This window comes from Zalophus californianus, chromosome 7 (genome assembly GCF_009762305.2).
Source record: "Zalophus californianus isolate mZalCal1 chromosome 7, mZalCal1.pri.v2, whole genome shotgun sequence".
NCBI lineage: Eukaryota > Metazoa > Chordata > Mammalia > Carnivora > Otariidae > Zalophus > Zalophus californianus.
Window position 1 is genome coordinate 106,645,794 of NC_045601.1, and position 68,583 is coordinate 106,714,376.

A 68,583-nucleotide genomic window follows, 5' to 3' on the forward strand; every position below is an offset into this window, starting at 1 on the left:
CCCGCCGAGCAAGGAGACCGATGCGGGACTGGATCCCAGGACCCCGGGATCATGACCTGAGCCAAAGGCAGACATTTAACCAACTGAGTCACCCAGGCGCTCCTGAACAAAAATTTGAATGGGTTTCATGGAGGGATCAAGGGCCAGACTGCTGCTGTTTGCAGCCTCCGGGGCCTGCTGTGTGTGTTCCTTGCTCCAAATTCACAGCTGGTTTCTGCCCCCCCACCGGCTGGCATTCCGCTCCCCAGCCCTGAAACCCTGGGGACTCCGCCTGGAGGGCCACATCTCACAAGACTGTGGGTCTGTCGTGGAGCGCCTGGGTGGCTCAGATGGCTAAGCATCTGCCTCCAGCTCCTGGGATCGAGCCCCGCTTCATCAGGGCTCCTGGCTCAGTGGGGAGTCTGCTTCTCTCTCTCCCTCTGCCCCACTCCCTGCTCTCTCTCTTTCTCTCTCTGAATCAAATGAATAAATAAAATCTTAAAAGAAAAAAAAGACTGTGGATCTGTCGTACACATGAAGGCTGACGCCTGGACCAAGCTGCCCACGGCTGGCCACAAGGGAACGTGGGCCTTCCAAGCCACGTGTGTCGGGCAGGGGGCATCTCTCCGCAGCCTGGGGGGTGGGCGAACCCCACACACCGTGTGCCTCCTGCCCCTTGCCAGTGCCTGGGCGATCTTCGACAGGCTTTGTGCCGTGTTCCCTGTCCCTGCTCCTGGTCATTTCTGGTTGCCTGTCTGCAAGCCTTCGCGATACCTGTTTTTTCTCTTCCCCCTCCTGCATGCCTGCCCCCCCCGCCCAACGGGGTCTCTCCTCCTTTCTCCTCTGGGAGTTCCTTGACTCACCTTCTTCTCTGGTTCATGCTGATGGGTGGTGGATAATGGGTGGGCAGGATGCTTCTGGGCCTGTCGGGCCATCTGGTCTCACTCCTTGGTTTTATTGATGAGCAGGTAGGTGCAGAGAGGAGAGGTGGCCTTCCCCGGGTTGCACAGCGCATTAGTGACAGAACCAAGACTGGAGTTCCTGGCTCTCAGGAGACCCATTGTACATGCAGGATACAGTGCACGTGGCCACGTGGCTGGGAGGGCCTCTGGAGCGTGGGCTAGAGTGGCCACAGGAAATCTCTTACAGAAGGTGGAATACGGTTGGGTCTGGGGATGGGTAAGATTTGGCTGGCAGGAGACTTGTTTGGCAGGAGGCTTTTCGGGGCCTCAGGCACTCCTGAGGGGGAAGGGACAGATGGGTGGGGGGCCTGGCTCACTGAGGTACTCAGAAGGACTTTTCCAAGACTCCTTCCAGGCCAGTAACCTTGGACAAACCCCATAGCCTCCCCGAGCCTCCATAAGAAGAGGGAAACCACACCCACTTTGTAGGTACTATTAACGATCACAGCGTTAATTATAGTTGACATTTATTGGGTGTTTTCCACGGGCCAGGTGCTGGGCCAAGTGGGCACTTGGCATATCTTATCTCATGTAATCCTCACAGTAGACCCACGCCTGACCCTAGAGCAAGCTCTCTAAGGAGTAAATGCCTTAAAACACATAATACAGGGGTGCCTGGGTGCCTCAGTTGGGCTAGGCGACTGCCTTCGGCTCAGGTCATGATCCTGGAGTCCCGGGATCGAGTCCTGCATAGGGCTCCCTGCTCAACGGGGAGTCTGCTTCTCCCTCTGACCCTCCCCCGCTTCTTGTGCTCTCTTTTACTAAATAAATAGAATCTTAAAAAAAAAAAAACCACCCACACATAATACAGTCACTTGGCACAATTCCAGGCGCATAACAATTGCTCAAGAAGTTGTAGCAACAATGACAACAAATAGTGATATTATTTGGTGGGCTACTGCGGCCCTGTTTTCTTGCCTCTCCCCTCCAGAACCGCCTGCAGAGTGTTCTAGAAGGAGCTCTCCTGGGATTTCCCTCCTCCAGGAAGCCTTCTTTCTGGGCCCGTGGAGGACCTGTGGTTTTGCTCGGCCTTTCTCCCCGAATCTCTATCCCATTTGTGTGGCTCTTGGGGATTCAGAACGTGGGTGTGTGTCCCCCTTGTCCCTCAGACTGAGCGGCCCCACCATTCCCTCAGGGCAGGGGGTAGAGACGGAGCCAAGGGGGGTGCCAGTGTGACCACAGCAGGCCCCTCCTGCCTGCGAATCCCCTCAAGTCTCCCGGGCCCATTCTCTCCCCTCCCTGGGGAAACCGAGGTCCCACACCAGCTGTCTCTTGCCCAGGCCCCGGGCAGGCCCTCCACATCCAGAGCAGGGTGCTCCTCAGTCCCCAGCCCACGTGCCCAGCGCAGCAGCGCAAATCAGACACCTGCCTCGGAGCTTGTCTTTTCGTTTTTATTTTAAAGGAAAAAAAAAAAAAAAACAGTGCAAAAACCCATTGTTCCAGTGTCAGCCATGCCCGCCCCCCACCCCTAGGTCACCTCCCTGGCTGGGGGCCTGTCGCTTCCTCCCACTCTGCAGCCCCTCCCCCTCATGCAACCCACAGGGGCTGGAGGTGCCACTTCCTGGAGTGCCAGGTCCCAGGGGGCCTTGGGGGGAGGAAAGAATGGGGCGGGGAGCCCCTGAACTGCCTGCGCCACCCCCCCTCCAGGTCTCCAGCCTCGGCACCAGGTACCCCTCTTGGCTCTCAATAACCCTTTCCTGACCACACTACTAGCGTGGGGGGCACTGATCTGGGGGAACCCTGTCCGCACCCCTCTTTGCCCCGGGTCCGGCTCGGGGCTCTCCTCACTGAGGTTGGGGTTTCCCTCCCTCCCTCCATGGTGGGGGAGAGTGGTGTGATCCCCAGGTTTAAATACCTTAATGAAAGCAGGGGATGGGGGAGGAAGGGGCTTTAGACCTAATAAATTATTAGCGTTTTTTTTTTTTTTTTTAGTGTCCATGGGGGTGCGGGTAGGGTGGGGGCAGGGCGTGGCCTCCAGGGCCCCTCCCTCCCCTTACTGGTGAATCTCATTCTCTATGAGGCTGTCCTCATAAGACTGGAAGTCTGTGTCCGTGAGGCCATCAGGTGGCATCAGCAGCTCCTCATCTTGGGACGAGGACAACGGGGGCTCATCCCCTGAGCTCCCGGGACCCCCATCCCCGTCCCCGTCCACCTCTGAGTCCTGCAGCACCTGAGCGATGTATTTCTGAAGGGGAAAGCAGTAGAGGGTGAGGGTGGACAGCTGTTCCTCATGGGAGGGACTGACTGGGGAATCTCAGGGTCTCCAGGGAGCGGGACAGTGCTCCCCCCCCAGGGAGAGGTGGGCAGTCCCCTCAGGGAAGCCAGATCTCTCCCTGCCCCTGGGCGCTGGAACGGGCCTCACTTCCTGGGGGACTAATGGGACCCCTGGCTTTGGACAGAGCCTCGATCAGAGGCTCCTCTCCACCCCTGGCCATGAGTCAGGGTACTCACCGCAGATTTGGGGACAGCGGCAGCCATGGGGGGCCGTCCATTGCTTCTGGGGTCCACGGCATCTGTCTCCGTGTGCTCAATCTTGAGGGGTCCAGAATGAGTCAGGGAGTGGGGAGATGTCTTTGCCCTCAGCCACCATCATGACCCCACGCCTTCTTGACACCCTTGCTGCCCCTGCCCTCAGCTCCCATCCGTCCCCCTGCTCCCCTGCACCCCCCTGAGCTTCGCCCTCAGCCATCCCCTGCCCCCCTTGCCCCACACCTTGTAGTTGTGGGCACTGAGGTATTTGAAGTGTCCGAAGCAGACGTGGCAGAGACAGATGACGATGGTGATGACCAGGACCACGAATGTGAACATGGACGTGGGGGCTAGGAACCCTGGTGGGGCGGGGGGGCAAAGGATGGGGCTGCTACCTCTCCTCTGGGCACCCCCTCCCAGGGGCCCACCACCCGACTCTGGCTACCTTCTGAACGCAGTCCTGCACTCCTCTGTGCTGTCGCCCGACCTGGCTTCTCCCAGGCTCCTTGCCTGTGGCCCTTGGCCATCAGGGCCCCTCCCACGGCCTGCTCTGCCTCGACTCCGGATGGAGGCCCTCCCCCCGCCGACCTTGCCACTCCCTGAGGTGCGTGGGGGCGGCCCTCACCCGTGCGCATGGTGGAGAAGAAGAGCAGCCAGAAGAGACAGAGGATGGGCGCGGCCACCACCTGGTTCACGGCCCCTGAGTGGATCTTCTTGTCCAGCTTGGCCGGCAGGTAGGCGTAGTAGAGATTGTACCTGTCTACCAGGTGCTTCAGGAGCATGTACATGAGCCCTGGGGGAAGCCACACGGGCCCTGACCTCGGAACCAGTGGCACCGGACCTCCGTGTGTCCGTCACAGCTTGGCCTAGTCCTTCCAAGATGGCTGAAGGGCTGGCCCCCCTCCTCCTGCCTGAGCCCCCCGGTACAGGACAGAGCCCCAGGCCCATCACAGGATCACAGTGTCAGCTTCCTCAGCTTCCCCACCTCATCCCGCAGCCCCTCACTGAAAGGCCTACTGTTAGAAGTCCGTTCGTTGGGGTCAGTGAGCTTCTTCTTGAAACTTAGTGTTTTTTTCTACCCTGTCCCTACATAGATGAGTATAAATGAGGTGGTAAGTTCTGTTTTCCTGGGGGCTGAGGGAATGGGAGCTTTTGAAAGGACAAGGAGGTTAGTTTGGGAGTTTGGAGCCTTCGATCACCGGGGATGGTGGTTAAGGGGTTAGGATGTAACAAGGGGAAAAACAGACGGAACGGGCAGGGTGACAGCTGTGAAGAAACTCTGCTAAATTTCAGAAGGAAGCGGGACGTGTCCAAGGCGCAGAGCTCAGTTACAGTGGGGTTACCATCTCTGTGAGTGGCAAGAGCCCAACCCCACCCTGGAATCCAAAGGTCTTTCTTGAGCTTATGGGACTGTCTCCAAGTGTACCGGCGGACCCTGTGTAGGAGTGTGTGTGTGTGTGTGTGTGTGTGTGTGTGTGTGTGTGTGTGTGTGCGCGCATGCGCACGCATGTACACACAAACACAGCTGTGGGTATGTGATGTGCGTCCAAGTGCATCAGCTGAGTGAAGGCACCTGGTGCGGATGAGTATGGCCATGTTGGGGTGACTTTGCCCAGGGGCCCAGCACACCAGCCGGGGCCGGCCTGAGCTGAGATGGCTTTCCCCCTCCTCCCCCCAAGGCCGGGCCCCAGACTGAGGCAGGGACCGGGCGGGAGGCCCGAGGGGCCGGTCTCCCAGCCGGGGCCCTGTCCACTCAGGGCGGCCTGCCTTACTAGAGTGAAGCGGGTGAGGTCCTGGGTCCCCCCGAGCAGGGCCCAGGTCCCGGCGCGGCGGTGCCTACCGAAGGGCACGATGATGGGGCAGGTGATACTGTAGGTCATGACCACCGTGAAGACGCACATCATCCAGGCGTAGGCTGCGCCAAACTGGAACTCGTAGGCCTGATGCTGGGGGGGAGATGGGCAGGAGGGTGGCTCAGGGAGGGGAGGGACAGGCTAGAAGGGCGCAGGGCAGGTGGGAGGGGGCAGGGGGCCAGGAACGAAGCCATGGGGAAAAGAAACCCAATATCCAGGGTGGGGCAGGGCAAAGCAGATAGAAAGAGGGGCTGTGGCTGAGATGGAGGTCAGGGTGGGTACAGTGATGGGTCATGGGTTGGGGAGGACCTTTGAGAGATCAGGGGCTGGCAGGTGGGTAGGCCTGGGGGTGGGATGCCCAGAGCCCTCGTGTGGGGTTAGGGCACAGAGACCCTAGGTCTAGGGACCCGGACCTCCCCCAACTCCCATCGGAACACTAGACTGTCAGGACTGGCAGGGTTATCTATGTTGATCCATCGCCGCACATATGGGAAAACTGAGGCTCCAGGTAGGAAGGGGATAGCCCAGGGCCACGGAACTGGATCCCCCGAGTTCCAGCACCCCTGTGCCCCCACACCCTAGCACGGCTGCCGCTGTTTCAGGCTGGTCCCACCAGGGGGCGCTGCGCGAGCCGCTGCGGCCCCAGGCGGCCATACCCGCTTCACGTTGCGCCTCTCCGCGGCAGAGCGCGCCAGGCAGAGCCGGATCATGTACATGAGCAGGCCTGGGATGCGCAGCAGGTCCATGGCGTTGCCGATAAAGGCTGAGGCAATGACGTAGTTCACGAAGAAAGCGCCGTTGTCGGGCAGGAACACGCACCTGCGGGCACCAAGTGCTCCAGCGCTGCCCCCCTCGGGCGGCCCCGCGGCTGCCTGCCCACTGCCAGCACCACCTCGACCCCCGACGCGCCTTCCTTCATGCGGACACCCCGGCTCAGCTCGCAAGCACCCGTGCCCCAGTGCCCCCGGAGCGTGAACCCCAGGGGCAGACGCCAGAGTGTCCACAGACACCTCCAACACCCTCAGTGTGAGTGGATCCAACCTGAGAGTGTGAGCCCAGAGGTGCCCTGAGAACTTGTGCCCTATAAAGACCCATGGAGGGCGCTCCAAACCCCTAAGGCCACCAAGTGTTCAGGGGATGACTGCCTGAGATCCCCACAGACAAAGCCCGTGAGACCCTCAAAGACCCCTCAGAGTGTGCACCCTAGGATTACCCAGAAAGGACCCCCTAAGACCCTAAATTAAGCCACAGTTACTCCCAGAGTGTGAGCCTCAGACACCTCCAGAACACAAACTCCACAGACCCTTCCTCAAAGAGGGAGTGAGGAATCCAAGAACCTTTGGAATTCTTCAGGGTGGGGAATCCAAGAACCTTTGTCAATGCCCGTGACACCCCAAGTGTGAGCCCAAGATTTTTACAGATGGCTTAGAGCAAGACCCATAGAGCTTGTGCCCATATAGATAGCCACGGTACATGGCCCTCCATCCCCCCACCTCCAAACAGCCTCATAGGGCTTCCCATAAAAGGTACCCTGTAAGGAACTCCACGGTCACTCCTCTGGATAAAAGCCTGAGACTGCAGAGGTCTTCCCATGACTTGTGCCCCATAAACACCCCAAGTATGAGCTCTAGAGTTCCCCATAAGTAGTCCAGAGTTGTGAGCCCGAGATTTCCATAGATACTTAAAAGTGTGGGCTCCAGGAACCTTCAGGGGTACCCCCAAATCACTCCCAAAGTATGACCAAGATCCTACTACAGACGTCTCCCCAAACCTCGAGTAAAACTTGACTCCTAGAGTTAGTCCCAGAATACAAGCTCTACAGGCTGTCACAGAAATCTCCCAGTGTGGGTCCCAAAGCCCCAAATATACCTTGACGGTGACCTCTACATGGGTTCCCAGGGAATAAGCCCCAACACAGACCCCAGGGACATCTCCCACGTCTATACCTGAGCACTGTGGTGTAATCTTGGGGATGACCCTGCCACGCCAGGTGAGCTCCCCCCACCACCACCTCCGGTGTGTCTCAGACATACCCACCCCCGCCCTCTGGGCTCTTTCCCTGGGGGCCCAGGTCACTCACTCAAACCGAATAGCTGCCTCAGCCAAGAATTTCTTGTCAAAGAGCCAGCGGAAGAAGAGGTCCAGGCTGGAGAGGAGGAGTGGAGAGGTGTGGTGGGGGGCTGGAATGGCCCAGAACACCAGGGGAGGAGGAGTCTAGTCCATGAGCCTCTGGGGACGCCCCCCTAGCACCTCTGTAAGGGAAGTGGGAGCCTGAACGGCTCCCCTCGTCCATCCTAACGCCCTACCCCCCCACCCCGGCTCCTGTCCCGTCTCCTGTAACCCACCTGCTCAGTCCCAGTGAGGGCAGGAGCAGCACCATGAAGATGAGGAAGGTGTAGCACTTGTGCATGGTGGTCCTGTTCTCCCCGGAGCTGCAGTGGGCGGCACAGGGGCAGGGGTCAGGTGAACCAGCCCCCAGGCCTGCTCCCCCAGCCGGGATGGTATCTGCTGGGACGGGGGCCTCCCAGTGTGAGGATGCGGGCCAGCCTCCCTTCCCTGGCAGCTCTGGGACTGCCCGGGGCAGGGAGGCTGAAGGGGAAAGGGCTGCCCACCTGGGACGGCCATACACCTAGGAGGGCCAGGGTGCGGGGCGTGTGAGGCATCTCACCGTGTCCAGTGGGCTTCGAAGAAGGCCGAGTAGTAGACGATGGTGGGGAGCAGGGCCGAGAAGCACCACAGCAGCAGGGTGGGGAAGAACTGAGTGATGATGGGGTTCTGCAGCGGGGCACAGGGGGACATTTCAGGCGGGGGCCATCTAGCGGGCCGCCGTCTAGCTTGCTTTGCTTACCTGCCCCCTCCCCCACTGAGCCCCAGGCCCCATGGCTCTCGGGGCCCCGTGGCAGAAGTCCAGAACATGTGCAGGGCCAGGGCGAGGGTGGGGGCCGGTCTCATGAGTACCACTGCAGGGTGAGTTACTCTGATAGTTAGCATTTGCGGAGTACCTCCTAAGTGCCAGGCACTGGTCATGGGCTTTACGTGTATGGATCCTCCCAACAATGCTATTAGTCCATTTTACAGATGAGCAAACTAAGGCAAAAAGAGTGTCAGCAGGTTACCCAGCTAGTCGGGGCGGTGAGGTGGGGATGTGAACCCAGGCCGACTGGGTCTGGTGTATTTTGCTCTTATCACTCAGGAATTTTCAAACTGTCTAACTCTGGACTTTGAGGCTCCAAGGAGCTGGGCGAAGGAGGAGCTGGTGAAAATGACCCCTCCCTCTATGGCCCTCTGAGCAGCCTTGCTTTTCCACACTGGGGTTCATGTTAAGAGTCCTTTCGATAAGGGCGTCCGCATCTAAGTTCGGAAGCCAGTGCTCTGGTCCCAACCTCTGTTCCTCTGTCGGTGAGATGGGGGGGTGAGATGGGGGCTTGTCTGAGGTCGCACGGTCAGTTAAAACTGGCTGTGCGCTTGCTCTCTTCCCTGGTGTCTCTCTAGGTGTATGTGACCCCAGGGGTGGTGTCACGAGGGGGAAGGTGGCGGGGAGCCCAAGGGACATTCCCAGAGGGCTCTGCAGCCCTTCGTCGTGGGGGGGTTGTCAGCGGGGCTGGCCTGGGAAAGCAGAACCGGAGCTAGCCAGGCCAGAGGGCGTTCTGGCTCCCCCCGCCCCCCGGAGAGGGCCTCGAGGCCTGGTATCTGTGTCTCGCACCGCGGCACGGAGGGAGCGGGGTGGGGCCCGGGCCTCACATTGAGGTACTCCACAGGCTTGGTGACGTTGAACTTGTCCATGGTGGTGATGATGATGGCCGGGGTGGTGAGGAAGAACAGGAGGATGAAGAGGACGACATTGATGACCAGGCAGCGCAGCCACCAGAGGAAGCCCCGGATGGACAGGTGCTCCCTGGGAAGGCGGGGGAGAGGGTCGTTCTGGGGCCACCCCGGACCGCCCTCTCCTCCCGTCCGCCTGCCAGGGCCACCGGGCCCCGCGAAGCCTGCCCCGGCCGCCGTGCTGCGCTCACCAGTAGATGTTCTGGGGGTCGGGGGCGTAAGACACAGTCCAGTTGGAGATGTGCAGGGACTCGCTGCAGGACGAGGCGCGCGGCTCCCCACGGCAGGTGCAGCCCTGGCACTTACACACGTTGAAGTCCTTCAGGATGCTGGGGGAGGGGCACTGGTTACCGCCACCGGCCGGCCCTGAGCACGGGGACCCGGGAGCCCCCACGGGGATGGGCAGGCAGGGGGCAGGGGCTCACATGGCGGTGATGGTCTCGTTGTGGAAGGTGACAAAGGCCATGCCAAGAGGCTTCTCGTTCACCTTCTCCTTCTCCCGCTTGTAGTCCTCCTTCAGCTTCTGCTCCAGCTTCGTGTAGTACTCGATGGCCTCCACCTGCAGAGGGCGAGTGAGTGAGGGGGGTGCTGCGGTCAGGGAGCCAGGCCGCTCCCCAGCACACCCAGCGGCACGGACCTGGGGCTTACTCCAGGCTGGGCGCTGCTGTAGGCTTTCTACGTGTTAACTCGTGTAATCCTCACGACAGTCCCGAGGTAGGTACCATTAGCCCCATCTTATAGAGGAGGAAACTGAGGCACAGAGAAGGCGAGAAACTCGCCGAAAGCCACAGAGCCAGTAAATACAGCACAGTGCTGTTCTCTTGGCTGACCCCTTACTGATTTGGGCTTTGCCAACTTGGTCACCGCAGGGATGGGGACGAACCCAATAGGGGAAGTGGGGCTTTGAGGACTGCAGGACCAGGTGGGGACCTGAGGGCGGGGCTGCACCCTGCTCCCAGTCCCGGCCTCCCCCCCAATCCTGGCATGGCCTTGCCTGCTCTGGGAGTCTGTTGACCTTTGGTTAGTTATGTGCAAGACCCATCTGTGTGTGTCTTCCCAGGGTCATGGGACCCGGGCCTGGAATGTGTCCATCTCTACTGCGACGAGGCTTCCCGGGATCTGTCCATCTCTTCCCCACACCCAGCAGGAGCTCTGGGGGCCTGGCGTCACCTCGTACCTGTTCACAGCCTCGCACCACGCAGCAGCAGAGGTGACCACAGGGCTTGGGGTTGATCATGGTGGGGACATTCTCCTTGCTCTGGAGGTTTGTGAAGTAGAGCTTCCCCCGCTCAGCCTTCTTCCTGTGAGACCCAGGTGCCCGGTCACCCGCTGGCCCGGCTGGGGCCAGGAATGGCTGGGAGGGTGGGTAGGGAGCTCAGCTCAGGGGTCATCTAAGTCCACTCCCTAAGGACAGGGTGAGCTTATTCTTGGATCTGCTTAGAAAGCATGGTTCAGATATTCAAGGGTCTTCCCACCCACCTCCTGAGGGCCAGAAATTCTTCCTATGGTTTGGCCTAAGTTTCTTAAACTGCAGCTGAAGAAGGGTATGTCCTCAGATGGGGTGGGGATAGTGGACCCCTTTCCTCTTGCAATGAACGCTAACCTCTAAGCCTTGCTCTTTCCAGAGCTGAACTGACAGGCACTCCAGGGGTTGAATTAAAATCAAATGCCCTGGGAAACACCTGGAAGGGGAGCCAGGTTCCCGTGAGGCAGCCAAGATGCCTTCCACAGTAGGCAGAAGCCCCTCCCGTGTCATCCCCCCCCATTACCTCTCAGCATCGAGGAACATAAGGCGAGCCACATTGTAACATGGGCGAGCTTCAAGAACCGTGCAGTTGGGATAGGCCTCCCTGAAACACAGTCCACCATCATCTTCTGCGGGGACCCTGCCCACCTGCCCCCACCCTGTAGCCATGACCCCATCACCTTTAAGACAACACACCCTGAATTCAAGCTCCTTCTGTCTGGTCTACAAAAATGGGAGTTCCATAAGAGTAAATCTTTGAAATTCCTCCCCGTGTTCATGTGAGCAGCAGGAAGCATGAAGCCTCAGGGGCCTTGTGCACATGGCAGTGAGCCAGGATGTGAGAGTCCACCTGTGTGGCTGGCACCAGGGGGGCCACGGCTGTGGCCTGATTCATCTCCAGAGCTCGAACTTGCAGCTGAGAGAAACTTTCTACTCATGGGCTGTTCTCTTAACCCTGTTTCCAGAATACCTGGTTACAGTTCAACACTTAGCCTTGACCATGAACTGACCCCAGCCAACCCACAGCCCAGTCTACAGAACGATCCTTGCCCCAAGACTGACCAGAGATGGATCCTGAACGCTGACCTGAAACTGACCCTTTACTGGGATCCAAACTCACCCATAACCCAGATCCAAGACTGACTTTCTAACCCTGACCCAGGATTGACCCTAACCTTGCTTTGAAACTGAGCAGAGAGAGACTGTGACTCTCGGTCCTGGTACCTGGGGCACTCAAGGGGCGCTTGCTCATGGAGGAAGAAGCAGTTCCTTCTTACTTCTCATCACACACTGCTCCCTGCTCCCTAATCTAGACTGAAGCCCGTCTTTTAAAAAAACTTTTTAGGGGCGCCTGGGTAGTTCAGTCGTTAAGCGTCTGCCTTCGGCTCAGGGCTCCCTGCTCAGCAGGAAGCCTGCTTCTCCCTCTCCTGCTCCCCCTGCTTGTGTTCCCTCTCTCACTGTGTCTCTCTCTCTGTCAAATAAATAAATAAAATCTTTAAAAAACAAAACAAAACAAAAAGCTTTTTAATGAAGAACCACCAAGTGTTAAAGGTGCGCAAGATCTGGTTCTAAAGAAACAAGATGGATGGTGCAATCCACGAGAATTTGGAAACTTAAATCTGGGATGGGGTCCTTGAAATGCTCTGCGGACCTTTCCCCAGACACCGTGTTGCTCCAACTATTTTAGGGCTCTTCCTTGGAAGGGCCTTCAGCCCTGTGGCAGGCTAAGTCCTCAGGCTCACCCGACTCATCTCTAACCCCCTAATCCCCACCACACAGGCTCTCTGATTTTACACACAGGAAATTCCCTAATTCTGCTGGGGTAGTCCCCTAATCCAGACAGACCACGGACCTGGATCACAAACCCTACTCCTCACCATACATCAGGCCTGGGCCAACAGCTTAGACATAGTAGGTGCTCAATAAACATGTGCTGAACGAATGGATCAATGAGATGGTCGTTCCCTCATGCTCACCCCCTTGATCCCCCAAACCCCAATTAGGACCACAGTCTCCCCCACTCCTGCTTAAAGGCTGACCACTAATTTTAATCACAGTCTGCTTCCTAAACAAAACCACAGGCTGACCCATGAAACAGACAACCTGAACCACGAGCTCCTCACGGACACATCAGGTCTGTTATGAAGCACACAGTAGGTGTACAACAAATGTGTGCTGCGTGGATGCCTGGTTCATGCGGTTCACTTCCTCACTGCAGGCAGGGCCCTGTCAGAGTCCCCCGGCTCACCCTACTGGAAACAGCACCCCTTCCTGACTCCTTCACGCTGTTCCTCTCCTTGCTCTGGTTTTCTTCTGGGCACCCACCCTGCTTTGACAAGGTGTCTATTACTAGTTCATTTATTTATTATCTGCCTCGCCCACCAGAATGGGAGCAGGTGAGGGCAGAGGCTTCTTACTTTTTTTGTTTGTTTACTGCTGAAACCCCAGCTCCTACTCCAGCACAGGCACATGGCAGGTACTCAACAAGTATTTGTTATTAAAGACTTACCAGTCCAAGCTGACAGCTGATTCCAATGGGACGGTAATATTAAGATGTCACCTAATTCTGAGCACACACGTTCCTTAATCCTGACCCAGACTGCCCCCTAATGCTGATCACAGCTTGGACTCCAGATAGGATCCCTAAGTCGTTCTCGTACTGACTGAGGATGATCTAATTTTGACCGCTGTTCTGTAACTTCTGGGAGGGCAGGGCCTGTTTCTAATTTGCGTACGCTTGGAGTGTAGAAGGTGACAAGACATGCATGGTGAACGAATGAGTACACATCCGCTATCGGGGATCGCAAACCGCTCATTGGCCTGCAACAAAGTGGTCTGCAATCTGACCCTGACTAGACACTGCCTCGCAATCCTGTTCTGACCCAGGACGACTGACTTCTGATCCAGGCCAACTGACGGTGGATCGAGACCTCGCGAAGTCCTGATCCTGACCACCAAGGTCCCTTATCAGGGCCACTGGCTAACTCCTAATTCTGGCCACAGACCGACCTCAGACCAAACCTCTGATCAGACCCTGCACCGGCTCCTAAGGCTCACTTCCACTGTGCGAACCCCTGAGAGCTCAATGATCTTTTGTTCATTTCTGTGGTCCCAAGGCCCACCGCAGTGACTTCGGCCTAATATCATCTGAGAAAGTCTGCTGAGTGTACAGATGAACGTGTGACAGGATCCCTAATCCTGTACACATACTGTCCCGGCCGCCTGGCCCTCCTGGAGGTGTATATCCCCCTCTCCACAAGACAGAACTCCAGAGCTAGAAAGAGCCTTGGCGAACATGTGCGCCTGGGCTCCCTCAGGATCCGCTGAAAGCCAGTCTGCACACAAACCCCAGAATGTCACACAAAAGTTTGAAGCCACACACCTCAAAGGGCCCATGGACCCCGGGTCAACAACACATGACCCAGTTCAAGCTGGGAGGAGAGGTGGGGTGGGGGAGGGGGGATAGGACCATACTTCTCTCACTTTTCAAGTATTTCTTGTCTTTCCCCTGTTCTTGCGGGGGCCTCTCACCCAGCCCAAGTGCTGGAATGCCCTGGACTCACGTCATTCTTCCATGGTCTCACCTCCGTGGGTCTCACCTCCACCCCCACATCAGCCCCAGACCTCAGTGGGAGGTGTGAGAAGTCTGAGGGGCTGAAAGGCAAAGAAGGGCCCACAGGACCTGGGGTTTGGGGTAGGCGTGGCCACTCACTCAAAATGCTTCTTGATCTTTTCTGACTCTGCATATTTGGAGATTCCATTGATGAAGAGAGTCCGCTTCACCTGGGGTGAGAGGGGGGTGGGTCTGCCTTCTGGAGGAGAAGGCTCGAGAATATGCCAGGTGGGTGTGGGGAACAGGGAGCTGAACAGGTGGGAGGAGGCCTTAGGGATAAGCCACGTGCCAGGGGGAGGGTATCTAATTGGAATCCGGCAGCGAGCTTAATGAAAGAGCCACCTGGCCCCTTGCTCCCGAGGGGGTCATCGAGGGGAAGGGGGGATGACTCCCTGACCCTCAGGCCGTAACGGCCTGGCACAGTGGCTGGCCTGGTGATGAATGCAGACAAGCGCATGTCACTACCACAGCATCACCACGGCTGTTTCCTGAGGGCCAGGCACAGCGCGGGTGCTTTCCACGGGTCACGTCACTTCACCTTCCCACCGACCTCAGGAAGGTTCTGTTGTCCCATTTTATAGATGAGGAAGCTGAGGCTTGGGGAGGAGACTTAACGTGCAGGATAGGGACTCTTGAGCTGCTGGGCCAGGATCAGAACCCAGGTGGCCCCACCCTGGTGTGGACACTCCTTGGGGCCCAGGCAAGGGAGGCCCGGGGGGAAGGCAAGAGGCTGGGGGGCGGGGTAGGCCAGGGCTCTGCTCTGCTCACCAGGTCGTCCTCCTTGTAGCGCATCTTGGAGGTGTGTCTACGCATGCTGTAGACGGTGAGCAGCAGGTACAGGAAGGCGAAGGAGGTGTGCAACCATAGCAGGTTGTTCCTGGGTGAGGCACAGGGGCACATGGAGCCACTGGGGACAGGAACGCACTCAGACAACCCCCAACCTCCCACTGTGAATTCAGCCCCTGGTACAGGGCCCCTCTCCTGCCACGGGTCTTCTGGCACTGACCCCTTCGCAGGGCAGGCCCCACACTCCACGTTGTCCAGGCCCCAAGATTATTCCACTGCAGCTGAAATGTCCCCAAGAGGTCATCTCTTGGGACGCCTGGGTGGCTCAGACTGTTAAGTGTCTGCCTTCGGCTCAGGTCATGGTTCCAGGGTCCTGGGATCAAGCCCCGCATCGGTCTCCTTGCTGAGCAGGGAGCCTGCTTCTCCCTCTCCCTCTGCCTGCTGCTCCCCCTGCTTGTACTCTCTCTCTCTCTCTCTCTCTCTCCCCCCCGTCAAATAAATAAAATCTTCAAAAAAAAAAAAAAAGAGGTCATCTCTTCCTGCCCTGCCCATTGGCTACACTGCCCCCTCCCCCCAATTGCCTGCTGCCATTTTTCCCCTGGCCTGTGGTCACACAGCTACTTCTGGATCTGGTCATCCCCGGGGATCCCCAGCAGACATCCACCTCCTCTGTCTCCAGCCCAAGTCCTCAGGTCCCCCAGCCTCTGGTGCAACCTCAGCAACCCCTCCCCCAGTGCTCCCCCTTGCACCCCTCCCTGTTAAAACAGCTAGACTCCAGCGCAGACCCTGACCTCCCTGAACCGGCTTCCCCACCTTACCCTGATTTCAGGTTGGCAATGGTGGTTCTCCCGAAGCTGTAGGCATTGTTCTCTGGGGGGGGGGGGGGCAGGGAGAGGGAGAGGAGGGTGCTGGGGTCAGGACCTGCGTCCCCCGCCCCCGCTCCTCCCCTCCGGCCCCACCCCCATCCTGGCCGGCACTGACCCAGCAGGTCCCCTGAGAAGTTGACAGGCAGCACGATGCCCACAGACAGGACTCCCACGACGACCAGCAGCCCGATGATGTGCCGCTGGAAGGACAGGTAGTGCACAGCGTCGCCCCCACATTTGTCCCGGATCTCATCATCCCTGCAGGCGTGGGGCGGCCGGGCACACAAGTGAGGACTGGGGCGGGGCGGGGGGGGGCACGGCTTGCCTGCCTGGCCCGCCCGCCCCCACCCCATGTCCACCCTAGCCCCGGCCGGTCTGGCAGCACTACAGGGGTGGGGGGGTCTCGGGGCCCGCTATTTTCTGGGAGGGGAGAGGAGAGCACGGGAGAGGGAAGGGGAGGGAAAGGAGAAGAGAACAGAGAGAGGAGGGGGCAGGGGGCAAAGGGGAAGGCTGCAGAGAGAGGAGGAAAGGGGGAGAAAGGTGGAGCAGAAGGGACATGGAAAGGGAGGGTGAGGAGGGAGAGAGGCAGGCTGACCGAAGAAGAGGTAGAAGCGGGAGGGAGGACCCGGGCTGGGGACGCAGTGGCGCCTTATGGGGGGGGAGGAGCACAGACGTGGTGCACCGGGGGAGGGGCCCCGGGGGGGGGCGGGCCGGGGTGTGGGCAGTGGCGGTGCTGACCTGTCCGGGCCTCCTGCCTCTCTCAGCGCTCACTGCCTGCCTGCCGCACTCTGGCTCCATCTCCTGACTTCTGCCTGCAGGACACTGGCTCCTGCCTGTTGCTGGCTCGCTGCTCCCAGCCTGCCCCCCCCCCCCCCGCCGGGCTGCACAAGACTCTGAGGTGGGGGGCTCCAGCCCCTGCCACAAGGGCTCGGAGAGCTGTGGGCAGAGCGGGCCCACCAGGGAGGCGGGCACACGGGAGACTGTGGGGTAGGGTGAGGCCCAGCTCAGGGGACAACAGAGGCCGGGACCCCAGGGCCTGGCCTCCTGGAGTAGGGAAGAGGCTGCTGGGCTGGCTGGGAGCGCTAAGGCCCTCAAAGCTGTTGGCCTCTGGATTTTGTAGGGAAGTGACAGGTTCTGAAGCTTCTCTGTTTCTCCCTTTCCTTAGAGTCTGAAGACTGTTCACTTACTTTATCCTGAAGATGGCTGTCAGCCAGGAACAGAAACCCTGGGAGGACAGAGGGCTATCAGTTGGAGTTCCTACCCCAACCCGAACCTCCCTTCCCCCTCGAATCCTACCCGCCCCATTCTCATGATCACCTCCGGGCTGTGGCCCACCTTGGCACAACTGCCACAACCCCCCAAAGAAAGTAGCACACCCCAGAGGGGGAGAGGGAAGGTGCCAGCCCTCAAAGGAGAAAAGGACCAAGGCCAAACTGGGCTATCTGCGGATGCTCATGCCCAGAGCTGTAGATCCCTGCAAACAGCCAACGGGGCAGTGCAACCAGGGGAAGGCCTGAAGCTGTGTGGGTCAGGGTAGGGATGGGTGGGATTCAGGGTTCTAGCAAGGGCACTGGGAACCTCCAGCCCTGTAGCTAACAAGAGTCTGCAGCATGGCTATCAACAGCAGAGGGGCAGGCCAAACTGCCCGAGTTCCTGCCGCCTTTCTTCCAGCACACCCCAGAGGGACCAGACCCTGGGTCCCTGTGAGCTGCAATCTCCTACCCTCAAGCTCCCAGGCCTGCCTTCAGACAGAGACTCACCCCACTGACAGCAGGCTGGGGACATACGGGGGAGGGCTAGGCAGAAATAACCCTCCCCCACCTTCCTTCTAGCAGAAGGGCCGGGCTTAACCCAGGATTGGGGAGAGAGGTGCCTTCCAGCTAAGATGCAGGACTGCTACCTGTTGCCAACACCACCTGAGTCTAGGGACCATCTGGACACCTCTGGGTGGGCAGGGGCGATACCTTTGCTTTGCCACTTACCAGTGTGAGTCCAACTCAGGAGGCTGACTGGCTTCTTCTACTATGGCTGCTACAAGAGCTGCTGTCCCCAGGGCCCCCAGCCCAAGCTGGACTGACCAGGGACATCCCAGGGCCTAAAGATTAGAGTTCTGTCCAGGACCCTCATGCTGGCAGAACGACAGGGGCCAGGCAGGTAATGCCAGACTGCTGGGCCTGACGTGAATGAGGGTCTGGGGACTGCTGTGAATCACCACGTACATGCCTTGTCTATAGGGGCCTCTGCCACTCAGCTCCAATCTGCAACTGGCCCCACCCAGCCAAGGGCCACCAGCCTGCAGTCTCTGAGCAACACAACGAATTCTATGTTTTGCTGGATGGGCCAGAAAGGCCTGTTGTTACTTCTAAAACCCTGCCTACGGAAAAGGGGGTCCTTGGGATTAATCGGTGGAGACAGGCACAGAGTTCTATGTGGGGCAAAGTCTGGGATTCGTGATGTTAGGCGGGTGCTAGCTTGGGGATTAGCACGGAGTACAGAGCCAAGAGTTCCAGGTCGGGGTGGCTTTCCTGTGGCTCTTAGACAGGCGTTGCCCTTGCTGCGGAGAAGGTCACACCCCATAGGTCCCTGACCCTGTACCACTGGAGCTAAGGCTGCTGAGCCCCCTGTGCCGGAGGAGGAGCAGGTAGCTAACAGGTCTGGGGGAGGGCACTCACATTGTCTCTTTGGTCAAAGTCCACGGAGCTGGAGACAGACGTGAGACGCTCATACCGGTCATGACTGTCCCCGTGCATAGCTGAGGCCACACTGGGAGTGGGGGGGGGTGAGAGAGCAGAGAGCCTGGTGAGTCTGAGCTCCTGGGGAGCAGGGCTGAATTGGGGGGCTCCCACTCCAGAGCTCCCGGGGCTAGACAAGGCACAGAAAGCACAGAGGCTGAAGCGGGGAGGGATGACTGCCTTCCCCCTGCCTCCCTTAAATCCGCCTCTTTCCTTCAGGAGGCCTGGGGGGCACCAGTGCAGGGCAGTGAGGGAAAGGAGGGTGTCTTCATCGTTACCCGCGGAGGCTGAAGTAAGAACGGGAGCAGGCCCTGCAGTTCTGGAGCTGACCAGCAGGGGACCGGATGGGGGGGCAAGAGAGCCAATGTTATGCACAGGGCAATGGGGAGCTGAAGGAAAGGATGGACTAGGAGAGCCCCAGGAGGGTTAGGGATAGAGGGGGCTGAGGGATGTCCCCCAGGTGGGCCCCTCCCTTCCCCTTTCCCTGACCCCAGCAGCTGCCGCAACTCCAACGTCAGTCCTATAGACAGAGACCAATGATGTGACCTCAAAGGCCAGACTCGCGGCTCCGTGGGAAGTCCCCCTCCCAGGCCTCCAGAAGGGCTGAGCAGGGAACCCTGAAATATGAAGAACTAGTTGTTAGGGGATGGCAAGCCACTGGTGACACCCAGTCTTGTCTCTGTGACCAACAGGTGAGCGTACTGTAAGTTTCCCAGAGGACGGCCCCTCCAGCCCAGCCACCAAGAGGGCAGGGCACACAGGGAGGGGCTTCTCCCAGGCTGAAAGCCAGAGTGGAGGATGGAGTGGTGAGGCAGAGACAAGTTGGGGAGCCCCCTGCTCTGCAAAGCATACCGCCTGCGTTAATCCGAAACATGAGCCTGCAGAGGAGAAAACTGCAAAGAGAAACCAGTAACTTGGCAGGAAGAGAAGAGAAGCATGAGAGAAGAAAAGAGAGAGCTGGTTTGGTGGGGATGAGGGGGCAGGTGCCCCACATACTATTCCTGTTCCACTCGCTCCCTCTCCTGCCACCGGCGTCGCCTGGGGAACAGAGAACAGACAGGGTTAACGGGGGAGGGGCGGCGAGGGGGTTCCCCGGGGAATGGCAAAGGCTGGAAGCCCATGCCCTCGTGTCCCCCACATCCGCTCTGGGACTGGTCCCTCTTCATCCCCCCAACAAAGGCGGATGAAAGAGGGCTGGCTCTTTCTTACCCCTGAGGAGTGTGTGTGTGTGTGTGTGTGTGTACAGGTAAGGGAGAATCCCAAAGCCTTACCTGTCTGCATCTGTCACCAAGGCCAGCCGCCCATAGTCCCAAGCCACCTTCCGGAGGATGGAGAACAAGAACAGCAGTGCCTGAGGGCAGAAGGAATGGTTGGCAGGTGGACAGACTGTCCATGCACTGGACTAGCCAGGAGGGCAGGGGCGGAGGGGCTGGGATGACCTTGGCTCAGGTGAACTGTGGGAGGCTAGGCTCGGGCTGGGTGATGCAGACCCCTCCCACAGGTAAGCCTGGGGAGTCAGAGTCAGGTGGAGGACAGGTTAGGGCTGCGGGCGTAAGCTAGCTATCTACAGGGTGTGGATGCCAAGTGGGGGGGAGGTGGTGTGTGGGCACTCACAAGGAAGCACATAAAGTCAAGAGCCAGCACGGTGGGGACGCCCCCAAAGGGCAGGCCCTGCAGGACGGTGCTGCGGATTCGGGCGCTGTAGCAGTAGTCCTTGGGGTTGCTGTTGTTGAGGGCCGTGGTGCCCAGAGTGGCCAGAAGGAAGGGCAGCATGGCTGCTACTGCCGCATGGTCCTCCTGGGCAGAGAGCACAGTGGTCAGCGGGGCTTGTTCCTGATGCCCCGCATGGCTCCCAGCCTGAGCACAGGGAGAGGGAGTGAGGGCAGATCATCCGGCAGCCTGGGTGGGTGGAAGTACTGGCTTTCTGAGATAAGGGCCTGGGGAGGGGAGGGTTGAGTCACATGGATTTACCTTCATTGGCTGTAAGGCTGCGACCCCACCCTGGGTCTGGGGAACTTGGCCCAGATCTGGACTGGGGAGACTGGTTTTTCTAAGCTGGAAGTTGTGAGTCTCTAACGTCTGCCTCCCACCACCTCCATATACACACACAGACACTCCACACACACACACACACACACTCACATGCTTGCTTTCTCTCTTTCTCTGTCTCTGGAAACTGAGTATGAGGGAAGATGGGGAGGTCGGAGGCCTGAGGATTCAAGGCGAAGAGGTGGGGTCTGGAGGCCAGGAGAGGATGGGTCAGGAACCAGCTAGGTCATCCTGATCTTCTCTTCCTACCTCTTAGAAAAATGGCATGGTTTCATTGGCTTAGAGTTTTCAACTCTGTTAATCACTTTCTCAATACAATTGGCTTAAAAAAAAAAAAAGAAAGAAAGAAAAAGATGTTCAGCTTCAGAGCTGGTCCTCTGTGCTCAGAGTAGGGACCTGAGGATGGGGTCAGAGTGGGAAGTCAGTTAAAAAGTAGGACTTCCGGGTTTGTGTTATCGGCCTGGTCCCAGTCACTCCTGCTTGCTCTCATTCCTTTTCTCCTGCCTCGGCAGCAGCTACACCCTCCTCCCCTCCAGCTTCCTCACCTCTCCAATTATCTCAGCACAGGGGTCACCTGAGTGGTGTGAGGACTACAACTCCCAGAGTGCCCTGCTCCTGCCTCCGGAGTAGGGCAGGCTGGGAATGCCAGGCCCTCCAGCTTTTCTATTGGCAAAGGAAGAGAGAGAGTGGGTGGGGGCCTCTCAGCCTGCCCAAGCCCCCTGCAGCCAGGGTACTACCCTTCAGCCCTGATCCCCACCACTGTGGGGCTGTCCAGCCTTCTGTGGACCTGGAGGATGGGACGGGGGAGGAGGAGGGAAGGGGCAGCCAGCCCGGATACCTGGGTTCTGGGAGTGCCAGGGGACGAAGCCTAGCAGGGCCCTGGGGAGCTAGGGTGGAGGAGAAGTGTGGCTGAGGCACTGCTGCCCCACCGGCATCCCACTGGGGGGCCCCTGGGGGCCCCTTCTGCTGACAACACTGAAACTCTGCCTTGGTGGGGGGGATCCCCAGGGAAGAGAGGAAACCAGACAAAGAGAGAGAACAACAAACCTAGAACCGGTGATAATAACTCTGGGAGCAAGCATCCTCCAGCCTCCTGGGTGGACTCAAGGGTTTCTTCTGCCCACTGATCCCTGGTTTTCCCTAGTCTCTTCCTAACACTTAAATTACAGGACAAGAGGTACCAGCTCTTGGAGGGGGAAGCTGTGGTTGTTTGTATGTTTCACTTGGTCCCAAGGAGTCTCTGAAAAGCCTGTGTTAGGAAGGCTAAGGTAGTACCTGCCTGGTGTGTTATGCCTCCCTCTTCCGTTCCAGCTCAAGTTGCCTTAAAAAAAAAACCCCAAACCGAAAAACCCTGAAAACCCCATTAATTCAGTGATTGCAACAGGCACCACTTATCAAGTGCTCACTGTTTCAAGAATAATACATATGTGATTTCATTTAATCCTCGACAATCCTGAGTTGGATATTATTGCCATTTTGAGATAAGGGCACAGGGGCTCAGAGAGGTTAAGTAACTTTTCCTAAGTCACACTGCTAATAAAATGATGGGGTTCAAACCTAGGTCAACCTCTTTCTAAAGCTAGAACACTGTTCAGGGCATCATGCTCTTCTGATGTGCCTAGAACAGGACTCTGCAGAACATGGAAGTTTTGTACATGCTCATTAAATGTTCTCCAGCTAGAAAACACCAGAACACTGTGGGAATATGTATGTTCAGGTGTGTAGACATGTGTTGATGTGTCTGTGTGTGTGTGTGTGTGTGTGTGTAGGTGGAAGTAGGTGACTGGTCTCTTAAGTTGGGGTGTGGGTGTGGGTGTGCCTGGGAGCCTGGGTATGTAAACATAGGTGCATAGAACCCTGGGGCACCAGGGTTAAAGGGGAGGTTAAAGGTAGGTAGAGGTAGCTTGGGTGTGTGGTAGTTGGGGGCCCTCTGCAGTAGCACCTCCCCCCTTAACTCCCTACTCCAGTGAACTCCACCAATCAAGACAGCTGTCTCTCTCCCTAACTCCAAGGCTTCACCAGGCCAGAATATAACGGGTACAGGGAGCCTGGGTGGTTCAGTCGGTTGGGCGTCTGCCTTTGGCTCAGGTCATGATCCCAGGGTCCTGAGATCGAGTCCTATGTCGGGCTCTCTGCTCAGTGGGGAGCCTGCTTCTCCCTCTGCCCCCCCGCCGCCTCGTGCTCTCTCTCACGCACACGCTCTCTCTCAAATAAATAAAATCTTAAAAAAAACAAAAAACAAAAACGAATGTAACAGGTACAAACCCCTGGAGGCCCCCCCCACCAGTCCTCTTCACGCTGAAGGAAGGTGGAACATTCCGGGAGCTTTTACATTAAGGGGACCCCACAGGGTGGGTGAAGGTCCAGGTAGATGCTTAGTAACTGAAATTACCATGTCCATCTGCTGCCTCCCTCTTTAGAGTCACAAAGCACTCTCCCCTCCACAAATGCATTGCTCTTACATTACCCCCCCCCCCCCCCCCCCCCCCCCCCCCGCAAACCCAAGGAAGGTAGGGCACACTTGCTGGATCGGATCACCATCCCCACTTTACAGGGGAGGAAGCAGGGACCCAGGGAGCAGAAGCAACTCACAAGAGGTCACAGGGTAGGTGAAGGGTGGAGCCAGGGCTGGTGGCTTTTAGGCTGACTGGATTCCTCTAAGCTCCAAATTGTGGGGGTGAGGTTGCTGGGCTGAACTTCACCTAGGGCAGCTACTCAAAGCTTTTAGTGAGAGCAGCTGGTTGGAGGGAAGAGACTGAGGCAGAATATTTGCGGGGAGGTGTTGGAGGGGGCAGTTCATCCACTCAGCCAGCTGTATCCTGGAAATTCTCTAGTCTGACACTGAGGCTTTGGCCGCCAATGGGTAGAGGGTGGCGGAGGATTTTATTTCCAGCTATCTAAAGGTTGTTATTTTACCATTAAGAAGTGGCAGGGGTGGGGGAGTTATCAGGTAAAAAGTTTTTTTCTTCCAGAGTCACTTGGGAAGATTTCTTCGTTTAGGGCCTGGGCTCCTAGGAAGGCGGTGTGGTCTGAAGAGAGGAGATGATGATGGAGCCCTGCCCTGCTATTATGTAACCCGGGCCTCAGTCTTCTAAATTGTAGCAAAGAGGTATTAATATCCTTGCTCCACCCCTCCCAACTTCACAGGGACCGGCAAAAAAGTATCCACGCGTGAGGATAAAAGCACTAGGAGGGCGCCTGGGTGGCTCAGTTGGTTAAGTGACTGCCTTCGGCTCAGGTCATGATCCTGGAGTCCTGGGATCGAGTCCCGCATCGGGCTCCCTGCTCGGCAGGGAGTCTGCTTCTCCCTCTGACCCTCCCCCCATCTCATGTGCTCTCTCTCTCTCATTCTCTCTCTCTCTCAAATAAATAAATAAAAATCTTTAAAAAAAAAAAGCACTAGGAAAAGAATGCATTATCAAATACTAATTTTACTCTGATTTTGTGCCAGGCACCGTTCTAAGCGCTTTACACATGTTAACTTATTTACTCGCCATCCAGACCCTGAGAAGACACTGAGGTGCAGAGAGGGTACATAACTTGCCCAATGTCACACAGCCAGACTGTCATAAATCCAGATATGGACCCACGTAGCCTGGCTTAAGTATATGCTCTTGACCACTGCATTTTGCTGCCCTGGCCCACAGAGGAGCCGCTTCCACCGAGGGCCTGGGAGTTGGGGGCTGGGGGCTGCCTGCTACAATTCTGGAGAAATGCCACATCCTATTGGTGTTTGCCCTCCTTTTTGCCTGTAGCTGCCAGACCCTCCACTCAGACCCTGGGCTTGTGATTTCAGATTCTGGGAGAAGTGTAGAGGCCAGGTGACAGAGCCTGGGGGTTAAAAGCTCAGGCTCTAGGATGAGACAGATCTGGCTTCTGACCTGGGCAAATTTACTTCACCACACTGGGCCTCAGTTTCTTCATCTGAAAATGGGAATAATCATCCAGTTGTGTGGTTGTTTTGAGAACTAAACAAGATGACTTATGTAAAAGCTCTTAAGAGAGTTCAAGGCACGTGATGGATTCTAAAAAAATTAGCTACTGTTATTAATAAAGTCTGGCATAAAAGGGTTGGTTTAGTGGAGGAAACTGGTAAAAATAAAAATAAAGGAAAACACACTTTAATGATAGAGCCCCTCAGTCAGGATGGGCTTCTTGTTTAGACCCAAGGGCTTATATGGCATTTGGGACTCTGCCACTAAGTGGCAGGGAGTGTCCCCAAACTCTTCAAATATACCCAATCCATTTGTAGCAGGCCGGAAAGGTGGCGGTATGGGAGGGTGATGCTATGCCAGGATGGGTCAGAAGTTCAGAGAAAAGAACCTATTATTGATCAACAACCAGGCAGGGTGCCAGGCTCTTTATCTGTGTTATCTAGTTGATCCCCATGATAACTGTAAGGAGGTGGTAGTAAACACACTTTTAAATTAAAACTAAGGTTCAGACAGGTTAAGTAACTTGTCAAGGTCACACAGCTAAACAATGGCAGAGTTGGAATTTGAACTGAGGTCTCTAAGATGCTGTTATAATTGGAGAGAACTTGTAGGATGTCCAAAAGGGGATTAGCCACTCCAGCTACCTTTAGCTGCCCACCACCTGCCTTCTGCCTTGCCACATCCCCACCCACCCACCCATAGGCCAAGACTGAGTTGGGTGAGCCAACAGCAGGTCCTAGCATGTGCCACCTGGAGCAAGCCAGGGCCTGGACCCTCTGGTGCCCTGGAGGACAGTCATGCTGCCAGCATACCAGGGCTGGAAGCCTGGTTAGACACTCCCACTCCTCTCCTCACAAGCTCCTGGGGGACAAGACCGAGGGTCCATCCTTAAGAGGCGTTGGGCACAGCCTCATTCTTCCTGGGCCGACCCAGGGCTAGAGTGGTACTGGGTAGAGAAGCTGGGACTCTCCTGCCCCGCAGGGAAGTGGAGTGCTGAGCGGCCAGACCTCCCCCCAGAGGACCCAGGCAGGTGGCAGCACAGAGCCCCAAGGGCAGCGGGCCCCTCTGACCTCTCCTCTCCACTTCCAAGCGACCTTCTCTTCTGAGGAACAAGACGCCAAATCTTTGGGATTGTCCTCCCTAGACAGTCAAGAAGGCCAGGAGGGACAAAGCGCGCCCCCTCCCCCCAACAGGGCCTTTGCCCCACTCCTGGTTCCGTGTCTGAATCCTCTCCCCACCGCACCCTCCAACGCAGGCCCGGGCGGCTCATGAATGAACTGCACTGTGTGGGGCGCAAGGAGAGGACACGCTCCCGGGGCCAGTCGCCTCCCCATGCCGCGACCAGTCCCCAGACGGGCCGGGGGCAGCGGCCAGCTTCATGCCAGCACCCGCGAACCCTGCCCTTGTCCGAGCCCGAACCCCGGCCCCCGGTCGGCTTCTGGGGTACTCAGCCCCAGAAACAGGAGACAAGATAAAAGAGACCGAGGGCACTGGACTTAGCGACCCTGGAATCCAAAACTCGGGGGCGGGGGCGGCAGGTTCCCCACAGCGGCGGCGGGCTGATGGGGGCGCAGCTGGAACCCTGAGGGGCGCGCGGGGGACGCGCACCTGGACCGGGCAGGTGGCAGAAGAGTGGCGCTGGGGGGCCGGGGGCGGGGGTCCCACCCCTCGGGATCTCCCCAGGGGTGGGGACAGACGGCGGGGCACATCTGGACCCTCGGCAGGGTTCGGAGGACTCGCATTTGGCTCAAGATGGTGCGGGGTTGGGGGCAGCGCGCGGCACCACTAGGTCCCGCGGGCCCGGGCACCTCTGGGTCCCGCAAGAGGTTGAAGGGAGGGGACACGCAGCTGAGTCCAGGTTTTTCTTTGGGTGGTGGTAGGATCCTCAAAGAAAAGAGAAGGGGCTGGGGAAGGGTCGCGTACTCACCCCCAGGCGCAGACTCGGCTCCGGCTCGGAGCCCCGGGTTGGGGCGGGGCGGGGCTGGGGGAGGGGGAGGGGGAGTCGCTGGGCGGCTCGAGCTCCGGGCTCCTGCGGCGGCCGCGGCAGTCTGGGGGAGGGGGAACGAAAGGAGGGAGGGGGATGAGGAGGGGGCGGGGCCGCGCAGGTCCCACCCCCCACGCCAGCACACGCAAGGCGCGCGCGCACTCTCAGACCGCCGCTCTCCCGGCTGGGTAGGGCGCGCAGGCGCAGTGGAGCGGCCGCGTGGGGGGCAGAAGGCGGCGCTGGGCCAGAGAGACCGGCGAGAGATATTCCCGGGCGGCGAGAGCGGTATGGCAGGGTGGCTGGGGGGAATGGGCGTCAAGCTCCTAACTTTTTATCCGCTGTCTTCCTTCCCTGCAGTAGGGAAGGCGCACTCACCGGGGTGGGTGGGGAGAAGCTGGAGTGGGAGGTTAGTGGGCCCCTTGGGGGCAGAGGGGCGGCCTCTGACCCCTCCCCTCCCCTCCCAGTCCCCAGGGGCGGCGGGGACCCCAGTGGTCCCTGCACCCCGCGACCCCCTCCTGCGCTCACCTGCCTTCGCAGAGATGTGGGGCCGGCCTGGGGAGCGGTGGGTTGCGGTACAGCCTTTGCGAGGTGGCCTCAGCCGGTCACCCTGCCGCGGCTCCTCGAGTTTGTCTTACTTCTCTCGTCTTCCCTTCCCTTTCCCAGCCTGGGTCTTCAAATAACTTGGTGACTCGTTTGCCAGGCGTTTCTGTGGTGTGGAGAGTGAGTCCACTGCTTTCTGTCATGCCAGTGAGTGGCTTCCCCGGCTCCAGGGGGTTCCCAGGTTTCTCATTTCACCAGAGGCTGCATCAGCCAGGACTAAGACTGGAAAAATGGAAAGGGAGGGAAAGAGAGAGAGAGACGTGTGTGTGCATACTCCTGTATAGCATCCACACAGATCACAAAGGCATGCAGAGTACCAACTTATTCATTGAATTTTGGGTTCCTGGAAGGCTCTCTTCAGGCTTGAAGAGGGTTGGTCTGGGGACAAAAAGGAAGTATTGCTTTCCATAGTGGGCAGAAAATGAATTTTGCCATCCTAAAAGATTGAATGGACTGAATTTATAAAGAGGGTAACAAAAGGGCATATGGGTGGAGTACCCTTGGGTAAGTTGGGAAAAGCTGGGATGCTGGGATATTGGGAGCTACTTAAACCCTGGCTGCTGGACAGAGGAAGGTACTGCCTACCTGGTTGTGCCCGGTTCTTGTGATTGGTCATTGTCTCTGCTGTCTGCTGGCCTTTTAAAGGGTTCATTAGTAGTTTTTGGAATGCAACTGTGAGGTTTGATTTATTGCAGTTCAAACTGAACTCCCATTCAAACTGAGTCCCATTGGTTAGCTGGAATCCAGTTTAGTGGATCTTGGCCATCATTTAAAAAAAAAAGATAAGCAGAGTGCATTGTACTTAGTAAGACCAAGTATTGTTTCTTGATGCTTGCTTTAGGTATACGTATGTGAACGTGTTAGGTCTTATACCATGTGTGTTTTTTGTGTGTCACAGAAAACTTCGAAATGCATTGGTCTTCTGTATCCTCCTGTTTGCCTTCTTGCCTTCCTCAGTCTGAGTGTTCAGTCATTTAAAATTGTATACAAGGACTCAGCACACTGGGAACATACAATAACGAACAGAGTGTGTCTCTCTTTTTTTTTTTTAGGGGAGGTACTGCCCAAGAATAGAGACAGTTTACTCTTCACTCATGGAAATACAGAGAATTGAAGAACAAGCATTTTGTTGGACAAGGAAGTGGGTTGGCTTAGGATAGAAAGGAGAATGGGGTGAAATTGTCTTTGGTAGACTCCTTGGTGGGAAGAATCGTTGTAGATTTGGATTGTGGGCGTTGTTTTGGGTAGGAGCAAGCAGTTGAGATGAACAAGGATCTGCCCTGTTTTTTTGTTTTTATTTTTCTTAGATGGAATTGTCCATTCAACCCTTAGAGCTTCTTGGATGTATATTTACTATGGAACTTTTCGCATATTGTGTTGATTTTGTGGTTGTAAAGCTGGTGTGATCCATTGCCAATAGCACTTATAATGGAAGTGGATCTCTGAGGATCACTACAAGGTATTTCTTACGTATTACTATTTTTTAGTCTGAACATCTGGGGGATTCCTGGCCTATTTCTGCCTGTGCCTGATTAAGATTACCACATACTAACAGGCAGAAAGAAGAGGGAACTTTTCAAAAAGCCTGAAATGGGGGCGCCTGGGTGGCTCAGTCGTTGAGCGTCTGCCTTTGGCTCGGGTCGTGGTCCCAGGGTCCTGGGATCGAGCCCCGCATCGGGCTCCCTGCTCAGCAGGAAGCCTGCTTCTCCCTCTCCCACTCCCCCTGCTTGTATTCCCTCTCTAGCTGTCTCTCTGTCAAATAAATAAATAAATAATCTTAAAAAAAAAAAAAGCCTGAAATGATAATTGAATCAAACGCACTATGAAATCCATGAAGAAACAGTGGCCAAAATATTTTATTTTATTTTATTTTTTTTTAAAGATTTTATTTATTTGAGAGAGAGAGAATGAGAGAGAGCACGAGAGGGAAGAGGGTCAGAGGGAGAAGCAGACTCCCTGCTGAGCAGGGAGCCTGATGTGGGACTCGATCCCGGGACTCCAGGATCATGACCTGAGCCGAAGGCGGTCGCTTAACCAACTGAGCCACCCAGGCGCCCCCAAAATATTTTATTATTGCTCCTGATTATCAGGGGTAAAAACCTTGGCATGGAGTCCATTTTTCAGGTGGCACTCTGTTTGGCACTGTACGTGATTATTTAGACTCGCCTCAACATTTAGAAACTTACACGATGTAGGAGTCCTTTTAAGCCTATCTTGTCCGATTTTTGTGTTGGGGGGCCCACATAAAATGGATTTTCCTATTTTTGTTACTTGGATAGTTCTTACGGAAATGGGACTTGGGGCCCCAAAGGTCTCTTTTTGAGGGTCTCAAAAATCAGGTTACAAGTTAGCCTTTATTTTAGAGGCTGATGGTTTGTTTTGGGTTATAGCTCACCCTGGTGCGATTGTACATGTGTATTAGCAACGACAACCAGTTTGTAAGAGCGGACTGATTTAGAGTCCCGCAGTGTTGCTCTGGGTCAGATAATACACTTTTTTGTTAAGAAAGGCACCAGGTAGCTTATTTATTAGTGAAAGACAACTCAGAATGGGAAAGTCCCTCTGTCAAAAACTGAAAATCATTTGTGTCTTTAGAAAAGAGAAGGAGCACTTCGTCGTGTCTACTTTAACCTGTGAAAAACACTTTTAGGAGTGAGGGATCTTTTATTTTTATTTATTTATTTTTAAAGATTTTATTTATTTATTTGAGAGAGAGCATGAGCAGGGGAAGGGACAGAGGGAGAGGGAGAAGCAGACTCCCCACTGAGCAGGGAGCCCGAAGCAGGGCTCAATCCCAGGACCCTGGGATCATGACCTGAGCCGAAGGCAGACGCTTAACTGACTGAGCAACCCAGGTGCCCCAGGAGTGAGGGATCTTTAAAGACACACCCTTGGTGCTGCCCTGAGAATCAGGGAGTGAGGCTCTTCTCCCTGGTCAACATCTGGGAAACAAACTGATTATGCTGCAGACCTGGTCCCTGCTGGTTAGTTCAGAGAGGGATTCCCCACTTGAAGGCAACCCCTTTCGTGGGAAGCCAAAGCATTTTCATTTGCATGCCTCTTTGCTCTTCCCTTGGACCCCTGCTTGACAGAGTTACTGAGGTCCCAGAGAATGGGAGTGGAAGAGATATGCTTTTCATCAGCAGCATCCTGTCTTTGAGTGCAGGTGCTCCCGTAGGATTTTCCTTTTCTCTACTGCCCAACTGACAACTCCATAAACCTGGCTCCTTGCCAGTGGCCCAGTAGAGGTACTAATGGGAAGGAAATGTGTATATGAATAAGTAGACGTTAACTTTGCGTTGTACAGTTTTCCCGAGTTTGACCATACCAAGATTGTTACAGACTTATTTCTGGGACTGTAGGTGTTTGCACACCTGTGAGGTAGGGATGAAGGGGGAGCAAAGCTAGAATAGATAAAATCCACACATTGAAAAACCAATTTGAATAATTGAGAATTGGCATGTATATTAAGGAACCTCTGTTTTAAATACTTTTGTAACAAGGTGGAACATAAGGTAAATAAACAAGCATGGGACAAGAACCCTGGAAACATTTTATCTTTGTGAATCAAATTAAGAAATGGAGTCCTAGCTGGTAGCCTTGGTAGAAAGAGCCCACTGTGCCATGGAGGGAAGCTTTGCTTATTGATAGTGATGCTGTAAAAACTGACACCTTGGCAGGTGAATCAGATCAGCTTCAGCTTTGGTCCTAGGCTGGGCTGGGTGTAGTGCAGATATTTACTGAAAAGACAGGGGCACCTGGGTGGCTCAGTCAGTGAAGCGTCAGACTCTTGGTTTTGGCTCTAGGTCAAGATCTCAGGGTCCTGGGATTGAGCCCCATATGGGGCTCTGCGCTCAGCGGGGAGGAGGTCCTGCTTGAGATTCTCTCCCTCTCCCCCTTCCCCTCACTTTGCACATGTACACTCTCTCTGTAAACAATAAATAAATAAATCTTAAAAAAAAAAGCTTTTTAGGTGGATGGGGCATTGGCTAGATGGGTATTAAAGAGGGCACTTGTGATGAGCACTGGGTGTTGTAAGTGATGAATCATTGAATTCTACTCCAGAAACCTATATTGCACTGTATATTAACTAAGTAAAATTTAATTAAAAAAAAAAGGACAGCTTTTTAATTCCTGAGTTTTACAACAGAGGAGAAGGTGCTTACCCTCTGTGTGGTGTGTTTCTTTCTGTGAAATTTATTAGTGGTTAAAGCAGCCATCTTATTTGGGTAGGGTGCAATAGAAACAGACTTCTGACTTTGGACAGTCAGCAAGTTGCTTAGCATTTTGGACTTTATTTCTTCATCTGCAAAATGGTACTTTATTGAGCCCCCAGAACTATTCAGAACCTTTAGCAGATTCAACCCATGCACACTGTTGCTCTTTGTTATTTGTCTATAGGTTTCTGTTGGGTGCTCATGAAGGGAATCATCCAGGGGTGCCTGGTTGGCTTAGTCAGTAGAACATGCAACTCTTGATCTCGGAGTTGTGAGTTCAAGCCCCACGTTGGGTGTAGAGATTACTTAAAATCTTAAAAAAGAGAAAAAGGGAGTCATCCAACAAAATGATCTATGAAAGTACTTCAAGAATTGTAACACGTTCTACTTGTGTGAGGTTAAAAAAAAACCACAAAACTTCCTAAAAGAGACTAATTGTACAATAAAACAGTAATGAGTTTTTAAGCAACAAGTGAGTACTTACAGGTACAGGAAGGTTGGGGCGACACCTGCAGGAGATGGAAGGGCCTATGTCTGCATGATAGGGTAGAGGGCCAGGGAGTGCCTTTTTTGATTGCTGGAAGCTGATAGGCTTCTGCTTTTCCCTGTTTTAATTAAGAAGGACATTTCTGTCCTTACCCTAGGTGTTTTTCCTTTTTGTGACTGAGCCCTGCATTTGTATGGCGTTTCTTTTTAGTTACTGACAATGTGCTTAGAACATGCCTTTGTGATTGTGCTGAACTTTTGATGTTTTTTTTTTTTTTTGGTTTGTTTCTTTGGAGCCCATCCTCTTGAGAGGCCTTTAAAATGTGCATAACAGGGGCGTCTGGGTGGCTCAGTCGTTGTCTGCCTTCAAACCCCCACATCGGGCTCCCTGCTCTGCACGAAGCCTGCTTCTCCCTCTCCCACTTCCCCTGCTTGTGTTCCCTCTCTTGCTGTCTCTCTCTCTCTCTGTCAAATAAATAAATATAATCTTAAAAAAAAATAAAACGTGCATAACACCTCAGGCACTTAAAGATGGAAATAGTTTAGGTGGAAACAATGAATACATATGATACTAAGTATACCATTTTGCTGTTCCTTGCTCAAGTAGTGGTATATTCCTGCTTTCTACAAAGCACCAGAGGTATAGACTTTGCTTTTCCAGGTCAGTCTCTGTGCATTAAAATTCATTAAACACGAGTTCCCTGTGTCTAGGAGGCTTTCCCAAGTCACTAGGAGCCTGAGTGGAGGACACAGGAAAGACCACCAACCCCCCGGCTTGGAGCCTCTTTGGAGCTGGGGCATGAATTGCAATTGCAGATTGAATTGTATTCACTTAACAGATACTTAGTAAACTCCATTCATGTGTATTGCACTGAGTCCTCTGAGTGTGCAGCAATGAGCAGTGCAGGCCTGGTCCCTGCCCTCACTGAGTGTATTTCCAAGGGGACCTATAAAGTGATGTCAAGTAAAAAGCTCACCTATGTGTCCCTGAAACTTACAGGGCCTGCAAAGTCTATACCTCTGGTGCTTTGTAGAAAGCAGGAATATACCACTACTTGAGCAAGGAACAGCAAAATGGTATACAGAAGGAGAGATCTTAAAGCTAAACCAGGATGGAAAATGAGTACAATTCTTGGATTGTATTAAGTAATCTCTTTCATTCCCTCCCTCCCTCCCCTCTCTTTCCTTCTCTTGCTTCCCCTTCCCCCTTTCCCTCTGCGGAGAGGTTGTGATTCATACTATAAACCCGGAGGGCAGTACTTGGTGCTGACCAGGAAGTGGCATGAAAAGCCATCTCTGGCACTGGAGTCTCCAGAGTACCTGGCCTCTGAGTGAGAGTGTTGTGGAGGAGGAAATATCTTTGGGTTAGTTTCCTGTGCAAACACAAGACTCAGAATGACATTGCTTGTGAAACAAAGCATTATATATATAGACTGCTCCAAAGTGAATCAGGGCCTGTGTCTGCTGATGGATTTATGCTGGGAAATAACATCAAGGTCAGTTGGAGTTGCTTTGAAGTAAATTGCTGCCTCCATTACTCTGGCCTGATCCAAACCAGTTATTTAGTGGTGGGATGAGGTGATTTTCCACAATGGGTACTGTAGGCACCAGGCCCAAGAGATGATTCCAGGGGCTTGTAAACCTGGCATGGGCTAATCCTCCCATGACCGGCACAGTGGCTCTCCTAAAGCATGTTTGCATGTGATGTCCTGGCTCCTGATACACAGATACGAGCTCTGCATCATCTGGTTTTCCTTCTGTGTAGAGCCACGGGTGAGGGGAATCTGTTCTTCTGTTGGCTATCTCATTTATTTTATTCAACAAATATTCTTTGCATTCCTATTCTTTCAATACCTGCTGGGGTCTTTTGCTGGGGTGGGAGTGGAGGGGACCACAGATTTTTTTTTTTTTTAAGAAATAAGGGACATGGGATGCCTGGGTGGCTCAGTTGATTAAGCATCTGCCTTCAACTCAGGTCATGACCCCAGGGTCCTGGGATCAAGCCCCTCATCAGGCTCCTTGCTCAGCAGGGAGCCTGCTGCTCCCCCTGCTCGTGCTCTCTCTCTTTCTCTGTCAAATAAATAAAATCTTAAAAAAAAAAAGAAAGAAAGAAGGGACATGTATATAGTAAGTGAATATATTTGATTCTTTTGTGCTTTTATGTTCATGGGAATGCTTACTGCTGTCCATTTGATGTCTTAAGTCCTTTGGGTGTGGAGGTCACCATCAGATCCACTAAAGAGCTAGTGAAAAGTCTGGATTGGATTGGACCTCGTCTTGTGAAAATGGAAGTACCCCCTGGAGATGTGAATGTATTACTCCTGTGTCTGAGGGCGGTACACATAATCCTCGTGATCTGAGTCTCTATGATCTCTGAATTCTGGTGTGAGTTCAGGTGCCATGTTACCAAGACCTCTGGCTCCTGAGTTTTGGAGAATGAATAGCTAGAACTAGAATGTGAAGGGTTATCAGCCTTATCTGAAGACAAGTATCCAAATGCATGTAGTTGCCTGAGTTTGGACGGTGAACGTTGGAGCTGTGAGAGCTCCTCTGGCACGGGATCCCCAGATGTCCTCAGTGTGCAGGAGCGGGTAGCAAGTGATGCTGCAGTTTTGCACGAGGCTTACTGGGGGAGATGTGTTTGGTGCTGGCTCAGATTTAGCCAGGCAGAGACGGGCATAGGTTGTGGGGGTGGCTTGTGAACGAAGCACGGAGAGGAGGTTTAGGTTTGGGTTTGTGCCCAGGCTGCCCAGCAGATTTTAGAGAGGTGCCTTGAATTGTGGGTTTGTTGTACCCAAGTCAGGAAAGTTCTGGGAAGCCCCCAGCACTTCGGCAGTCCTTGGCTAACGTAAGTGTTATTGAAGAAGAGGTGCAGTGTGGAGAGGCAGGGTGTTGCAGTTCTCAGGAGAGGGAATGTGGGTGGGTGGTGCTGGGCTAATCTTGAGGGTTCTGTGGAGGAGCTGCGGAGCCTCTTTTCTCCCCAGGAATGAGAAAAAGGGCCCACCAGCGTCAGATGGGAAAACTTGGCCGAGATCAGAGGTCACTGCAGCCTGGACCAGACGGACTGCTTTTCAGAGCCTTTTTTTTTTTTAGATTTTATTTTATTTTTTGAGAGAGAGAGACAGCAAGAGAGGGAGCACAAGCAGGGGGAGTGGGAGAGGGAGAAGCAGGCTCCCTGTGGAGCAGGGAGCCTGACGTGGGGCTCGATCCCAGGACCCTGGGATCATGACCTGAGCCGAAGGCAGACGCTTAACGACTGAACCACCCAGGCGCCCTGGAAAAATACTAATATTTAAAGTTAAATCATGTTAGCTGTTGAGTAAGAGCATGGGTTCAGGAAGCTCTTGGCTGTGACCGTGGGCAAATTCTTTCACCTCGCCGGTTAGAGAATTACTCCTCATGTGTAAAATGAGGCTAACACTAAGGCCCATTTTGGAGAGGTTTTTGTGAGGCTTAAATGAGATGGTACCATAAGGTACTTGTCTGGTCTTTCTCAGCAGATTTCTCCATGAGGCTCTCTGCAGCCACACACGGGGCTAGAACAGGGGTGTCTTGCAGCTGGCATTGCCCCCTGGCTGTAGGGTTTTCTTTTCTTTTTCTTTTTTTTTTTTAAAGATTTTATTTATTTGAGAGAGAGAGAATGAGAGATAGAGAGCATGAGAGGGAAGAGGGTCAGAGGGAGAAGCAGACTCCCTGCTGAGCAGGGAGCCCGATGCGGGACTCAAGCCCGGGACTCCAGGATCATGACCTGAGCCGAAGGCAGTTGCTTAACCAACTGAGCCACCCAGGCGCCCGGCTGTAGGGTTTTCTTCAGCATGCCCCTAAGTGATTGATGCCTGGGTGTTGTGGGCCACTGGGGTTGCCATATTTGTTGGTGCTAGCGAGCCACAGGGTTGGGGTTCTGTAAGTTGGAGGCCCTGGTGTTGGGTCAGTGTTTGTTCTTATATCTTAAACTTGCTCTTCCAAATTCCGCTTTCAGCTGTGGTGGGGGGCAGGTAGTTTTTCTGTGTTATATTGTTGTTGGGGAGACTGACCCAAATAGAGGCTTTGGTCAGTGGCTTGGCAGGAGCACCCTTTGGCTCTACTTGGCTAGCCCTCAGCTACCCAGGTGTTCTGGCGCTTATATTTGGGGAAAGGTGACATGGTGACAAGACAATGCGGCAGTTGCTCAGGTAGTCTTCCTGCAGAGGGTAGAAGCTCTGGTTTCAGGAGGCATGCCAGGCTTTCCTCTCTGGAGGACTTGGGGAGGGGTCACTGGTTGGGTGTGTACAAGAGGATTCCTGCTTTCTTCCGGCCTGTGGAAATGATTCAAGCAGGAAGGCATCCTCTGTGCTCTTGTATTATAGCAAGAACTGCTCTGGGCCATCCAGCTCTCTGACCCCAGTTAGAATATGAATCAGCAAAACTGTAGCTGGAGTTCCATCTAATCATCTGCGTATCTTTTAACCACTGAGATTTATATTTAGTGACTAATGTTTTTATGCTAGAAGTACCATCTCCCACACAAGTCCCCAGCAGGCTGGCTGTGAGTAAGGACACTGACTTAGAAATAAACCCTTTCCCCCTCTTTTCCTGCAGGATTTGCCATGGCTTTCTGTGCTGGGCTCTGGGGCTCCTTCACCCATGCAAGCCGAGCGCTCAGCCAGCGCAGTTTCAGGTAACTTTCCCATTCGGCTCTTAGAGCTGTGTCTCTGAGTGAGCCTCCCATCAGGGCTGGGTGTTATGCGACTAGAAAGGGAGTGGGAACTCACAGAGGTGGGCCTGGCGTCTGGGAAAGCTAAACGGGCCAGAGCAGCTGGGGTTTGGCTGGGTTGGGTAAGAGGATTGGTTAAGGACGCGACCTTGCTGTTGGAGGTGGGGTAGGGAATGGTCGACAGTAGAGGAAACTTCAGTCCTTGCCGGATTCTTGCAGTGACTACAACATCTCTCTGACCCTGTCATTCCCCCAGTGCATGAAAACCTCTTTTAAAAACAGAATCTCTTTTTAAAATGTTACATGCGTATTACCAAAACTCAGGCATGGTAGAAGTGTGACAGCTTTACCTCCTTTTAGATGCTAAGCCAGGACACAGAGCACGGGGTGCATTATTGTTGGCAGACATGCCTCCTGGCCCCATTCGTGCACTCACTCCCGGGCATTTACTGAGCACTGCGCCTAGGGTTGCTCATAGATGAATAAGAATCGCTTCCTGTCCTCAAAGCGTCTTCACAGTTGGCCACAGGAGCAAGCTTGGAAACAAATAACTCAGAGGAGATGTGACCAGTATAATAACGGGTTTGTACGGTGCTTTGGATGGCTTGAGACGGGCTGCTAACGGAGGAGGGGGAAGGGGGCACAGAGGCAGCCTTCGCAGAAGGGAAGTGGGAGCAGGCCCCGGCCGGGGCTCCAGGGGGGTGGTCAGTGGTAAGAGATTGTGGCCCTTGGATGGCAGGTAAGTGGGGGCCAGGTTGTCAACAGTGTAGACAGTGCTAGACCACTGAACAGTTCTAAGGGGAGTGTTCTCAGCTTTATGTTCTAAAAGAGAGCCCCTGGCTGGCACACGGAACCACACGGAACCAGTTTGGACACTAATGTAACAATCTTGGTGTAAGAGAGAAAGCTGCCAAACTGAGGAAGTGTTGGTTGGGGTGGAGGGAGAAGACAGAGGGGCTTCATGGCTAGTATGAATAGGACTTGGCAGCCAGGGTGCTGATGGAGAGAGAGGTTTGCAGCATGGGAGCTGGAGGAGCCCTTATCTAAGTAGGAACTGCAGCAGCACGGGGAGGTGTGCGAGGGGAGATGATGAGGTCAGTGTGGGACCTAGTGAGTCTGCAGAATCAGTGGGGCGTGGGGGGGGGCGGGGGGGCTTAGAGTGGAAGTGCAGGGCTAGAATACAGGAGGGAAGTGAGGCCGGAGATGGAATTTACTAGTTGGAAGCAAAGGGAATCAATAAAATTGCCCCAGAGTAGTCATGTGGAATGCGAGGGGAGAGCCTAGGGTTACCCTGGAGAATGTAGCACTTAAGGTGCTGGCATCAGAAAGATAGAAATCCCACTGTTATCAGACGCTTAATAATAGCTTATCTGCCTTTAATAGGTACACTTTAAAAAAAATTCCATTCTAGTGGGGAAAAATGCACTGAGACAAAAGATCGTTACCTTGACTTATTTCTGGTTTCTTCTTTTATGTCAGGGGACTCCCTTAGCAGACCTACTCACTCATATCGTCTGGCTCCCAGCAACACATAGATGGGAAGTTTGGGAATCTGTATTCTGGCGGAGCAGGTTTTACAGGCTAGGCAATGGGTGAGGCCTGGCCCATAAAATAGTCCCTTAATCCTCAGAGTTCTTTTGGATACCAAAGGCTTTCAGTTAGGCTGCCATGAAGTTCGTTGTAACAGAAAATTGGGTTCTATTTAAAACCCCTCCAAATCGAGATGTTGACCCAGCCGCAGAAGCTTATGACTGTGAAGAAACTGTCTTGGGCTCAGAGAAGTCTTCACAAGCACTTGACTTTCTGTCAGGGCCCTGGGTTTTGCTCTGTTCATTGCGTTGTTGATAACGTGATCTCTCCCAGGCCTTGTCCTCAGAGGCCTCTGCACCCTGACCAGGAGAGATACAGACCTCAGACTTTTTTTCTTTCCCCAGCACCACCAGGAGCCTCAGTGCAATTCAGAAGATGACGCGGGTTCGTGTGGTGGACAACAGTGCCCTGGGGAATACCCCATACCATCGCCCTCCTCGTTGCATCCACGTCTATAACAAGAACGGGGTGGGCAAGGTGGGCGACCGGATACTGCTGGCCATCAAGGGACAGAAGAAAAAGGCACTCATTGTGGGGCATCGCATGCCCGGTCCCCGGATGACCCCCAGGTTTGACTCCAACAATGTGGTCCTCATTGAGGACAATGGGAACCCTGTGGGGACCCGAATTAAGACACCCATCCCCACCAGCCTACGCCAGAGGGAAGGTGAATTTTCCAAGGTCCTGGCCATTGCTCAGAACTTTGTGTGAGCAGGGCTCGGGCCGCTGGCTGCGGTGGGACTCATGAGAGGGAACTCGGGGCCCCATGGCTGGGGAACAGTGTCCTGTGAAAAAATAAATCTTTTCATGTATGTTTCCTCCTGAGCTTTTTGGGATGTGGTCATGAGGTAAGTTGGCACCGAAGCAGTTAAAAGGTGGCCTAGCCTTTCTGGTCACATGATGGCATGAGGTAGCCTATGAGCCCATCCAGGATTATCAAGCTCTGGAAAATGGAGGTACAAACCAAATGCCAATTCATAAATGTACAGTTGGACTCTGTCACTTTCTTACCAGGCAAGCTTTTTTATTTTTTATTTTAATTTTTTTTTTTGCCATTCAGGGTATTTCTCTTTCTGTGTTGGAGGGCTCGAGATATTAAATGGTTATGAAGATTGCAGGTTAGCATGAATAAGGACAGAGGGACTTGTTCCGTCTAGTGGAACATTGCATTCAGGCTTCACTGGAACCCAGGCAGTGATCCTTTCTCTACTGTGGGGGTACCCTCTGTGAGGGACCAGAACACTCCTGTGTGTTCAGTACTAGAAAGCTTCTTCCCTTGACTGCTGGGGAAATGGATTAGCCTTTCTGTTTTGCAGGTGACCTGATCTTGGGCCTGTGCAGGTGAGTCCATTGATTTGTTGATCTGGGGGAAGACTTAGGGGCTCCCTGAGTTCCTTTAATGAGATCTCATCAACTCATTTATAAATCCTTTCATTTATTTATTCAGAATATCCTTTGCACTCACTCATTGTATATTCCAGTGGCCTCTCGGCGGTAGAATAGCATAATGATTTAGAACATAGGCTCTATAGCCAGACTGCCTGGGTTTGAATCCTGACTCCACCACTTACTACTTACTGACTTTGGGCAAGTTTTTTATTTTATTTTTTTAATTTTTATTTATTTTTTTAATTTTTATTTATTTGACAGAGAGAGACAGCGAGAGAGGGAACACAAGCAGAGGGAGTGGGAGAGGGAGAAGCAGGCTTCCCGCGGAGCAGGGAGCCCGATGTGGGGCTTGATCCCAGGACCCTGGAATCATGACCTGAGCCGAAGGCAGACGCTTAACGACTGAGCCACCCAGGCGCCCCTGGGCAAGTTTTTTAACTTCTCTGTCCCTCAGTTTCCTCCTCTGTAAAATGGGGATATAATAATGGCACCTACTTGGTAGGAATGATGGGAGAATTCAGTGACGTAGTACCTCTAAGTGACTGGCAATAATAAGCACTCAGGAGGTATTAGCTAATTTCTGTTTCTACTCTGCATGTGCCAGTCCCGAAGAACAACGGAGAGTGCAAGTAGATGAGGTCCTTGCCTTCACGGAGCTTACAGTGTTCCCAGGGAAAATTGACACAGATCGCCTAAGTACTCGGATGCACATCCTTAAGTGGGAAAGTGCCTGTGATAGTGGGAGTAGACTTTCTTCCTGAGGGATTGGAGACAGCTTCCCCGAGAAAGGGTTGCATCAGCTGCTTTCCGAGGAATGATTAGGAGTGAGAGAAGTATGCTGGGGAGGAGTGCGGACCCAAAAGGGGAAGAGGGGAAGGAAATAAATGGATAGGCGTTAGTTAGGCAAGAGAGGAGGGGAAAATATTCCAGGCGGAGGGAAGAGCACGTGCAAAAACCCTGTGGCAGTGGTGAATGGGATACCCACCAGGGACTTGAAAAAGCCAGTGTGGCTGGAGCTGGGAGAGTGGGCTGGAGCGTGGTGTAGGGTGAGCACCGGAGAGGAGCAGGGCCAGGCTGTGCAGGGCCTTGTAAGCCCCAGGCAGCTTTCCTTGTCCTGAGGGCATCAGCATACTGTTGGGGGTATTCAGCATGTCAGGTAGGGGTGCTGGGAGAGGAGATTTGCTTAGATTTGCTCTGTGGACAGAGGCTAAGGGAGGCCAGAATGGGTAGCATAGGCTTTGCAGCAGACCCTGTGAAGATGATGAGTTGGGTGGGGGTGGTGGTGAAGGAAGGGAGTAGAAACCTCGAGGAGGCTCAGTTCACTGGGCTTGGCAGTACATTTCGACGGTGGGGAAGGCCAGGAATGGGTCCCGGGTTCCTGGCTTCCATGCCTGGATGGTTGGTCCTACCAAGCATCGAGGGGGCAGGGCCCTAGGAGCAGTCTGGGCGGGAGAGGGAGCAGTTGGGGGCCTCTGGATGGGGGTGCCTTTGAGACATCCAGGAGGTATCAAGTAAGTAGCTGGATGTAAACGATCTCATAATTGGAGCGGCACTTAGTATCTGTTTTGAAAGTATTTATGTATCTTTCTCTTCTTGGGTCCCTCCTAGTCCTTAGGTTTGGCAGGCACGGGTCCGTGTTTTAGATGAGGACACTGAGTTTCTGAGGTAACGTCATTTCATGGGGTCTTAAAACTAATAGGTGGTAAAGCCGGTTTTGAAGTCAGTTCTTGGGACTTAAAACTGAGGGGTCTTTTCACAACATTGTGGGGTCTTACTTTTGGGGTTGATGAGTCCTCTCCACCTTGAATTGATTCTCTAGCTGTGATCCTAGAGCCTGTTGCCTGCTAAGTCCTGACTGCAAGCAAGCGAGGACTAGTAGTTTTCTGTCCTCCTGGTTGAGGTGGGCACCGCTTCCCCCGCCCCAGGGTTCCTCTGACTAAGCTTGATTCAAGGTACCCTGGGTGCTTTCGGAGCTAACGTCCCTTTCCTTCCGGTCCTCCGCAAGGGCTGCTGGGGTCTGTGGCTGGCCTTCTCTGCTGCCGTGGCTGACCGTGGCCCAGGAGGAGGACTCCCACCCAGACTGGGCCCTGCTTTGTCAGTGGTGGGTGTCTCTCCAGCTGCAGCCGCTGGTACTCAGCAAGCTCCTCATTGGTCTGCTTTCCAGGCTGCTTCCCAAAGATTCAGGGAGAAGAGACCCCTGTCCTGGAAGGGAAGGCAGACTTGTGATTCTCAGCCAGGCAGCACCTGCTTAGGGGCTGGGCCTTTGCTCTTTCCTGAGCTGCCCCCTTGCATCGCAGGCCCCTTGCCTTCTGGGGTCAGGCTCGGTCCTTCCTGTGCCCTTAGTGAGCAGACAGCGTATGGATCCTTTCACGAGTGTGCGGGGTCCTGCCACGGGCTTACCCAGGTCATTCAAATGACTGTCCTCACTGTCCCCTCTGGTCTTCCGTGGGCTTAAACACCCCTCCCGAGGTGTTCTCTGCTGACCACTGGAAGGCTGTGGTTTCCACAAAGCCGAGTGGCTGGAGCCTGCTCTCTGTCTGTGATGCAGGCCTTCCCAGCGCACAGCCCAGAATAGCCTCAGCTTTGCTGCTTTTCCAGCTGCCCTGTCACTTTGCAAACTGGGATCTAATTTGCTGTCCGCCCTCCCCACCCCAGTGTCTCAACCAGTACCACTTTCTTTGCTCATGAAATATTTATAATCACAGATTATATTTCCCTACGGGTCTAAGCTGGCTTTTGTTTTTTTCCCTTCTGCACCCTTAAGAAGCTGCCCCTGACAGGTCAGAGGAGAGCCTTGTGTCTCTCGGTTCATAGGCTTCGCCGCGGTGTCTCCTGTGGTGTCCGGCTCTACCCGTAGTTTTACTCCCTCTGCTACGGCTCCACCGCAGAAATGTGGTGGAAGGGGCTGTAGGTCCGTGGTTGTGGCTGGGGAGGCCTGGGCGCGCACTGGGCCTGTGCTGCTGCCTAGTTGGGCAAACCAGAGCCTCAGGGGAGTTGCACGGGGGCTGGGTGCTTAGGGGACCCAGCCAGTGAGGGCGGCCTCTGCAGCCCTTGCCCCAGCCACTTTGAAGGGTGTGCCCTTGGCTGCAGGTGGGGACCTGGCCAAAGAATGTGCAGAGATCATCCTGTCACCACCGGCACTCCTGGAAAACAGAAGCCATGTATCTGTGGCAGGGTGGCCTCTTCCTGGGTGACAGGCAGGTCCCTCCTGAGACCTGAGCCCAGCCTGGCTTTAGCGAGGGCGGGCAGTGAGAGAGAGTCCATCGGGAGTCAGAATTCGTCTGAGGCTGGCCTTCTGGGTCTGAGGGGAGCGGAGGAGCCCCTCCCTCAGCCCTAGGGTGCACCTCCTCTGGGACCCACGGGCTCGGGCCTTACCTGGGCCCAGCCTCCCTAGCTTCCCTGCTCTGTCCCCTCATTGCCTTCCTTGGCCTCTTCTCATGCTCTCTCACATTCTTTCTCAACTGCTGAGAATTGTTGGTTTTGATGAAAATTGCATGCTGCTGAAATCAGATGATGACCTGAAAGTCAGATCTGTCCTGGCAGCTGCGCTTCTCTTCTCTGGTTCTGTAATCCAGTCTTAAACAACAAGCTGTGGGACTCTGTTTTATTCTCTCCCACCTGGAGGATGGGTATGGATCACAGTTCAGTTCCCCTCAGCATTTTGGACACTTGCCCAAGTGTATTCCCAAATGTTAGTCATGTTCCAAATTATTTGGACTTCCCGGGTTCACAGTGGTCATGAGTTTGCTTCTCAGTTTTCAGCATCAAACCAATGTCTTTATGACATTTTTTTTTTTTTTTTGTCTTTATGACTTTTTAAAGGCAGTTTCCAGCCAGATTCAGGAACAGCGATGCCTATTGTCATTTGCTTGATATTATGACAGGCTATCTCATAAGACAGACCACAGCTTTTTTTTTTTTTTTTTTTTTAATGAAAGTGACCTTAAACATTTTGGGAATTTCACAAGAGCTCTTGAACAATCAGGATTGGCAGTTGATTTTAGGGCAAATGTTTACCCGTCAAATAGAAGCAGCTCTTGGTCAATGAGGAGTGATGATCCAGTGTGGGATCAGAGCCGTCCTCCCTGCTTCCCCTCTCCTGTGGGTTCCCTGTAGATACGTAGCGACTCCCGAAGGCAGGAGGGCCCGGCACCGGGAAGAGGAGCGACAGAGACCTCTCCCACCTGCTGGCCCTTTTCAGGGATGCTGCTCCAGGCCTGTGCCAGCCCATCCCCACAGGCTAACCCAGTGCCCTTCCTGTACCTCATTGGCCCCATCCTTTTTTTTTTTTTTTAAAGATTTTTTGTTTATTTATTTATTTATTTGAGAGAGAGAGAATGAGAGATAGAGAGCATGAGAGGGAAGAGGGTCAGAGGGAGAAGCAGACTCCCTGCTGAGCAGGGAGCCCGATGTGGGACTCGATCCCGGGACTCCAGGATCATGACCTGAGCCGAAGGCAGTCGCTTAACCAACTGAGCCACCCAGGCGCCCTTTTGGCCCCATCCTTAACTACAGTAATGCCCTGGTTTGCTGCCAGCTCTGGTTAAAGATTTACTGGTGAAGGAGAATGAAACCCCTGCTTGAAAGGAGGTTTTAGGGTTTGTGGATTTTGTGTCTCATCCCCAAAATTTGCGAACAATTGAGAATTAGTTACACAGTCCTCAGACTCTGCCGCAGGTGTCCCTGTCCCACACGCTTCCCTTTGTACTTAATTAAGTTGCTTTTTGGTAGGTAGCTTCTTGCAGAGGCAGTCTACATATACGGGTTTTTTCTCCCTTTCATTCCATATAAAAGTTAATTTTAGTCTGACTGCTCTCTTTGTTTGTAAGATCGTGGTTTTAAAAAGCCTGATGCCGAAGTACTTAGTGAAGTGTCTTGATATCTGCAAAAAATTATCAATTGATGAATCTAAATCAGTATATGGCAATTGTACTATTCTTTTTTTTAAAAGATTTTATTTATTTGAGAGAGAGCAAGAGAGCACAGACGGAGAGGGAGTGGGAGAAGCAGACTCCTAGCTGAGCAGAGAACCCGATGCAGGGCTCGATCCCAGGACCCCGAGATCATGACCTGAGCCGAAGGCAGATGCTTAACTGACTGAGCCACCCAGGCGCCCCTCTTTTAATTTATTTTAGGTTTGATGTTTTCAAAATAATGATAGGGATAAAAGAAATAAAAAGGAATTACTGCCTCTTTTTCTTTTTTAATTCTGATGATCAAACCTGTGTTGGGAACATGCTCCCACTGGTCGGTGCCCAGCCTGGGCCCCTGCGCCTGAGGCTCTGGCTGGCTGATGGGGACCCGACAGTGCAGCAGCTGGAGCTGTTCAGTCCACTCGCTGCTGCCCACCCTCCAGCTTCTGGCTGGGCCTTTCTCACTGCCTCTCCCCTGCCCCCAGGGCCTGGACTTGGTTTCTATTCTTTCCTTCCTCCAGGAACGTGGCAGTAGTGTTTCTAGCTCTGTTCTAACATCCGGCACATAGTAGATATGCAGTAAGTGTTGAATTAATAAATTACTTCTATTTAAGTTCATGGTGAGTGTTTAAAGGAAAGGAGAACTTTGTGTTTCCTAAGTACTGGTCGTTTGGTGTGTACTTTGAGTTTTCCCTTCTGTGACATCCGGCTGGGAGCATAGGGTACCTTTCTCACGGGGCATGTCGGATGTAACCCACCTGTGGCTTTAGTTTATTTCAAAACAAAACTGGTACGGTTTGCACCTTTCACTATGACCATGTGGACATGGGGGCTGAGGAGCTCCCCAAATTTCACAGATGAGGGAAGCAAATTCAGGATGAGAACTCAGATTTTCTAGTTCCCAGTCCACTTCTTTTCACTGCAGTTCAGCATCACTGAGCACTTCTTTCACCACTCAGCTCAGAAATCTGAATTTTCTGAAAACCCTTTTGGAAGGGGCCACACCTCCCCAACCTGTGGGGGCAGAAAGCAGCATTGGTGTGAGGAGCTGGGAGAATCCTCTGTGACTGGGCTGGCCGGGGGGGGGGCTGGTTGGGGAGGAGGGGGGGTGCTTGTGCTGCTGTGGGCTGAAGCCTCCCCTCTGGACCCTGCATCCCCCACCGGGTCCCAGGGCTTCAGAGACCACCTCGCTGCCTTCTCTTCCTTCCTCTGAGCAGCAGGGCGCTTCCTCCCGGGGGTCTGCCTGAGTTGTGGACACCACCACTGGCAAACCTCAGCCTCTTCGGAGCACTTCCACTTTGCAAAGTGCTCTCACCTTTGTGGTCTTACCTCATGCCTACTGCTAAGGTGTGTTCCAGCCTTGAATTCTGTGACTCCAGCCTTGGTGACAACTCTGGGTGGTAGGTCAGGTTGAGGTCTTTATTTCATAGATAGTAAAACTGAGTGAGTATGCAGTGGAGTTGGGCCCAGTGGTCTTTTTATGCTCTGTGGGGCCTCTGCTGTGCTTCGTATGCCCCTAGCACGGCTCTTCACACCACTTTGTGATTGGGCAGGCCCCAGGCACTCAGGAGTGTCCGTCCTGTTCTCTGCCGTCTCCCTGGTGCTCAGTAGGTACACAAAAAATATTGACAGCTCAAAGATTAAAGTTTGGATTCTTTTTTTTAAGATTTTATTTAGAGAGAGGGAGAGAGAGCAAGTGGGACAGAAGGGGCGGAGGGAGAGAATCTCAAGCAGACTTGGTGCTGAGCACGGGGCCTGATGTGGGGCTCGATCTCGACCCCGAGATCATGACCTGAGCTGAAACGAAGAGTCGGACGCTTAGCCATTGGAGCCACCCAGGTGCCCCAAAGTTTGGATTCTTAATTTAGGAGTCTGTGTCGTTTAGATGTTTAGTATAGGAGTGTGTAAAATTAAGACATTTTCAGAGTATTCCCAAGGACCGGTGCTGGACAGGGTTGCATATCTCTGTGCAGATCCTTACCCGTGGACTTTACCCACACAGGACAGATGCCCAGTGTTTCCTGCTCTTAGGACGTCTGCCCATGCTGAGTGTAGACTAGTAACCCTGTGAAACCGGAGTTCATGTTCATGCCCAAAGTGTCAAGATGTGCTTTCTTGGAGAGAACTCATGATGAGTGTGGCTTTTGGCCATACTTTTGATATCTCTTGCCAGGACTAGCCGGGATGAAAAAGGAGCCCTTTACTGGAACTTGCTTGCTTTCTTTTCCAAATAATAAAATACTATTCCCCCTCCTAAACTTGGTTTCGTTCATATGAAAATTTTAATCCCTTCAAATGTTTAGGCAACAACATAAAAGAGAGTTACAAGGTGGCTTATGAGGCAGTTGTTTGTACAGGGGTTCAGAGGACAGCAGTCCCCTTCAGGCTGGGGGGACGGAAGGAGTGAGGTGAAGGTGAACAACTCAACCCTTGCGACAGGTTCATCGGGTTCACATGATGTCCTTGGAAGCAGTCAGCAGTCCTCAGGCTCAGATAGGGGACAGAAAGAGGGTGGAAAAGAAAGAGGAAGAGATGCATGTGACACTGACAGTGTACCGCCATAAGCTGGCTTTAGCATTAAGTGCCAAGGCTGTTGGTTGCTTCTTGTTGACAAAGCTTTTCTACCTTCCTCCATCTTGATTCCTCCACTGTCCCCATCCGGAAAGATACTAAATAAACACACTTGTTACTAAAGTTGAGTTTCTAAATCCTCACCATGTTTGGGAGAAAAGAAAGTTGTGCAAAGGATAAGGCAGTGGTGCTTAACTGGGGACATTTGTCAATATCTGGAGGCATTGGTGATTGTCACAACTGGGGGTGGCATCTAGTAGGTAGAGACCAGGGTCAGTGCTAGACACGCCACGATGTACAGGACAGCTTCCACAACACAGAACATCCGGCCCCAAGTGTCGATAGTGCCGAGGATAGGAAACCCTGGGGTAAGACTGGTTGTGTGTAAGGGGACCGGGGACATCCGGGAGTCACAGTCAACCATCGGTCCCTAAATAGTGGTGTTGCATTAGAGGTGTGAAACCCTCTAACACCGAAATCCATGAAACTCTGTATTGTTCGCTGTTTACCTGCCATTTTACCCTGGCTTGAGCCCTGTAAGTAGAGCAGCAGCTAATGGGGGATTTAGAAGGGCTGCAGCTTCCCAAAGGGTGGAGAAATAGACCAGCAGAGTCAAGGCCATCAGAGGACTAGGCACTGGGCTCGCAGAGTGTGGACGGAGGGTCTCAGACTGCAGGGGAGCCGTGCGCTGGGGTTGCAGGCAAGGCTGTAGCTTGGGCTCAGCTGTCACTCACCGGTCCGGTCACGGAGGCTGTATTGATCGCTGTTCACCTGCCATTTTACCCTGGCTTGAGCCCTATAGGTAGAGCACCACCACTTTCCTAGTGGTGACACTCGCAGCCTTCTTAACTTACAAATCTCACAGCTGTGGAGTCCCTTTGGGTTTGCCCTGCTATCCCTGCCCATTCTTAGTTTCCACAGGGTGTGGCACTCTTCCTCCAGCCCGGGGCCCAGCACAGTGCCAGCATGCTGTAGCCTGCTGCCGAGTTCTGAGACAGTCCAGCTTTCCGTGTAGACATCACTTTCCGCCTGGAGTCTGATGGCTGATTTTGTGCCAGGTACTTGACACATTCTGTCCCAACTAGTCCTTGAGATGACTCTGTGTGACCCCTGTGGCTGATATGTGAGTGAGCAAACCCAGGCCGATGACGGGCCGGGATTCGAAGGCAGGCCTGTCTGACCTCACAGCTCCTGTTCCTTCTGTCGCCACTCACCTGTGCTGGGGATCTTTCTTGGTAACATGCCCTCCCTCAGCGGGTAAAGTCTCCCGGAAGCATCAGTTGGATGGGTGGCCACTGCGGAGAGCCACAGTTGCTTCCAGTTTTCTCTGAGGTCAGTTCCTTCTAGCCGGCCAAGGGCAGCACTTCTTGCTGGAGGCCTGCTCCCTGCCTTATTTATCAGTACTGTCCGGTCCCCTGCAACTTGAGCTTCAGCTCCAGCCAAGGAAGTGGGCCTCCCCTTGCAGTCTGCGCCCAGCCGACTGTGGGCCCCCTGGGGCTGTTGCCTGGTCTTGGCTCACTGCGCAGCTCTCTGCACCCAGTAGCGAGTGGGTTCTCAGTGTTTGCTGAGTGATTCATCAAACGAAGAGCGCGGGTCTTTTGCCGCCCCCATGAAAGGCTGCCTCTGCCTCTCCTAACCCATTCCCACCTGGAAAAGCCAGACCAAGGAGGTCCTGTACAGGCCGGCTGAACAGCTCTGCTCACCAGGTCCCGCCAGCGTGCAGTCCTGTACTTGGTTGGCCCAACCCCTCCCACTCTCCTGCTGCCTTTATGCCCGGGGACAGCTGTGCCTTTGCACATGTTTGGCTTGGAATGGCCTTTTCTCCTGGAGACGCGGTAGTCATCCTGTGGAGCCCTGCTCAGACAGCTCATCGATTAAGTTCTGATCCACTGACATTTATTGAGCCCTGGGCGCAGACATCTTAATTTGCCCCTTTCTGCCTGGTTCTGTCCTGGAGGCTAACCTGCAGGGACTGCGTCGGGGACTCCCAGGGCCTCTGACTTCCAGCTGGGTTTGGCCAGGGGGAGGCTCCAGCAGGAGCTCACAGGACAGGAGGAAAGAGAGGGTACGGGGTGCTTTTTGCTGACTCCCGCCCCTGCAGGGCTGGCTGCATCCCTCGGTCCCCTCTCGGAGCAGCTCTGCCACACCCCTTCCAAGAGTCGTGCCCCTGGGCCACTGTGGAGCCCACTGTGCTGCCTACACCTTTTTTTTTTTTTTTTAAAGATTTTATTTATTAGCACAAGCAGGGCAGAGGGAGAGGGAGAAGCAGGCTCCCTGCTGAGCAGGGAGCCCCATGTGGGACTGGATCCCAGGACCCTGGGATCATGACCTGAGCCGAAGGCAGACGCTTAACTGACTGAGCCACCCAGGTGCCCCTGCCTACACCTTTGTTAAACCCTTTTCAAATGATTTTGATGGAGTGGCCCACCTGTGACCTGCTAGGACCCTACTGGATACAAACATGGATCATGTAAACCCAGATGGCGAACGACGGCCCCTGCCCTGGAGAAGCTCCTGGGAGGTGATGGGGTCGGTTCATTCTATAGGAAGTGTCAGAAAGTGTCTGCCTCAGCAGCCATTAGCCTGGGAGACCCAGAAACACTTCCCGAGGAGATTCCTGGAAGCCGGAAGATTAGCCAGTCCAGTGACATTGTAAAGTGGGAGCGCCTTTCATCCCAGCCAAAGGCAGAGATGTGACACTGAGTGGGGTGGACCGCGAACTGCCAACAGTTTGGGGGCCCTAGAGGCTAGTGGGGCTACACCCAGCCTTCTCACGGCCTGGCTTTAAATACTCCGAGACTCTTCGTCCCAGATTGCGGTTGTCAGGATGGACCAGGCTGCTGAGCAGAAGACCCTCTAACGGCTGGTGGGAGGGCCAGGCAGGAGGCAGGGAAATCACTCAGTTCAAGAGATGTAAGAGCACTAGGGTAGGGCAAGGCAGGGACGAAGGATGGGAGTCAGGACGTATTTGGGGGAAAATTGGTATTTAGCAGTTTGAGCCAGTTTGGCATAGAGGAGTCATGTTGGGAGATAGGGCAGGGGTCCAGAAACTCAAGAAAGCACAACCGGGCTATATGGGGATAGGTTATCAAGGGCTGAGCTTTGCCTCCAGAGGAACTGTGTGGTGGGAAACAATGAAGGAGAGTGGGGGGGGGGGAGGGGAGGAGCTGAGCATGGAGCAGCCTGCAGGCTGTGCCTGCGGAGGGGGAGTGTGGCCAGCTCAGGGGGTGACTGGTGGTGACCTGGGCCAAGACAGGGAGGGGAAGGTGCCTGCAGCATCCCTGATACGGCTGGGGCCTGCTGGAGGCCAGGTCTGACTGCCTGTGACTGGGGGCGTGGGGCTCGAGGCTGACCTCTGAGCCACTTTCCTGAAATAAAGTACATCCATGATCCTGAACCTTGAGTCTTAAACCTGCTGGGCCACCCAACTGTGGAACTGCCCCAGAGGTGGAATGGGCAGGATCCGGTGAACATTTGGAAGTGGAAGGAGGTGAGGGTGCCTTCGGAGGTCTGTAGCCTGGGGGGCTGGGGGGGGACCCTGGGAGAGGAGAGGAGAGGAAGGGAGCTCTTTTCTGGCTATTGAGTTGCAAGTGTTTGGGGGACAGTAAACACAAGGTCGGGGAGAGAACAGAGTGGAAGGTTGCAGAGGCATCAGGACGCATGTGGTCACTCAGGGAGAGAGGAGAGGGAGAGGAGCCAGAAGCCAGGGCACGGCCCTGGAGAGCTCTGGTGTTTTAAGAGCTGGCTGGGCAGGAGATCAAGAAGAAATGGGAGGGAGGGAGAAGGGCTGGAGAGAGGTGTGGTGTGAGGAGGAGGTGGTCTCCCTGGTCCCAGGGCGCAGGGGCCCTTAGAAGCGAGGTCTGCAGAGGGATGGGTGGCGTGACCGCTTGGGTGTCACTGGCGCAGAGTGAGGGCGCAGGCAGCCCTCAGTGGGTCGAGGACGGGTGAGGGCGTGCGGATGGTCACAAGGAGTGGGGAGGACTTCTTCCAGAAGCTTGTCTGACAAGAGAGGACCGAGAGAGGGCAGCATGAGGAACGCTTTGAAAGGCTGGGAGAGATCCGAGCAGTTTGTACATGGGTGGGTTCTCCTCCTAGTTGGGAGGGGGTCTTTAATAAGAAGATGCTAGCATATGTAGAAATCACCAACAAATGGAGGCCAGCCTTGAAAATTCCTTGAGCAGACAAAACCAGGTTAGTCATAGGAGCCAAGCTTAAGTTAGCTTATTTTGCACGACTGACTTGACCTGGGTCACTTCTTGCTTATGCCCCTGGAAATCACAAGCAAAACTGAAACTTTTCCCAAGGTTGATAGGAGGTAACAGTGACTAATTCCCTGTCATTTAAGGAAACTCTAACATCATAACCAGTCACTGTGCAGAATAAACAGTCACTGCTTCCTCACCATATAAACTGCTTTAAAACAATATACTTGAGCCTCATTCCTTGTTTTGGCTTAAGTGCTGAATGCTGCCTTGCACACTGGCTTTGTGGTGTGTGCACAATAAACTTTTATTACTTACTACTTGGGTGATTCACTGGTTTTACTTCTGTTATTTTGGAACTTTTGCTATCTGGTAAGTGCTAGGGAGTCAGTATCATCAGCACGAGGAGACCCATCATTAGCATGGTCTACGTTTCACCCTGAAGGCCCTCCGGTGACACCCAGGCCCAAGGAAGGGGACCCCCCCCGGGAGGAACTTAGAACAGAGCTGCCTGAGGGAGAGCTGGGGCCCTGGGCGGAGGCAGGCTGATGCTCCAGGAGGAGTGGATTTGGGGTTCCATCCCTCTGACTTAGGCCTGACGGTGATGTGATGGGGCAAGTGATCGCCAGATGGCGCCTTTGTGGCCTTTGGGACAGGTGGGTGTTGCCTAGGGCTTCAGGCAATTTCGATCACATTGAGTGAGCCCCCTCTGCCTGCCAGCCCTCTCCCAAGCATTCGGTGTGCTGATACTATCTTGTCTTCCCAAAGCCTTAGGAGGTAAAGGTTCTGTCAGTCTTGCTGGGCTGGGCCCGTGCTGGGTGGGGACTGAGGTTCTGATGCGGTACAGTAACTGTCTCCGGTCCCAGGGCCAGGAACTGGTGGAGCTGGGGTGCTCGGCCTCTGCGGTTGCTCCTGGAGGTGGGGGCCCCAACAGAAGGGAGAGCAGGGGAGCCGGAAGGAAGGAAGCGAAGGGCACCTGGGCCCTGAGCCTGGTGGCAGGCTGGGCGCTCAGGGAGGTCAGTTTGTGTAGAGGGGCGGGCGGGCGGGACCTTGCAGGGTTCACTCCTGAAGGCCTTGGGAGGGGGTGGCTGTCCCCGGAGAGTGGGGGTGAGGGGTGGGAAAGGTAGGGATCAGCTGCCCAGAAGGAGGGAGAGGGCTGAGGATGGAGAAAGGGTTGTCAGTGTACCAGGGCGCTGGGTCCCTGTGGTTTCCTGCCTGTGCCCTAGAGGCGTCTGCCCAGCAGGGCTCAGTGGCCACGTGCGGGGTGGGGAGAGAAGGTGGCTGTGGACATCCTGGGTCAGGGTCTGCAGAGCCCCCTCCCAGTGGGTTGTGTGGCCCCAGGACAGAGTTGACCCCCCCCTTCCACTCTGGGTCTTGAACACTCTTCTGTTCCTGGGTGCCACGCATGGGGCTGTGCCTGTGGAATTACGAGTCTGCCTCCAGGGGGTGGGGACGGTGCTGCCTCCTGGAAATCTTGCCTTTTTTTTTTTTAAGATTTTATTTATTTATTTGACAGAGAGACACAGCAAGAGAGGGAACACAAGCAGGGGGAGTGGGAGAGGGAGAAGCAGGCTTCCCGTGGAGCAGGGACCCCGATGCGGGGCTCAATCCCAGGACCCTGGGACCATGACCTGAGCCGGAAGCAGACGCTTAATGACTGAGCCACCCAGGCGCCCCAGAAATCTTGCTTTTGTCCCCTATGAGTTCCTCAAGGACTGGAGCCTTGTCCAGCCCACAGGGGGATTGCATATTTGTTTCCTCAGCCTGGAAGCTCCACCTGGGAAGGGGCCGGGGCTCGGGCCTCTCAGGAAACCCTGGCCGCCCACTTCGGTCTTGGCCTCTCCAGCACAGGTGGACACACTAACACACACACACATCCACGTTCATACACACGCACTCACTCCCATGCGTGCACACACACCTATACACTACGTCGGTCCCAGCGCAGGGTCTGCCCCGTGGTGTCTCCCTGGTGTGGCCCCCAGAGGTGGGGCAGGGACTTTGCTCACGGTGTTTCTCATTTGTCCACAGCAGATTTAAGCTCCCAGCCCAAGGGGGTGGCAGGCTCTGAGTGAGCCTTTGTCCCTGCCCTGGAGAGGGTCCTGGTTGTCTAAGGATCTTGGCCAGAAGGAAGGAGGCAAGGGCAGGGACACAGAGCAGCGCCTACCACGTGGCACTGGTGACTTCATTCTTTTCACAGCAATCCTATGTGGCAGGGATGACTTCATTTTGTAAAGTGGAAACTGAGGCACGGGTTAATTAGGTGCCCAGGATGAGGGGTGGAGCCAGGATTTGGGCTAGGTCTGGCTGCAAAGGTCGTCTCAGCTGTAGATGGAATCCTTGTTGGCTAAACCGCCGGGAGGGAAGAGGCTTTATGCTGCCCACCTTGCCCTTTTGAGCATATAACATGGTACGTTCTAAAGATGCAAAGTTCACACAGGTTGGTGCTTCTTAGCTTTTATGAGGCCCTCTGAAAACCAGAAAATCTGTGAGGGTTATGGCCCTTCTCCACCCCTCTCTGCAAAATAGTCCATACATCCAGAGGCACACATAGATAAATTGGGGTATGATTTCAGGGGTTCGAGGCCCCCGAGGCCTCCAGTGGTCCCCAGATTGAGAACTCCCATCAGGTGTATTTGTGAGCAGTGTGATCGACAAAAGGTGGCGTCCCTGCCCCGTGCAGGCCTCCTGCCACAGTGCATAGGTATGTTCCTTTCGGCCCCGCTTTTAATAATGAAACCTGGGAACAGTTTGAACAGCCATCAGGAGGGGCAGGTTTGATCAGTAAAGCCCATCCAGACACAGTGGTTCCAAGAAAGGGGGACATAGGTGTAAAGAGATGTAGCTCTCCAGCACATATTGTTGAGTGGGGAAAAGCCTGTTGAAGAGTGATATACACACACGCATCATTTATATAAAATAAAAGCACTCAACAATATTACTTATTTCTGCACATGTGGAAAAATGTGTGTTGAATGCCCAGAAAAAGGACTGGGATCATATCCCACAGGGAGTTGGGCAGTTCCAAGCCTGGAAGTCCTGGAGGTAGAGGCTTGGAGTCTTTTCCCATGAAGCATCCATGAATCAGTTGAGTTGAGAGCTGGCTGGTCATCAAATCAGGTCAACCCTGTGACCTGGCAGTTCCATTCCCTGAATCTTCAGGCAGGGCCAAGGGGTTATGTGCAAGGACGCTCATGGCAGGATTGTCGAGGGGAGGAGTTGGAGGGAACCCGGATGCCCGGCACCCCGAAAGCGGGGAAATAAATGGTACCCACGAGGGACTAGCAACATGGATGGGTTTTTTGAAAACTTGGTGCTGAGAGAAGTAAGAAATACGTGACGTACTAAGCACCAATTTAAAAAACAACAACAACATGCACTCGTTTTGCAAGAACGCATACAAAAGGTTGGCTGTGGGTGGGGCTGAGGAGTGGGAATAAAAGCGAGATAAAGACAAAGGGTGTGTGGTGAATTCAGTTCCCCGAGGGCAGATGAGGAGGGAGGCCGGGCTGGTCAAACCGACATTTCTGTGCACATCACGACATCTAGTGGGCACAAGGGCTCCCAGCATCCTGGTCCCAGAGCCTGTGCCTCGAATATTTCCCAGGACAGCCCAGCAGCGGCTGGGGTGGGGGGTTGGGGGAGGTGGGGGTAGAGGGGGCTGTGGGGGGTGGGGAGATGTTTCCTGGTGTGGCCTTTCAGCAGAGGGGCAGGGACAGGCTGGCTGAGCTTTGCTATGGGCAGGTCCAGGGGTGGGGGGTGGCGGGCTCTGCACTGATTTAGGGGTGGGGGAAGCTTCAGACAGGCTGAGCTCCTCACCACCCTACTGTGGCAGGCCGGGGCAGAGGCTGAGGCCCAGACGCCAAATCCTCGCATGCCTACCTCAGTCGTGGCAGGAATCATCTGGCGGGGTCATCATGAAAGCAAAGAGGGAAGAAGATGGGCCTGGGGTCTGTGGGCATAAAGAGAAAGCTCTGGGTGGATGGGGTCGTGGGCAACAGGGCCTGGGGCTGTTGGTTAGGAATGGATCATGGAGCCAGGCCAGGCAGGGGCGGGGGGGGGGGGGGGAGTGAAGCAGGGTGGGTCCTGGGGTGAGGCCCTGCAAAGATCCCTCCTTATCTACTGCCTGAGCCCCTTTGCTCTCCCAAATACCCACCAGACTGGTTGCAGAGGTCGTGTGTGATCAGGATAAGCCTGCCCCGGCCCGGGAAGTAGGGGGGATGGGCGGTTACCAGCAGACCAGTGATCTCTGGGGTTTGAGGGGCCCTACCCTGCTCCACCTCCCTCTGTAATTCACAACTCACCACTGCCCTCTTTCCTCTTCCTCTCTTCTCCGTCAGACTCTGTCCCCTCCTTTATGTTAGCTGTCCCTTTCCCCCATCTCCAGCCTCTCCTGCCTCTGCACTGGAGTTCTCTTCCTAAAGCACAGAGCAGCTTAGCCTGTTCAAGAACCTTCCTTGGCTTCTCATGGCTTGTGAGTCAATTCCAACATCCTTGCCAGGCACTCAAGCCCCTTCTAATCTGGCCCAACCTGCCTCCCCACACTTGTCTTCCACGTTCTGCAATGCCTTGCTTCCCATCCCCGAACCAGACCATGTGCTCCCCGTCTCCAGCCTCCGCTCAAGCTGTTTGGAACACTCTTCCTCCCCACTTCTCTGCCTGGTAAAGTCCTCCTCATCCTTAAAGTCCTGTTCAGTTGTTAGCACCTCCGCAAAGACTGCCCTGGCGAACTGGCCACCCTCCTGCCCTTGTCATTAAATCAGCTGTCATTAATCCCTTTCCAGTTACTGCATTTTGGAACAGCCAGCCCAGTTCCTGTTCAGCGGGTAGAGGAAAGAAGTGTGCCTTCTGACCCCAGACTGCGTGGAGGAATCTTGCTTGGCCACTCACTAGTTGTGTGACTGTGGGCAAGGTAATTTACCTCTCTGAGCCTTAGTTTTCTTATTGGCTAAATGCAGGTGAAGCTCTCATTACACAACCCAAATTCCTAACCCCAGTCTGCAAGGCTTTGCCTGACCTGTCACCGGCCCCTGTCTCCGGGTAGCTCGCCGCGCTGCAGCCACACAGGGGCTCCCTCCCCCCCAACTCTTCATTCTTGAACATACTAAGTCCTTGCCTCCGAGCCTCCGTATCTGCTGTTCTCTACCTGGAATGCTCTTCCTTCTCCTCCACCTCATTTCCAATGTACACCTCCTCAGAGAGGCCCTCGGCAGCTACCCCCTAAATCGCCGGCTCCACTCTGCTTTGTCCCACCTTCTGTGTATTTTCCCCAATTTAGAATTTTCCTACTTTTTGGGGGCGCCTGAGTGGCTCAGTCCCTTAAGCACCTGCCTTCTGCTCAGGTCATGGTCCCAGAGTCCTGGGATTGAGCCCCGTGTCTGGCTTCTGCTTCTTCCTCTCCCCCCACCACCCCCTCCGCTCTCTCTCTCTCTCTCTCTCTCTCGCTATCTCTCTCTCTCTCAAATAAATAAATAAAATCGTTAAAAAATTGTTTAAAGAATTTTCCTACTTTTTGCCTTGGTTGTCAGCTCTTGAACTCTTGCAGATGAAGCTTTTGTCTCTGGGATTATGGAAGATGACCAGACTTGATGCATTAGCCCTGGCCTCCCCGCTTCCACTTGCTCATGGGAAGCCCCTCAGGGCAGGGAGTATGTCTCCGTCATGATTGTATTCTTCACACAGAGCACCAGGCCTGGCCCAGGGTAGGCCCTTAGGCCACATTTGCGGTCTGTCTGCCCATCCCTGTTCTTCCTCCCTTCTTTGCTCTTCACAGCTCTTCATGGTCTCCTGATGGCTTCCAGTGCATGCCAGGCTGAGGGTGGCATCTTCCAGAGTAGGAGTGCCTCCCAGGCAGGGCCCTTGCTTTGCTTCCAAGCCCAAATCAGGATTTTCAGTGAGGAGTTTGCGGTACAGTCCTGGCTGTAGCATCAGAGGCCTCGACTATGCCCTCGGTGTCACTCCAGGTGGTAGGACAGTGACCTAGAATGGTCTGGTCTAACCTGAGAGACTTGGAGAGGGCCAAGAGGTCCCAGTATTGACCCTGGGCCCCTCCCAGGTAGAAGAACTTGGGCTGTGAGTTGCTCGGGATGAGTGGGCTCCACATAGTCTAATGAAGCCTCATTTGGTTCACAAGAAAATTGGTCCCTGAACATGGCTTGTCCCTTCTTAAGCCAAACTAGAGGTCTGGTAAATGGGAGGTGCTATGGCTCCACGTCACCCCCTTCATTGCTGGAGGACAGGCCTCTGGTGCCAGGATGCAGGGAGCAGTCTCTTGGTGGGCAGAGGCTGACCTGTGAGGATGTGGCAGTCAGCTGATGTGGGGACCAGGGGCTGGAGAGAGCCGCCCTGGTGGGGATGGACCCCAGGGGCCCCACCATCTTCCCACCCGCTGAGCAAGTGAGGCAGGATTCACCCTCTGCCAAAAGAGGGAGACTTGGGGTGCCTGGGTGGCTCAGTCGTTGAGCGTCTGCCTTCGGCTCAGGTCATGATCCTGGGGTCCTGGGATCAAGCCCCTCATCAGGCTCCCTGCTCCGCCGGAAGCCTGCTTCTCCCTCTCCTGCTCCCTCTGCTTGTGTTCCCTCTCTCTCTGTGTCTGTGTCAAATAAATAAATAAAAATCTTTTTTTTAAAGATTTTATTTATTTATTTGAGAGAGAGAGAATGAGAGAGAGAGCACATGAGAGGGGGGAGGGTCAGAGGGAGAAGCAGACTCCCCGCCGAGCAGGGAGCCCGATGTGGGACTCGATCCCGGGACTCCAGGATCATGACCTGAGCCGAAGGCAGTCGCTTAACCAACTGAGCCACCCAGGCGCCCTAAATAAATAAAAATCTTAAAAAAAAAAAAAAAGAGGGAAACTTGAGGGGCAGGTCAGGCGGGGCTGTGCTCCTCAGTTTTGAGGATTTACCAATAAAATTTCAAAAAGTCATTTTGGGAACTGATCTAAGGGTTGCTGGCATCTTAATTTGTCAAATAAGGACATAGGATAATTTAAAAAATTAATTTCTTTTTTTTTAAAGATTTTATTTATTCATTTGGCAGAGAGAGAGAGAAAGACAGCAAGAGAGGGAACACAAGCAGGGTCAGAGGGAGAAGCAGGCCTCCCGCGGAGCAGGGAGCCTGATGCGGGCCTCGATCCCAGGACCCCGGGATCATGACCTGAGCTGAAGGCAGACGCTTAACCGACTGAGCCACCCAGGTGCCCCTAAAAAATTAATTTATTACTACATCCTAAAAAATGAACATGGGGGCGCCTGGGTGTCTTAAGCGTTGGTTAAGCGTCTGACTCTTGGTTTCCGCCCAGGTGTCGTGATCTCAGAGTTGTGGGATCGAGCCCCATGTTGGGCTCTGCACTAAGCATTGAGTCTGCTTGTCCCTCTCCCTCTGCTCCTCCCTCTCTCTCTCTCACTCTCTCAAATAAATAAATAAAATCTTTTTTAAAAAATGGAAAATTTAATACAAAGAAAGAAAGAATAATCTTTCTCTGGACAGGTTTATAGGCATTCTTACACTGACATTTTGGGCTGCGGATGGGTGAAACCATGGTTAGGAGCCAGCTCTTGGGAATTGTTGGCTTAGGTGTTTGGGTGTGTGTGTGTGTGTGTGTGTGTGTGTGTGTGTGTGCTTGCGTGTGCACGTGCAACCTCTGGGAAGGTGCTTGTCCAGGTGAAATCTGGTTGGGACCCACGTCAAGGGCCTGTGTGGGTACAGAAGGAGAGGGAGAGAGGGAGCAGACTTCGCTGAGCTCTCGCTGTGTATCAGGTACTATGCTTGGGGCTTTTCCACACGTGTGAACTCACCAAATTCTCCCAGCAACATGGAGAAATGCTGCTGCTTTTTAAAACATTTATTGTCACTGTTTTTTTAAAGATTTATTTATTCATTTTAGAGAAAGAGAGAGAGCAGGGGTACGGGGCAGAGGGACAGGGGACACTCAGCGTGGATCCCGACACGGGGCTCAATCCCATGACCCTGAGATCGTGACCTGAGCTGAAACCAAGAGTTGGACGCTCCAGCAACTGAGCCACCCAGGCGCCCTGAGAGATGCTTCTTTGTATCTCCATTTTCCAGATGAGAGAACTGAGGCCCGGGAAGGCACAGTGGATGTCCAAGATCACAGCGCCAGGGGTGGAGTCAGTATTTACATCCGGTCTGTCTGAATTCAAGGCCAGAGCCTTTATTTCTCCAGTGGGCCGAGGGACAGAAATGTTTAAAATCGACTCGCGTCCCAAATTTGTCAGCATAGCGTCCGGTAGAAGTGTGTTTTATTTACTCTTTCTGTCCCAAAACGCTGAGGCTAACCCGGTGTCGGCCGCCCCCAGGCCCGTGGAGGGAAGGGTCAACTACTGGTCTCGCCAGGCCCTGCCCTTAAGTCACTTTTTTTTAAAACTTAAACCTCCCCATTCCTCCTCCCCCAACCCCTGGCGACTGCCCATTTACTCTGTCTCTTTGAATTTGCCTGCTGTGCACATTTTGTACAAATGGCATCTACAGCATGTGGCCTTCAGTGACTGGCTTCTTTGACTCAGCATGGTGTTTGCAAGGCTCATCTGCCTTGTCGCACGCGTCAGTACATCATTCCTGCTTATGGCCAAATAATATTCCGTCATATGGATATACCACATTTCCTTTCTTCGTCTGTCAGTTGACGGACGTTTAGGTTGTTTGCACCTTTTAGCTATTGTGAATTGTGCCGCTTTGACGTTCTTGTGCAAGTTTCGCCTGAACACCTGTTCTCGACTCTTTTGGTACATACGAGGAGTGGACTTGGGATCATATGGCGAGTCTATGTTTAACTTATTGAGGGACCGCCAGACTGTTTCCACGGCAGCTGCATCATTCTCTGCTCTCGGCAGCAGCGTGTGAGGGTTCCAGTTTCCCCACCTCCTTGCCAACACTGGTTGTTTTCCTTTTTATAGCCATCCTGGTGGGTGTGGAATGGTATCTCATTGTGGTATTTGATTGCGTTTTCCTAACGACTAACGACATGAATCATCTTTGCCCTTAACTCTCTGGGGGGCCTCCAGCAGGCCCCTTGCCTCCTGCATGCCTCAGTTTCCTTGTGTCTAAATCGGGATACCATCTAGGGTTGTTGTAAGGGTGAAATGAGTGACTCATGCGAAGAACTTAGCACCCGTGCCAGACATGCAGTGGGGACGCTCGAGACCGTGTCAGGCGGCCCCAGTCCCACCCTTGCTCAGGTAGGGGAGAGGTTGCCGCTCGGGGGACCCTCCTGGCTCTGACCAGCTGGGACTCTGCAGGGTAAGTCAGAGCTGTTGCCTTCTGCCTGGCTGTCTGCACCTCTCTGCCTCCCACCACCCTGCGTGCCTCAGGGATCCGCGACCCTTCCGAGGCTGGGCTGGGACTGGTTTCCAGTTAACCAAGAAGATATTTCTGGAGTGTAGCAGATCCCCTGAGGCCCTTTTTCCATTTCTGTGCATCCTCCCCGGCCTCTGTGTGCTTTCCCTTCTGTGGGCTCTCTCTATAGACTGTACTCAGCTACTGGACCAAACTGGAAGTGCCTGGAAGTTTGCACCCCCCGAAGTGGCCCTTAGCCAGCAATGGGGTGCAGGTGAGAGAGGGCTCAGCTCCCTTGCCTGGCATGGGGAGGACCCTGAGGTGTAACGTGTACCCCAGAGTCTCCTGCGGGACAGGCTGAAGCCAGCCTCTGAACCCTTGTTGGCCCACCCTGCTTCCCCCAGTCCCTCTTCAGTGTCCCTGGGAGCACTGCCTTAGGAAACCATTGAGCTGGGAATCCCCATCTCAGGATCCGCTTCTGGGGAACTTTGACCTAAAACCCGCAGCACCTACTGTGTACCTAGCCCTGTGCAAAATGCTGAGATAGACAGTGATAAACAAGATGTGGTTCTTTCCTCCAAGGAGCTCACAGCTTGGTCGGGGCTGGTCCTGATCAGTAATGCTAATGGCCAATGTTGCGCACCTACTGTGGGCCAGGCACCAGGCCGACCACTTTATGTACCTTACGTAAAGGGACGCCTGGGTGGCTCAGTTGGTTAAGCATCCGACTCTTGATTTCAGTTCAGGTCATGATCTCAGGGTCGTGAGATCAAGCCCCGCATCAGACTCTGCTCAGCACTGAGTCTGCTTGGGCTTCTTTCTCTCTCTCTCCCTGTGCCCCTCCCCCCCCCCCACTCATGCTCTCTCTCTCTCTCTCTCTCTCTCTTTCTAAATAAGTAAAATTAAAAACAAAAACAAAAACCCTGTAACCCTCTGTGCAGGGATGGTATTATCACTACCACTTTACAGATGAGAAAACAGGACCAGAGGTTAACTAATACGTGGTCTGGCATGGCACGGCTCGGAAGAGGCAGCACTCACCCGGAGCCCCGGTGTGTCGGCCCCAGAAAGCCCATGCTCCCGACCGACCACTGCATCTGTGTCATTTCTTTATAGAGGACCACGCTTTGGGGCGGGGGTGCGGATGCACCAGCTGCTCCCATTCAGTAGAGGACAGAGCTTCTGCTGGGCTGCGCTGTGACTGGTGGCCAGGGGGCTTCACAAGTAATTTGTTACTGATCTTGGTTAACTTTCTGTGACTGATTATTTTTTTAAAGATTTTATTTATTTATTTGAGAGAGCGTGCCCACGAGTGAGGGGAGGGGCAGAGGGAGAGGGAGAAGCAGACTCCCCGCTGAGCAGAGAGCCCGACACGGGGCTCAGTCCTAGGACCCTGGGATCATGACCTGAGCCGAAGGCAGATGCTTCACTGACTGAGCCACCCAGGAGCCCTGCTGTGACTGATTTTAATTAAGAAGAACAGTCGATTCAAGCCCATCTCTCTGATACAGTCACTCCCTGCTCACTTACCTTTCCAGAGCAAGAGATGAGTGGAGGTCCTGCTCCGCAGGAGTGCAGGCTGCCGGAGGTGAAGACCCCATCCCATGGGTGGTGGTATAGACAGGGCTTGCCTGGTCTTCCCACCATCTGAGCTCCCTGGAGCCGGTGCCTCAGGCTCTCATGGGGGAAGGAGGTGTGGCCATTGGCCCAAGCCCCTTTGTGATAGAAGCCCCCCCAACCTCTTCCGTCAATAACCGCCAGACCCTTGGGAAATCTAACGTACTGTCTCAGGAGAAGCCAGGCTGTTGCTGTCAGGGCTGGTTAAGAGCACAGACTCAAGGCAGATTGCCTGGGAGCAAATCCTAGCTCCGCTGTTTATTAAGCTGAGTGACTTGGGGAAAGTTACTTAATCAATTGATGCCTCAGTTTTCCCATCTGTAAAGTGGGGACAATAATCACCCTGGCCTCTTAGGATTGTTGTGAGAATTAACTGAGATAGTACGTATAAGGCAGGCAGAAGTCTGCCTTGCACACAGCAGGGACTACACGAGTGTTGGCTGCTTTATACTGTCACAGAGGGTTGTCCGGGCTTGGCTGAGACTCCTGATCACCCGACAGCCCCTGACAGAGCCCCTGAATCTGGACATGCTCTCCTACACAGACGTCCCTGGACCCCTCTGTGTTCCTGGGGTTGGGGGGGGCGCAGGAGGAGAAGGACTTCTACCTCCCTCTTTCCCCAGCCTTCCCCTCTCTGGCTGGCATCTCGCTCATGCGGGGCTCCTGATGATTCTGAGTCAGAGACCCCAGCAATGGGACTGGGGGCTGAGGGGGATGGTCCCAGGGACACCACCCTAACTCTGCGCAAGGGCACTCTTTCTATCAGCCTACTGACCTCATAGTGAGGGAGCAGCTGACTCAGCATCCCACACCTGTGAATAAGCCAGCTCTGGGGGCCCCTGGGTGGCTCAGTCGTTAGGCGACTGCCTTCGGCTCAGGGGTCCTGGGATCAAGCCCCGCATCTGGCTCCCTGCTCCGAAGGAAGCCTGCTTCTTCCTCTCCCACCCCCCTGCTTGTGTTCCCTCTCTCGCTGTCTCTCTCTCTGTCAAATGAATAAATAAAATCTTAAAAAAAATAAAAATAAAATCAGTCACAGCAGGACGCCTGGATGGCTCAGTCGGTTAAGTGTCTACCTTTGGCTCAGGTCATGATCCCAGGGTCCTGGGATGGAGCCCCGCCTGCTTCTCCCTCTCCCTCTGCCCCTCCCCCGGCCCCCTGCTCATGCTCTCTCTCTCTCTCTCTCTCTTTCAAAGAAATAAATAAAATCTTAGAAAAAAAAAATGAGCCAGCTCTGCCATTGCCTGACCCTGTGACCTTGGCAGCTCCTTCCCCTGGTCCTAGTGACGGAATGAGCATTTATGAAACATTACCTCATTTAATCCGCACACTCATGGGTGATTCCAGTCCTCACACAGGTATGCAGGCAGAGGCAGCAAGAGGTGAGTAACCACAGGAGGAACAGAGAGATGTGCTCAGGGAGGGGCTGGGCCTGCAGACTTCTCCCCCCTTATAATAACTGGACTCACGGGGGCATTTCCTCTGTTCCAGGCAGGTGCCGTTAAGGTGAGGAACCTAGGCCACAAGCAGGTAGAGCCAGAACCAGAAGCAAGTCTGCTTATATATGGTACCAGTGCCTGACCCTTGGGCCTCAGGGATGAGGGCCAGGTCTGGGGGCTCAGCCCTTGGGGCCAGGACCATGCCTCTGTCCTACACGTGGCCCCTTGGCCAGACAGGCAGGCTGAGAAGATGCAGGAAGGGCTTGGCCACTCAGAGGGCAAGGGGCTGTGTCTCTCCTATCAGACTGGGGCCTCCCTGAGGTCAGGGGCTAGTCTCAGACTCTCTTATTGGGAACATTATCTTTTTTTAAGTTTCTTTTTTTTTTTTTAATTTTTAAAAGATTTTTTTTTTTTATTTCTTTGACAGAGAGAGAGACACACAGTGAGAGAGGGAACACAAGCAGGGGGAGTGGGAGAGGGAGAAGCAGGCTCCCCGCTGAGCAGGGAGCCCGATGCGGGGCTCGATCCCAGGACCCTGGGACCCTGGGATCATGACCCGAGCCGAAGACAGACCTTAACGACTGAGCCACCGAGGCGCCCCTTTTAGAGAAGTTTCTATTAGAGAAACTGGCAAACTCACACAGAAGTAGAGAACAAAACATAATGAACTACCATACACCCATCCCCAGACTCAGCAGCAATCAACTCATGGCCAATATGGTTTAATCAACCCCCTGCCCATTCCGCCACCCCCATCAACCCCCTGCCCATTCCGCCCCCCCCCCGGCCCCCCCTTAGGTGATTTGGAAGCACACAGCAGGCTGCATATCATTTTACAGATTTTTCTGAATGTGCATCTAAAGATGAAGTCTCTCCTTCAGGAAAAGGACAAAAATCCCTTAATTATAGAGATGTTTGTGAAGGCAAGGACTTGCTTCTCATCTCCTCCTTGTAGCCAGCTCAGGGGAGCCCCATGGCCATGGGTTTGAGGTTCCTTCTGCTTCCATTTCCAGGGCACGAAAGATGCCCAAGCTGGATGGACTCTGAGCGTGTGGTGGATTGACTTTGGCCAAGACCCTCGTCTACCAATAGAGGGCAGGGGCAACCTCTGCGGGCAGCCCGGCTCTGACCCGCCTGCATGGGGCTCCTGGTTCCATCTGTGGACTGCATCGAGGACTTCGGGACCATCCCCCTTTGTGGCCCTCAGCTGCAATTAGTGGGCATCACTGGCCTGTCTTGTGTGTTTATACCTTTCCGCCCCTCATAGTATTGGATGTGGCTCTTTCCATTTGTATGTTTCCTGCACATGGGCACTGATGTTTTGGAAAAAAAAAAAAATTTTAACTTTGGTGAATGTTCTTGTGTTCCTTATGTTATAATTTTCACTCAGCGCTGTGTTAAAAATCTAACTTTGGTGCTCCAAACTACTGTTCCATATCCCATGATGTGCAGCCCCACAATTTTCTGCCCACCGCTCCCCTTCGTGGGAACAAGCTGCGGGGCTCCCCCTGCCTGGCCCGTGGGGACCTGGCTGAGACTCCTGGGATGCAGTCATGAGTGGCGCTGTTGGGTCACAGGGCACCTTGTGTTTCATTTGACGGAGCATGGCCACCTGAGTCCACGGTGCACCCCCTAGCCTACCCCTGCCTGGGCTGGGCTTCCTCCAGCTCTCTCATTTTTGCCCATCCTTTGGAAGTAAGGGATGTCTGGTGATTTTCAGCACCTCTTTTCATGCGTGTTTGCTTTTGGGGTCTTGTCTCCTTTCACTGCCCGTTTATGTCTCTTGCCTGGTTTGGGGGTAGGGTTGCAGTCCTCTTGTTGCTCTGTAGATGCTCCTTGTATCATCTGGTCTAGATACTAATCCTTTGCGGGTTCTGACAGGGCCAGCCTCCACCATCACTCTGTCATCTTCGGGCACTTTGAAACCTAACTCCTCTCCCTCCTGCCGGCCGCCCGGCTCCTTTCTGAGTGGATGGCACAGGTGAGGCCCTTCTCACTGTCTCTGCCCTTTTGGTAAATGCCAGGCATCCGGGACAGGGTACAGCCTGCACCAGGAACTCGCTCTTAGTGTGGGGCTCAGGCACAGGGGAGGAAGGGACTGGCCAGAACAGGACAGCAGCTGCCCCAGAGCCTTTTCCTACTTCTCGGGTGCCCTTGCCCTTGACGGGTCTGGGTCCAACTGGTTCCTTCATTCACACTTACCAGCACTAGGCTGGAGCATGGTGTCGGCCCTCAGCCCTCCAACTTGATTAAGACCCTGCCCCTGGCCTCAAAAACTTCAGCTCAGTGGAGAGAAAAAAACACAGCCACTGACCACGGAGGTGGCTCGGTGGAAGCCTCAGAGAGAGGGCACTCCGGAACACAACTTGGACCGTTGCCATTGCTGGTCAGGGAGGGCTTCCCGGAGGAGGTGCCTTTGGTCTGGGCTTCGGCGGCAGCATTAGCGTTCTCCAGTCCTCAGCAAGGTCTTATTTAAAGCCCTAAGTGGGAGTGGGAGTGGAACTTTTCATCTTTATTTCCAGGGAATATGATTTTTAGGTCTTTCCCTTTCATGGAGTTGAGGGGTCTTTGCCCCTGGCTTCTTCTTCTGAACAGGGGCCAGGGTGACGCACCAGGGAGAGGAGGCTGGCTGGGGGGTTAGCAGATCTGCCTTCTCGGAGTGACCTTGGGCAAGTTCCTTTTCCTCTCTGGACCTAGGCCCCCTCATGTGAATGAGGGCTTGGGGTGGAGAGAACTCTCCCAGGACGCTTCAGAATCCCCAGAATGATGCCACATGGCAGGAATGGCTGTCTTACCTCTTCTTTAATGCTTATACCCTTCAAGTACAAGGGCACTGAGAGGAGTCTGCCCTGCATGGCCCCAGGACCTCCCCGGTCTCTCTGCTCTGTAATCCTTCTTTCTACCAGACCAAGGGCAGGCTTGATTTCTTTTTCAGGGTTTGCTCTCAGAGTCTTTTGCATTTTCCTTGCAACAGCGCCCATGAGTTGGGCAGATCCCATGTGTTAGGCTCTAGGCTCGGTGTTTTACTTCGTTTACTTCTCACAAGTCTGTGAGGTGGGTACTATTATGCCAAGGGGCTCAGAGAGAGTAAGCCACCTGCCCCAGGTCACCCAGCTTATAAGTGGCAGGACAAGGATTCCAACCCAGCTCTGTGCCCACTCCAGAGTCCATTTCCTCTGCCTATGCCTGCACGGGTCCTCCCTTTCCTAAATTCCTGTTAGCATTCCCTGGCCAAGCCCTCTCTATACTTCTCCCTGATTCCAAACCTTGACCTCACACAGACACCTTTCCCAGAATCACCACTACTTTCCCCTCTGCCATCCCTCACCCTCTGCCCTCTCTCCTGCTAGAGCCTTGTTAGCCCTTCCAGGTGTCTCTCTGTTACTCTGCATCTCCCTGGAGCGCACCCGGGAGCTGGGTGCCGGCGCGAAGCCACAGGGATCCCTGAGGCTCCTCATTAGGCTCCAGCCCTGCTGCACAGGCTAGCCCCGAGGAGGGGCTTGGGTGGGGCCTCCGGGCCTCACATCCCTCGGGGTCACTCGCTTTCCTGAGGTTGAACAGGGTGAGCCAGGGAGGTCATGCTCTAGGGCCCAGCAGGGCTGGAGATCTGGGCTCTGGCAGCCGGCCTGGCACGTGCCCGAGGTGGCCAGCCTGAAGGTACGTGCTCGTCCTGCTGGGTTATCAGAGGGGAGTGAATGGGCTGGGACACCCCGTCTCCTAGGACGTGCAGGGACTCACGCCACCTGGGCTGCGTGTGTGTGTGTGTGTGTGTGTGCGCGCGCGCGCGCGCGCACGCACCTGTTAACTGTGCTCGCCTCCGCTGCAGGCCTGGCCCCCGAGGAGGGTTAGTGGGAGTTCTGGGTCCTACACTTGACTCCCCTGCATCTAACAAATTCAGCAGAGTGTCTGGGACCCAGCAGGCCTCTGACTCATCTGCACTATTATTTTTATAGCTAGGAGCCTAAATCACATTTTCTTCTCCCCGGGGCAAATCCTATCTCCCACATTTGAACCCCAGCTGGTGGAGGGCTGGGAATGGGGGCACTGGGTTGGAAGCACAGCTACCCAAGCTGTGTCCTGAAGCCACCCCTCTCCCAGCTGCAAAGGCATTCCGCCTCTAGGCCTCAGCTGCCACCAATGAGCAGGGCCAACACCACCTGGGACGGGGGCTCGGAGTCTGAAATGAACGCCAGGGTGTGTCAGCGGTGTGTAAGTGCCACAGTGCAACATAAATGTGGGGTGGTGTTGCTGGTCGGGGTCTTTTACTTCCACCTAGCACTGTGCTAGGCCCAGAAAGGGTGATTGGCAGCCCCCCCGCCAACTCTATTTGTTAAGGCCTTAGCCCAGATCCTTGAGAATGGTTTGGGTTGCCTCTTGGCCCCTGACCCATGGAAAACAGCTGGGTGAGGAGCAGTGGGTGAGGGAATGAGGGAATGAATACGTGAAGGGACATCCATCTCTGCAGGTGTTGTGACAGAGGTTACCCCACAACTGCAAGGTATGAGGGGCTGGACCAGACGACTTTGGAGGGGACTTTCCACCCAGGTCTTTTCAAGGTACTGTGACTGGAGCTGAGTTTGCACCCTTTCTACGAGACCCTCGCTCCCGAGCCTCCCAGTGGCTGGTGCTGGGCTGGGCACAGTACCTTGTGCCCACACACTCCTGCTCTCAGGGGCTCTTGGGAGAGCTGACAGCTAGCAGAACAGAGGCGTACGCAGGTCCTCTGTGATGGGCCAGGGTGGAGGCAGGAGAGGGGAGGACATCCTTTGGTAGGTCACGGCTGGGTGTCTGTGTTGGCACTACCAGGCCCTTGTGGAGCAGCCTGGAAGGCTTCCTGGAGGAATCAGTTTTGAATCTCAATGTGGAAGCCCGTGGGCTGGCCCCTGGTCCCAGCCATCACCGGTTTGTGGACTGGTATGCACCTGTCCCCTGCTTGCCCAGCCATGCCCAGCCCAGGACCCTGAGGGGCAGGAAGGAGGGGTGGGTGTCCAGCGTGGGAGCAGGTTTCAGTTCTTGTGGGCTCACTTGGGTAGTCTCTTGGGAAGCTGGAGCTTCTAGGTGTGGTTCTGACGCTATGTGACTTGGCCTGTTCTAATCTCTTAGACCCCATTTCCTCCCCTGCAAATGCGTGGTTAGCAGAGGTGCTCACTCAGGCCCCTTGGGACTCTGGGTGGGGGTCTGTTGGGAGCGACCTGGCCAGCCCAACCCCAGACCTTGTGCCCTGGAGTGAGCTGGGGGTGGGGGAGACTTCTCTTTGTAATTGCTGCCTCCCGGAGGGC

The 68,583-nt window shown here is 54.2% G+C and overlaps 2 protein-coding genes across 6 annotated transcripts; one reads left to right on the forward strand and one right to left on the reverse strand.

The window, feature by feature from the left end:
* Positions 1–2,311: 2,311 nt before the first annotated feature.
* On the reverse strand, positions 2,312–28,161 carry TMEM63B (transmembrane protein 63B). 3 transcript variants are annotated; one of them, XM_027602291.2, is made up of 25 exons: positions 26,822–28,161; positions 26,240–26,360; positions 19,943–20,125; positions 19,600–19,679; positions 19,325–19,366; positions 18,269–18,359; positions 16,784–16,821; positions 15,712–15,854; positions 15,549–15,600; positions 14,713–14,821; positions 14,044–14,114; positions 10,855–10,935; positions 10,263–10,386; positions 9,511–9,644; positions 9,277–9,414; positions 9,005–9,158; positions 7,932–8,038; positions 7,609–7,695; positions 7,344–7,409; positions 5,920–6,082; positions 5,251–5,356; positions 4,036–4,203; positions 3,654–3,769; positions 3,393–3,473; positions 2,312–3,126 (listed from the first exon to the last, which is right to left on the reverse strand). In XM_027602291.2, exons 3-25 carry the CDS (start codon positions 20,099–20,101, stop codon positions 2,935–2,937), a joined length of 2,502 nt encoding a protein of 833 aa, XP_027458092.1. In that variant the 5' UTR covers positions 20,102–20,125; positions 26,240–26,360; positions 26,822–28,161; the 3' UTR covers positions 2,312–2,934. The 3 variants fall into 3 exon arrangements, with proteins under 3 accessions (XP_027458092.1, XP_027458093.1, XP_027458094.1); XM_027602292.2 differs by lacking the exon at positions 19,325–19,366; XM_027602293.2 differs by lacking the exon at positions 10,855–10,935.
* Positions 26,452–38,707, forward strand: MRPL14 (mitochondrial ribosomal protein L14). Of its 3 annotated transcripts, XM_027602295.1 has the most exons (4): positions 26,474–26,581; positions 28,204–28,355; positions 36,178–36,256; positions 38,227–38,707. In XM_027602295.1, the coding sequence occupies exons 3-4, from the start codon at positions 36,186–36,188 to the stop codon at positions 38,591–38,593; spliced, it is 438 nt and encodes a 145-aa protein (XP_027458096.1). In that variant the 5' UTR covers positions 26,474–26,581; positions 28,204–28,355; positions 36,178–36,185; the 3' UTR covers positions 38,594–38,707. The 3 variants fall into 3 exon arrangements, with proteins under 3 accessions (XP_027458095.1, XP_027458096.1, XP_027458097.1); XM_027602294.1 differs by lacking the exon at positions 28,204–28,355 and having other exon boundaries at positions 26,452–26,581; XM_027602296.1 differs by lacking the exons at positions 28,204–28,355; positions 36,178–36,256 and having other exon boundaries at positions 26,484–26,581.
* Positions 38,708–68,583: the final 29,876 nt, after the last annotated feature.

Excerpts from the sequence above, each read along its gene's own strand:
- TMEM63B (XM_027602291.2), bottom strand. The coding sequence starts at position 20,101 with ATGCTGCCCTTCCTTCTGGCCACTCTGGGCACCACGGCCCTCAACAAC. Across the intron at positions 8,039-9,004 it reads AGCCTGTGGAGTACCTCAAT|AACCCCATCATCACTCAGTT; the intron begins GTGAGGCCCGGG and ends GCCCCGCTGCAG. Across the intron at positions 6,083-7,343 it reads GAGGCAGCTATTCGGTTTGA|GTGCGTGTTCCTGCCCGACA; the intron begins GTGAGTGACCTG and ends TGGTGCCCGCAG.
- MRPL14 (XM_027602294.1), top strand. The coding sequence starts at position 36,186 with ATGGCTTTCTGTGCTGGGCTCTGGGGCTCCTTCACCCATGCAAGCCGA. Across the intron at positions 36,257-38,226 it reads CTCAGCCAGCGCAGTTTCAG|CACCACCAGGAGCCTCAGTG; the intron begins GTAACTTTCCCA and ends TTCTTTCCCCAG.